This window comes from Zea mays, chromosome 6, assembly GCF_902167145.1.
Source record: "Zea mays cultivar B73 chromosome 6, Zm-B73-REFERENCE-NAM-5.0, whole genome shotgun sequence".
NCBI classification, from domain to species: Eukaryota; Viridiplantae; Streptophyta; class Magnoliopsida; order Poales; family Poaceae; genus Zea; species Zea mays.
Genome location: NC_050101.1, coordinates 93,547,015 through 93,619,103, shown reverse-complemented (window position 1 = coordinate 93,619,103; position 72,089 = coordinate 93,547,015). Strand labels below are relative to the sequence as shown.

Genomic DNA, 72,089 nt, shown 5'->3' with positions numbered 1-72,089 from the left:
TAAGAGCGGGGGTAAGACGCTGTGATATCCTGGCCCTTGGGATGGTGATGTCCTGGCCCAAGGCTTAATAGAATTAATAGAGTATCCATACCAACAAGGTGCGTCTTCTTTTTTGGGAGCTTATCTCGAAAGAACCTCCAAGTTAAGCGTGCTTGGATTGAAGCAATTTGGGATGGGTGACCGACCGAGAAGTTTTCTCGGGTGCGCATGAGTGAGGACAAAATGCGCACAAAAGACTCATGTTGGTCTGTGGGGACGATATATGATTCTAGTGAGCTGCCAGGAGTAAGTACCGCCGGTCCAAGGATTGGACGGGGTGTTACAAGTGGTATCAGAGCCGACCCTTGAGGTTTCACGGGCGTGTGTGGGCTAGGGGGTTCAGGTATATGGCGCATGGCGCATGTGGGCCCGGAGTGGTCACATGGCATGACATATGATAACACTAGACACACAGATGTGGCTAAGAGGGGAGGTTCCTGGATTGGGGCTGACCGATGAGGATGTCGGTCTTCTAAGGGGGTGGATTGTGATATCCTAGCCCTTGGGATGATGATGTCCTGGCCCAAGGCTTAATAGAATTAATAGAGTATCCATACCAACAAGGTGCATCTTCTTTTTCGGGAGCTTATCTCGAAAGAACCTCCAAGTTAAGCGTGCTTGGCTTGGAGCAATTTGGGATGGGTGACTGACCGGGAAGTTTTCTCGGGTGCGCATGAGTGAGGACAAAGTGCGCACAAACGACTCATGTTGGTATGTGGGGACGATATATGATCCTAGCGAGCTGTCAGGAGTAAGTACCACCGGTCTAGGGATTGGACGGGGTGTTACAGACGCTTCAGAACTTGTGTTCTACCACCACCCTTGATAGTATTTGTAGGATTCACACCTTGTTGAACAGATGGACACGATGGAGACTCGTCTACCACAACCTGCAATTTCTTCCAAAGGTGATTCTATTCATGCTTTTCCATCCTATGATGGTATAGACGATGAAAAATATATTGAGTGGAAAACTAAAATAGATTGTCTTTTTGCAAAATATTTTATGTGTGAACAAAAAAAAGATCAAAAAGGTAACTAGTGTGTTGACCCATTTTGCTTTTATCTTGGTGGGAGTCCTTAACTCCATCTGATAAACCACAAACTTGGGCTAATATGAAAGTGCCTATGAGAGAACGATTTGTTTCTTCCAATGATGTCATGTCTTCAAATAAACTTGAGTTACCCTTTATTACATGATGATTGTACTAGTAATTCTTGTGATAAAAAAGATGTGTGTGATGATTCTTCTATTATTTATATGCCACAACTTGAGCACAAACTTGAGATTGTTTCTTCCAATCATGTTAATCGTGCTGAAATTAGAACTTTCAATCCTATAACTAGTGTGCATGAAGAGTTGAAATTGTTATCTTCTTTAAATACTTTGGGCTATATTGAATTTGATGTTCTATGTAATCTAAATAATTTAGAGGAGAAACTTTCTTTTAGTGCTGATTTGCCATGGTTATCCAAACATGCATATTATGTTATTGGAAGACATAATTGGAAAGGAGAATATATGGTACATCAAGTATATATTTGTTCAAATATGAAATCTTCTTTTGTCATAAAACAACATGATAGATTAGAGTGTTGTGTTAAAGCTAATCATATGTCCAGTTCCACTTGTTCTTCTTTGTATGTTTTACAATAACAGGGTCAACTTCAAGAAGGGGAGCGAGGTTGGATGACATCAAGCACTACATCAACACCTTTTGCAGGCATCAATGGCTTTGAGTCAAGGACAACTCAAAACCAAGAAGGGGAGAATGATGAGTACATGGATGTCAACTATATGATAAAGGTCCAATCAATCATAGAGTTTCAAGCTCAAGGAGAGTCGAAGTCAAGTTTGTTCGCGGATCTAGTTCGGATTGCAGGAGTGGGTCTCATGAAAACGGACGCCCAAACCACATACAAACTTTGTTTTTGATGTTCTAGATACCGTTGGAAAGATAAGGAGATAAGCTTTCCAACCCAACTGGTCCCACATAAAAATATGCTTGGAGCTGATGGGAATCGTCATAACAAGATGCCCTCCATAATCTGTCAAAAATCAGCGACCCCTGTTTTAGGGCCTAAAGGCCTTTTACATCTTAGGGTTGCTCGGCCACCCCCTTGGACACTGCCTGAGTCGAGGACGACTCCAATTCAAGTGGGGGAGGATGATGAGGACATCACTCCCATACAAATAATGCATGGGTCGATAACACGAGCACGTGCACGACAGATAAATCTCTAGAAACCTTGGAGAGAACCAACAAGGACTTGAGAAAGGCCAAGATATAAAGGAGGAGAAGCTAGGACGTTCACAACAAGAGAAAGCCAAGTCCGACTCAACTTTGTCTCCACCTTGGAGTTTAGGACCAATCTACACAAAATGGACGCCTAGGATGCATACGAACTCCGATTAGGTTGGGCTTTATATGGATGGAAAGCTAAGGAGATAAGCTTTCCAACCCAATTTTAAACACCTTAAATTTCATCCGGAGTCAACAGGAATCATAAAAACAAGTCAGCATTCAGATTCTGTTTTGGTGCTGCAACACCATATGTTGGGTTGTTCGGTCGTGTATCATGTTGGAGCCCATTAGGGGTACCTCCAAGGCTTGTGCACGCCCCTAACCTCAATTTTAACAGCAGTCGCGACCACATTAGTGTTTGGGTTTTACTTAGATCATATTTGTCATCAAACAGTATCACCGTTCATCGGTTTGTGAAACCCAACCTTGTGATCAACACAATTTTGGTTGTGTTCTACCTATTCTTACTTGTGTTCTTGATTGCGCTTGCAGTGATAAGCCTTCGTGGCGAGGTCACTCGTGTGTCACGGGTGATAACCAATGAGTAGTGGTGTAGTGACTGTGAGGATCCGTTCGCTCGGAGCCTTGGATCATCAACATCGAGATCTCCACCCAATCAAGTTATCACACCTCACGGAAGATCGGGCCTCGTCCTCTATCAGATGTCTTCTCGAGGATATGGTCGTGCTCTCCCTGACGCGCGCCACAGTTGATGGAGTGGTTGTCCGCGGGATTCGCAGTGGAGCAGGTAGCCGAGGCCGAGCTCGGACGGGATGGAGACGGTGCCCGAGGGCAAGCCCAGCGTCGAGCAAGGCAGAGATGGTGCCCGAGGGCAAGCCCGGCATCGGGCGAGGCGGAGTTTTGTGCCTGTGGCCCGGTCTATTCTTCTATCGTATTAGGTGTCCCATCCAAGAATGGCAGGCGACATGCACGCACAGTTTCGCATGCGTAATCATGTTGTTGCACCCGGACGTGACCATTGTCCTATTGCCACTGTGCCCCTATGTCACTGTGAAGGGTAGGTATGCGCATTAAATACAGGTGTCCCCTATTGGCCTTCGGGCACGCTTTGTCCTCTTCGCTTGAGACGGCTCGGGCGAGATGGACATGGCGGTCCTAGGGCGAGATGACTTTGGGTGAGGTGGAAATGGGGGGACCTGAGTCATGAGAGGCTCAGACAAGATGGAGATTTGCCTGAGGTGGTGATTTTGGAGGTCCCTCGGGGAGGGGTCTCGGCCATGATGGTGTTCTTATGGGGAAGACCCCTATGGTGGGCCTCGGGTGAGGAGGTGACCTGGCCTGTTGTCTTCAGGGATTACGTCTAAGCAATTAACCTTTCCTGAGCGTGTTTTATGGGCGTAATCCGGGTGCCCCTAATGATCACACCCGACAGTAGCCCCCGAGCCTTCCATGGAAGTACTTTGGTACTTGCTCGGAGGCTCTACTACTTTCCGCGTGGGTGTGATATTTTTTGAGGAGTGGAAGGTCCAGTTTCTGATGGGTGCGCGTGTTGGGGCGAAGGCGAAGACGCCACCCTTCGCTCGATGCCTTCGCCGACCTTGCTGCACCAACTGAGACAAGACGACGGGCAGACTTACCCTTCGTCCCACACGTCGCCGGACAAAGACCTGTGATGAGGTCGTCTCATCTTGCGACCTCGTCCAACATGGAGGCCAACGTGTGATCCGGCCAATTGTAACAGGCCCTGCGTGGCCGCTGCGCATTACGGGCCTAATTTGTAAAGGTCTCCCTATAATTACGGTCTGTAACCCTGCTTTATAGGAATATTCCGGGGATAACCTAGGCGCCTGGGGGCACATGCGTCCTTAACACTGGACGCTGGGCACTCAGATACCTATAAATACCCCTGCACAGTGCCCTTGAGAGGCGAGATTAACAGAGCTATTGCCATCTCGAGCAAAAACCCTGTTTACGTTGCTACACTCCCCCGTTGGATCAACTTGCACCGGAGAGCAAGTTCCAACAGCGCGCGAGCGCACCCGTCGGGTGTAGCCCCCGAGGCCCCGAAGGAGTGGTAGACTCCTTCGGGGCCTTAATTTTTACCCTTTTTTGCATGGTGGGCTCCGTTTGTCACCTGGTCATGGCTTGGGTGTGGATAGAATCCTCGGGCGCTCTATGTCGGTTTGTTGGAGCTTCCCACAATTTTGACATAGTGTGAGTTTGCAAGGGTAGCCCCCGAGCCTTCGCGCGGGGCGAAAGGTCAATCAAGGGGTACCTTGACTTTTTTGTGTATACGCCTCTTCGTCGCCTCCTTGTGAGGAGGAAGATGGGGAACGCGTCACACCACCCTCGATGGGCAACGAGCATGCCATTTTCGTTGAGCTGTTAATGGGTAATCTAAGCGGAGGCCCGAGCTTTGTTTGATAGGAGTCAGCTAGTGGTCCGGAGACGCACCCCAAAAGTTCATGCGGGTGATTCGCCTGGTCCCGGTCCCGGTCCCGTTCGATGGGGTTCGAGGGCTCGATTGCCTCCCTCCAATGGGATACCGTTATGAATCACTCTCGGGGGTCTTAGACATGTCTAAGGGTATCTCAGGATCGTAGCCCGAGCCTTTGGCCATGCATGGACATACCCATAGTCATTTCTGGCTCTACGTTCTAGGACAATCGTGATACCCTTCCGAGGGGCCAACCTTCGAACCCCTAACCAGTAAAGGGCCCGGAACCCAGTCGTCCTGAGGCGATCTCCCGAACCCTTATGAGGGCCTGACCTTCGAACCCCCGAACAGTATTATTCTTCTCACCCTTTTCCTTGAGGAAGGATGCCCGAGGCGGGAGACACTTTTTCTCGTTACATGCAAGGAGATGGAAAAGGTGGGAAGAGGGAACGACACACCTTTCGATGCGTAATACAAAGCGGCGCTTGCTGCCTGACGTCAGCTGACAGGAGGGGCGGGCATTAAATGCGACGAGACGCGTATGCCCGCAGGCCGACCGTTGTCGTACGCATGCAAGGAATTCGAAGCGTCCCGGCCCGTTCTTGGTTTGTCTCTAGGTGGCTTGGCCCAAGACTCGGTGACTCCGCCTGCCCTATAAATTCGTCCGAGATGGACACTTCGGCTCCTTACCTTCTGCTCCTGTTTTCCTGCCCTAGCCACCCTTTCTCCTAGCCTCAAAAAAGCTTTCGTGCTCTCCCCCGGTCTTCTTCCCCTGCTCTGATGGCCGAGAAAGTGAACGTGCTTCCTCCCCGCGACCTATGGTCGGTCTCCTCCATCACCCACAACGACCTGCATGCGTTGGTGGATGCCGAGCTGCTCCGCCCCCATCTCCATGGGTCGCAGCCGGAGTGGATTGCGCCGAGAGACGAGCAGGAGCCGGCCCCGCCCGCGGGATATGTGGTCAGCTTCACCTTGTTCCATGAGAGGGGGGTTAGAGTGCCGGCGAGCCGCTTCATGCGGGCGCTCCTGCACTACTACGGGTTGGAGCTTCACAACTTCAACCCCAACTCCATCGCCTAGGCAGCCATCTTCGCCACCATCTATGAGGAGTTCCTGGGGATCGAGCCCCATTGGGACCTATGGCTCCACTTGTTCTGGGTAGAGCCTTTCTCCCTCTCCACTGATGTGAAGAAGGTGTGTCACGCCGTCCGGGCCGGCAGCTGCATGCTCCTGCTACATCAGAACGGGCGCAGCTGTACATCCCTGCCACGCTTACCTCGTCGAACAAGGGGTGGCAGAGTCGATGGTTTTACCTTCACAACGATGACGGGTGGCTGCCAGCATTCACGCATCGTATTGTTTTTGGAGTAGAGGAGTGTTGGAGGTGGGGCCTGCCTCGGGAGCTCCAGACCCACCTGAAGTCGCTGCTGGATGCCCTTCCCTGAGGCCAGGATCACGACCTTACTGACCGAGATCACGAACTTAATGAGGCCGAGATCGTTGCTACGTTCCACCAGTGGAGGGTGCTGCCACTGATCGAGCGTCGGCTCTGCCTCGATGATATGATGTCTGAGGCCTCCGCGGAGAGTTCCTGGATGGCTTTGGTGGCCTTCCCTACCGACGAACTCCTTTGGTGGGTGAAGGGAACGGTGGGGAGGGCGGATTACTTCGCCATAGTGCCGATGTGCCTAGATCAGGGCTACGTGTCCCTGATGATTTCTCTATTTTTACCTTTGTTTCTGGTTCTTTCCTTCCCATCTTACTCCTCCTATTCCTCCATAGGGGTTGCGGGGCTTTCAAACCACCTGACCCCTGGTCTCTGAAGACGCAGCCGGCAGGAGGTGCGTCGGCTGGCGGCCGAGAAGAAGGACAAGGAAAAGAAGCGGGCCTGCAAGAAAATGCTAGCCCACGATGCACTGGAGAAGCGCCACAGGGCACAGGCGAGGGAGGGGCTTCCGCTTGAAGCCTCTCCCAGCATAGAAGAAGAAGAAGACGACGATGACGATGAGGGGATGTGATAGGTACCGAGTTATATTCGGTACTAGGGTGGCTCGATCTTCATGACAGTAGGTTGATAACTAGAATGGTTAGGTATAAAAGTAACGGAATAACAAGGCAAATTTGCTGAGAACATCGGGTAACTGACTTTATACCTGATCAAGGTCGGAGGTGACCAAGCGACGGGGAGAGAGACACCGAAACCGGGTAGACTTTGACTCGATCTTCGAACGACCGCAACCACAACTGGAGCTAATCCACACAATGCGGGGCAGCCGCACTACAACCTGCAAGGCACGAACTAGTGGATTCAAGAAGAATCTCTTCACAAGAAATAGGAGAACAAGGAAGAACAAGGGTAGAGTAAACACTTAACAGCTCGGCTACGGCAATCACTTGGATTATCAAATCATCAAAGGTTATCAAAAGTTGTGTTACATCATAGACATAGTGGATATTTATACTAGTAACAACCATCCTTAGATATATATAAACACAAAAAGAAAGTATTTTAACGTGCTGATGTGAAGGGGCCCCTTCGGGAGACCTCTAGAGCTGAATTCCGCGTGGTTGTTTGACTTCTGCGCAACCTTCAATATTTTGATAATAACTTCTACTAGTCTCCAAATGGCATGGGGCTAGATGCGTTGGAAAGCTGACTTGATAAGATTTCTCACCATGTATAGCATGCCTGATGAAACTTTGTAGAATGATGCAGTTGAATACAGAAACTTGGTCATCAAGCAGACTATTGACCTTCTGACCAGTCAACACTAAAGTAGGTTGGCCCCCTTGCTGAGAGATCCGATTAAGTCGGCCTTAGAAGCATTGGAAACTAGACCGCAAGAGCTTTACAAAATGTACTTATGGGCCTTCATATCTTTTGGGTATCAAAAGATATGACTGATTCTTTTGGACGGTTCTATTGCGCTAGACTGACTCGAACATAGCTCTTCTCTCTGATTCGCCCTTGATATGTTTTGTCCTTCCTCTTTGTTGAACATAAGCAATATCAACATACACGACTTAGGTAGCATAATGTTCTCATTAGTGTTTAATTGAAAATCATAAAGTAGCATGTGCACCTCTTGTTGTATCTTTTTTGCTCGCCTTCGAGTGATAGGTCCAGTAGGAATGGTCGGCAGGGTTGACGATGCTAGTATGGTCACATCATCCTCCCCCCTTGAAAAAGAGTCATCCTCAACTCTTCCAATCCAAAGAAAGGAGAGAGGTCGGCCACATTAAAACTGGAACTCACACCATAAGTATCTGGCAGAACAATTTCATAAGCATTGTCGTTGATCTTGCGAAGCACTTTGAATGGTCCATTAGCTCATGGTTGTAATTTGCTCTTGCATTGTTCAGGAAATCTTTCTTTGCGTAGATGTACCTAAACCATGTCTCCTGGTTCGAACAACATCTTTTTTCGACCCTTGTTGGCACGCTTTTCATATTTCTTGGTCATCTTCTCAATGTTTGCTTGAGCTTTTTCATGAAGGTTCCTGATTAACTAGGCTCTCTTGCTAGCGTCAAAGTTTACCCGTTCCTGCACAGGCAATGACAAAAGATCTATGGAAGCAGTGGGTTTGAAGCCATATACAATTTCAAATGGACAAAATTTAGTACTCGAGTGTACAGCTCTGTTGTATGCAAACTCGACATGTAGTAGATTTTCTTCCCAAAGTTTTAAATTTTTCTTGAGGATAGCTCGCAGCAGCACTGATAATCTTCAGTTTACAACTTCAGTCTGTCCATCTGTTTGTGGATGACATGTTGTAGAGAACAGTAATCGTGTTCCAAGTTTTCCCCACAAAGTTTTCCAAAAGTAACTCAAAAAATTAGTGTCACGATCAGAAACAATGGTTCATGGAATCCCATGTAAAATAACAACTTCTTTGAAAAAAATCGACAATATGTGAAGCATCATCACTCTCGTGGCATGGAATAAAATGTGCCATTTTGCTAAATCGATCAACTACAACAAAAATGGAATCCCTTCCCCGCTTGGTTCGTGGTAAACCAAGAACAAAATCCATGGATATGTCTTCCCAAGGTACACTAGGAATAGGTAGTGGAGTGTATAAGCCATGAGGGTTTAAACGATACTTAGCTTTATGACATGATTGGCATCGAAGGACATGTCGCTCTGCATCCCTTCTCATTTTAGGCCAAAAGAAATGATCGATAAGCACTTGCTCCGTCTTCTTGGTGCCAAAATGACCCATAAGTCCTCCTGCATCAGCTTCCTGCAAAAGTAAAATTCAAACAGAACATTCTGGAATGCAAAGTTTGTTAGCTCGGAACAAAAGGCCATCATTAACATGAAATTTTACCCATCCTCTGCCATCACAACACTTAGAATATGGCTCAGCAAAATATGAGTCAGTCGGATATAATTCCTTTATACTTTCTAATCCAAGAATTTTAACATCGAGTTGGGTCAGCAAAGTATGTCGTCGAGACAAAGCATCTGCTACAACATTATCTTTTCCTTTCTTGTATTTGACAATATAAGGAAATGATTCAATAAATTCTCACCAATTTGCATGCCTTCTATTTAGTATTAGTTGTCCTTTAAGATGTTTTAATGATTCATGGTCTGAATGTATCACAAATTCCTTAGGAAAAAGATAGTGTTGCCAAGTTTTCAAACTCCAAACAAGAGCATATAATTCTTTCTCATAAACTAAATAATTTAGAGTTGGACCACTTAGCTTTTCACTTAAGTAGGCAACTGGTCTTCATTCTTGCATAAGCACGCCTTTGATCCCAATTCCACTGGCATCACATTTAATTTCAAATGTCTTACTGAAGTCTGGGAGTGCAAGAACTGGGGTTGTTGTTAATTTCGTCTTCAATTCTTCAAATGCCTTCTGTTGTGCTTCTCCCCATTTGAAAGGTACTTCTTTTTTGGTCAATTCATTAATGGGAGCAGCAACAGTACTGAAGTCTTTTACAAACCGCCGATAGAACCCAGTGATCCCAAGGAAGCTTCTCACTTGGCTCACATTCCGTGGAGGCATGTCATCCCTGACTCTATGTTCTGGGCAGTTGTGATACCCTTCAGAGGGGCCAACCTTTGAACCTCTCATCAGTAACGGGCCTGGAGCCCATGTGTTCTAGGGCGGTCTCCCGAGCCTCACCGAGGGCTCGACTTTCAAACCACTGAGCAGTAGGTGATGTCTCTTCTCTTCCTTCTTGAGGGAGGAAGTCTGAGGTGGAGGCGCTTTCTTCTGCTACATGTGAAGTAGTGGAAAAAGGAGGCAGAGGGAGAGAGGGAGAGGGGAAACACCTTTTGATGCGTCATGTGAAGCGGCGTTGGCTGGCTGACATCAGGAAGAGTGGACATTTAATGTGCCACGACGCTTTGGCCCGCATGCCAACCATTGCAGCGCAAGTGCGCATGGAATTCGAAGTGACATGGCCCATTCCTGGTTTGGACTCAGGACGGCTCGGCCCATGTCTCGGCGACTCCGCCCGTCCCTATAAATTCATTCGAGAGGGGCGCTTCGGTTCTTTACTTCCCACTCTTGCCTTCCTACCCTAGCCGCCTTCTACCTTAGCCGCAAAAACTCTTGCACACTTCTCCCGTCTTCTTCCTTAGCTCCGATGGCTGAGAAGTTGAGCATTCTTCCTCTCGCAACCCGTGGCCCATTTCCTTGATTACCAATGTGAATCTGAAGGCGTTGGTGAGCGCTAGGCTGCTTTGCCCTTGCACCCACGACCCGTAGCCTGAGTGGTTTGCGTCGGGCAATAAGCAAGAGCCATCCCCACCGACAGGCTATGTGGTGAGCTTCACCGCCTTCCACGTGTGAGGGTTGGGGTGCCGGCGAGTAGCTTCATGCGGGTGCTCTCGCACTACTACGGGCAACTTCAACCCTAACTCCACCACTCAGGCGGCCATCTTCGTCGTTGTCTGTGAAGGGTATTTGGGGATTGAGCCCCATTGGGACTTATGGCTCCACCTCTTCCACGTGGAGGCATTCTCCCTCTCCTCCGACGTGAAGAAGGTGCGCCACACGGTTCGGGCTAGTAGAAGCGACGCTCCTGGTGCACTCGGATCATGCGCAGCTGTACATCCCTGCCACCCTCACTTTGTCGAACAAGGGGTGGCAGAGTCGATGGTTCTACCTCCAAAACGATGATGGGCGGCTGCCAACGTATATGCACCATGTCGTCTTTGCAGCGACGCAACATTAGCGATGGGTGTGGCGGAACCGCCCGAATTATTCCAGCTTAAGTTCCTAAGTTCCGCCTTAGAGGCAGCAACACACTTAAATCGGAATAACCCGTCAGTCCCTCAGATCTAGTCTGATAAAGCCACTTACCAAGGATCGAATACCACTAGCTCACTCGAAGGTGAGTCACAGAGAGAATGCAATAAACATGAAACCATAAATTAAGGTACTGGAGTTATTACAACAATCGGTGTTTTAACAACAGAAAAGCAAGTTCATAATTAAAGTGCAGCAGATAATCGATAACGTCGAATGCTAAGGAATAGGGCAAGGCCTAGCCCACTACTCCTCCTGATCCTCTCCTGCCGGAGTAGCATCCCACTCAATCGTCCAACCCGGTGGCAGGGTGGAAGGCCAAGTCACACCATCAACCATGTCCTGTAGCGTACCTGCAAAAATTGTGCCACAACAACGCTGAGTATACTAATACTCAGCTAGACTTACCTGGTATGAGGAGTCTACTCCTCTACCTCTAGACCATGCAGTTGTTTGGCTGAGGGGTTTGGTTTTCCAAAAGCACAGCTAAGTCTAAAATCAATTTTAGCTTTTCCAGTTCTAGCATAATTAATTTAGTTAGGTTCGCTCTTTTCTAAGCATACATGGTAACAATCATTTAGTACACTCAACATGTTATCTCAAGTAAAACCTCATTTCACTTTTTACTCGATGCAGTACAAGGGGTCAAGCAGTCTCATTAGTTGCGAGAAGCAGACGATTCGAATCGAGTTTTTAACCTTGCAAGGTAAACCTAAACACACGACATGTAGGGGCACTCTGTCCCCACACACGTCAACCGTCCCCATCGATCCCCCGTTCGCGGCCAGGACTCACCGCCTTGGCATACAATGCTTCGTTGACCCCGGCTGCCGCCGTGCAGTGACCGCACTTGTACCCACCATAGCTAGCATGGGAGACCCAGTCTCAGGACAAGTGAGGAGTAAAGTCCGCGCCCGGCTTCACTCAGGTACTAGGCTTACCGGTTATCATATTTCCTGACATGTGCTTAGTACATTCAAACGCTTGACTCAGGTATCCACACATTAATCCTTAATTCCATTTTTGTCTCATAGACAGCATCCACCCTGGATCCAAGTCCATAGACCATCATAGGTCCCATTATCAAGATGAATACAATCAATGCCTAACCTCGCGTGAGTGCTAGAAAAATCACTCGACTTCTACCGAGATCCTGATTAGCAAAGCAGCTACTCGACCTAGTATACTAGTATCCATCTCAAAAATGAATCCTGAGTTCATGCAACTAAGGGTTTCAAACAACTCATATACTTAAGTGCACATTACAAGCCTACAAACATTAAGTGTAGTAAAGTAGCATATATAAACAGTTATGCATAAAACCGGGGCTTGCCTTCAAAAGCTAGGGCTGCAGGGAGATCCTCGGTGGCAGGCTCGGGAGCTGACTCCTGGACTTCCTCTTGGACAGCTCCTTGCTCGGGAATGAGCACGTACTCTCCATCAGCGAGATTGAAATCTAATGAATGCAATGAGTGAGATATATGTATGCCATGATATGCAATGTAGTAGTAATAAAAATGATTAAATTGATAAGGTAAAGTTTAATCTTGCTACTGGAAGTTCTAGTGGTATACTTAGCCATTTAGGTTCAAGTATGGTCAAGCTTAAAGGGTCAGATTAATTGGGTGTCCCACTGGTTTTCTTTTAGTGTCTTAGTGAAAAGTCTATCATGATCCTTGTTGAAATCATTATGGGTGAGATTTATCACTCTTACCAATTCTCTCTTTTCCCTTTTTTTTATTATGCTTTTTAGAGTGGGTTTGAACTACAACATAGCTTTAACAATTTCCAAAAATCTTGTAAATATTACAGTAGTTTCTCACTGGTGTAATTCTCATTCTCAAAAGTTGGGGTTTAAAATGTTAAGGGTTCACTCTGTACAAAAATATTAAGTTTTAGGGTAGAGGGGGTGCTTTGAACTACAACTCTCATTTAACAGTGGATTATTTCTTAAGGCTTATTTTTGCTAGCATTTAGGTGCAATAATATGACTTTGTACCATGTTTTAGCCTATGATACCCACTGGCCATGTTATTGTGATTTTCTAAAGTTTTAGGGCCTAATGGTGCTTTCTAATGTAACTATATTTGAAAAATGTCAAACAACAGATTCCCTAATTTTTCTATCTTCTTCTTTGCGCAAGAGCAATCATTCCAGAGTTTGGCTATTTTTTCTCAAAAGGATTGGGAGGGTAGCATTTCTTGGAATATATGGTTTTTTTCATGGAATAAGAAGTGAGGTGTATTACACCATGTTCTTACCTTAGTTTCATATTTTTCCCTGGTGGTTTACATCATAAGTAATTGGTTAAAAATGGTTTGCCCACTTTTGCACATTTTTAGGCTTTCTTTTGATTTATTTGAAGCATGGGCCAATTTCAAATTTTAATTGTTCAACTCACTCACTATGATGGTTTGGGGTGTTTACCATTTTTGTAGTGGTATACTAAGGGTGAGAGGCTTCCTAAATTTTTCTTGCTATTAATATATTTGTCCTTATATTTTTAATCATGGCTATTCTTGATTTCTTAATGCCAATTAAAATTATAACCTTGGATTAGCACTAAACTATGGTTCCATATATTTTTCCTAGGTTTTGTGTAACTTAGGCATACTAGAAAAAATATGGTCATTTTCTGGTTTTCATTTTCTATTGCCTTTTTCATTTTTCTAAAGTTTGGGCAGAAATAACTTTAAATGGGCATTCCTGGTTTATTTTTGTATACTGGGGTGCTCAATATTTTTAAACAGTGTACATGCCAGATAAGTATCTCTACAAATTTTCTCTAGCCTAGTATAGAAGTATTCCTATTTTTCTCTGTATTAATAAGGTTTGGGTAGTTTCCTAATTTAAATCCAAACTCTAAAATTTAGTACAGAAAACATGGGGTTCAATATTTTTGTCTGACAGTTCATAATGTTTGGAATCTAGCAAAATTGGTTTGACTAATTTTGGATGAGTATTTCTCAAGTTATACATTTAACTGATTTACTGCTGATTTAAATAATTGAAATTCGAAATGAAAAGGAAAATTTACTTTGCTCTGGGGTCCCTGGTATTTTCTTCCTGGGTTCCTTACAAATAGGTCCTCGGTCTCCTATTGCACTAAGTCTCTGACAACGCAGAAAACCCCCTGGGGGAACCCTAAATCTAACCAGCGGTCCTTCCCCTATTGGAACAGTACCCGCGGCGGAGAAAAGGGCGGCGGGGCTTACCAGCGGCGAGATAGCTCCGACAAGGTGGTCGATGGCGTAGGGGAGGTCGCGGCGATCACGTCGATGTGCGGATCGTCGTCGGAGGTGACCAGAGTTGGCCGGTCCACGTGCGCAGGCGGGGAAGTTCGTTGGCGACGAGTCTTCCGGCCTGCTCACGGCGAGACAGTTCAATTGGTTGGCTCGGGAGGCTTGACCAAGTGACGCAGAGGCGGTACACGTGAGGAATTGGAAAATGGCGCAGGGACTTACCCAGTCCACGTTTGCCGGTGAGCGGAAGAAGTCCGGCGAGGGTGATTTGGGGTCTCCGGCGAGGTTCTGCTGGGTTTGAGGGCTTGGGGAGCTTCATGGGTCTCTGGTGAAGCTAACTGAGCCGATATCGTGGACTAGGGATGGCTGGGGTGGGCTAGCCACGGTGGCCAAAGCTCGGGTGGCTTGGCGGACGGTGGCGCTTGCTTTCTGCGGCGATCTCCAGTGATCTCCGGCTTGGGTGAGAGTGAGAGCGGGCAAGGTGATACGACTGAGGCCGTGGGGGCACTTATAGGCAGGGTGAGGCACAGGCGTGCAGGGAGGGGCGACCACGCGCGGGGGCGCGCGTTGCCGCGGCTAGTCAGCGCTCGGCCGGCCTGACACTGCGTCGAGCACATGGCTCTTTGCTTCTGCCCGAGTTTAAACGTTCATAGGTTGCAAATCTTCGCGTATTTGGGCATGGTCACTATACAAGATATGCTCCCCCGACGTAGCTTTGTCGTTTATGTGTGTAAGTCGAGCGGTTTGGGGTTGTGTACAGTGAGTTGTCGCGTCGCCAAGATGTCAGTGTCACAAGGTCGCGTCGCGAGGTAAATCCATACCAAGATTGTGTCAAATGGCTGAGGAAAGTTCTCAAACTTTGCCAGGGTGTGTTTAGAGAAATTTGGCGCCATTTTGTTATTTGGACCAAGTGGATTCAAATTTTGGAATTAGGAGAACACAATTGATCTTTGCGAAGAGGTTAAATTTCAGAACTTGGATTTTTCTGAATTTTCTATAAAGGTTTTGCTTAAGGGGCTGTTTTGGGTATTTTACAAAATCCCAATGATCAATCTTCCTTACTATACTTTGTAGTTTATTTAATGAACTATAACTTTGTCAATTGGTCCATATTAAGATTTTGTATTTTCCAAAGTATTTTCTCTAATTTCCTTTTTGTGCTCAAATGGCCAATTTGAATAGTGTTAGGGTTTTGGATGCTTTCCTCACTTGAGGTGCATGATGAATTTAGAGTATGTTTCTTGAGCTGAAAAAGACTTAACTTAGGCTTTTAATCCCTTAAGTTTTGGTGTCTCTTGCCTTATTAGATCCTCATGTGATAATGGTCACAAGTTGGGGTACTAGGAAAAACCCTAAGTAACACTGGGGTGTTACAATGGGGCTCCCCTTGGGAGCTTCAGGCCCAGCTGAAGCCGCTGCTGGACGCCCTTCGGAGGCTTCAGGAGCACGGTCTTACCGCGGTTGGGGTTAACGCCGCCTTCCACCATATGAGGGTACTGCCGCTGACCGAGCATCGACTTCATCTGGATGAGATGACGCCAGATGCTTCCATGGAAAGCTCTCGGATGGCTTCGACCGCCCTCTCCACCGATGAGCTCCTCCCGTGGTGAAAGGGATGGTGGAGACGACTGACTACAACACTCCTATTCTGATGTGCCTCGACCAGGGCTACATGTCCCTAGTGAGTTTTTTGTTTCTCTTTCTGCTTTCGGCCATCCCCTTCCATCCCTGTCACAGGGGTTGCGGGGCTATTGAACCACCTGACCCCCAGTTCCAGAGGACGCGGCTGGCTGAGAGGCACGTCGGTAGGCTATCGAGGAGAAGAAGAAGAAGAAAGATGCGGACAAGAAGCGAGCCCGCAAGAAAATGCTGGCCGCGACGCATTGGAGAAGCGTTGTAGGGCGCAGGCAAGGGAGGGGTTGCCGCTGGAGGCCTCTCCCAACACGTAGGATGAAGATGATGACAACGATGATCAGGGGATGGAGGTCTGGCTGGGCTTCAACCCTGAGGCTGGACTTTGGTACAAACCGGCCTCAGCGGGGCCATCCAGCGGAGCAAACGTGCCCACGCAAGGGCCGATAGCGTCCCTATTCGAGCCGCAGGTGTCAGCTGAGTCGGGCCCAGTCCTCACAGGTACTAAGGAGGCAGTGGTCATGGAGGAGATCACCGCTGACCTGCCCTAGGTGCCCAACACTAGGCTCATGGAGGAAAGGGTCGCTACCCTGCCTTGGGCGCCTACCACAGGGCCCACGGAGGAGAGCGGAGGGGCCCAAGGAGCCGAAAGCCGAGGGTGGACGTGGAAGTCATACCCCGGTCCGGGTAAGCTGCTGAACTATGAGCATAGTTTCTTTGTACTTGAAGTCTCTTTGTGACCTTTGCTTTGTTGTGTTTCAGCACTAAGCACCGAGCCCGTGAACCAACCTTTACTGCCACCAAGGCGGTGAAGCGCGGTGTTGGGACGTCGGCCAAGGTCGTGTCCTTCTCCCACGCGTGGCTCAACGCGCGCAGGAGGCCATCCAACAAGGCACCAAAGTGGCCCAGCTTGCCCTTGGTGGGTAGGCTGGGCAGGATGCTAATGTCGCCGAGGTGGCTGAGGCACCCCTGGCGCCATTGGTCGAGGCCATTCCCGTCCCTTCCGAGGAGGAGGCGGGGGTGGCAAACGCAACGTCGACCATGGCGTCACCCACCGTCTCAGACCTCCTACACGCCATCCCCGACACCTTGGATGCCACCTAGAGCCTTGAGGCGGCGAATGTCGAGGAGGCTGGTCCCTCGAGGCGACCCGAGGAACAGGTCGAGGAGCATATCATCCCACCCCCAATGTCGGGGCAAGTGGTGACCTTGTCTGTGCCGGCCCGGACTTCTCGACGTGGGGAGGGTCGACCCTGACGTGGATGGCCACTGAGGGCAACCCCTACTTTGTCCTCGATGACACTGAGGAGAAGCAAATGTGGTCAAAGTTTCAAACAATGGTTTGGGTAAGGGAATCGTTCCTTAGCGCTAGAGATCCCTTCCTTCAAGTGATGTGATGATGTGGCTCTTTTTCCTCACATGGGCTTATGGCGAAGTCCATGAGCAAGTCGATTTTCCTTAGTCGTGAGCATGACGTCTAGGCCATGCTACAGCGTCATCAGGCCATGTTATGTTGTTCAAACGAGCAGCTGGCTCTGAAGAGTGCTAAGGCGATAGACCTAATGTCGATGCGCACGGAGTTAAAGGACAAGGTCGTGGCTACGCGCGGGAGGGTGGCGTCGCTGGAGGAGGCGGAGTCGCTGAGGGAGAAAGTGGCCCCGCTGGAGGAGGAAGTGCGATAGCTGAAGGAGAACCTTCGGGCGGTGGCCGGTGAGCAAGATGAGTATCGGCGTCAAGCCACCGAAGCCTCTCTGAAAGTTGCCTAGAGGGGGGTGAATAGGCAAGCGGATTTTTTTTTCAACAAAAACAAGAAACGAACTCGGTAAAACCAGTTCAATTGGTGTCTAAAATGGTTCAACTGGTTTACACGAGCTCAACTAAAGAATGAGATATAAAACTGAATTGATCTCGAATTCACCCTATTAACTTTGCAAATGGGATGTCCAAGATGATCCATAGGGTTCAAAGTAGTAGATCTGAGACGGGCACTTCTCAAAATCCACACACCAAAAAGATACAAATAATTCTTCCACGAAATAGTGAGACAACGAAGAACACGAACAAACACAATGAGCAAGAACACAAGAGATGCAAGATTTATCCCGAGGTTCGGTCACACCATCAAGGTGCCCTACTTCCTCGTTGAGGTGCCCACAAAGAGCCGGGTCTCTTTCAACCCTAACCCTCTCTTTGCCGACCACAAAGGTCAAGCCCACACACTAATCTTTGCTCACACGAGCGAGTAATACAAATTTTATTATGGTCTTACACAAGATTTGGAGACTCACAAGCAACACCTAGTCGTCTAGGAGCTTGAAGCTCCAAGAGTAATGAATCCACAAAGAACTCGATGTAGTACCAAAGCTTGAATTAAGAAGAGCAAGAAGGATTTGGAGATGAAGCACAAAAACCGCAGCTCTCAATCTCACTCAAAGATTTGAAATGGGAGACGCAAGAGATGTGAGAGAGAGAGAGTGGGAGGTGTTTCTCAAGTTAGAAAGGGAATTTGGTGCGTGCTCTTGTGTGGGGAGAGAGGTAGGAGTGAGTATATATAGATGGGGCTCCAAAACTAGTCGTTTGGCTAAACTTTTCTGCCCAGGGCCGGTTGAATCGCCCCTAGGGCCGGTTGAACTGCCCTTAGGACCGGTTTAACCACTTAGGGTAGGGTGACCGTCAATCTACCAGTCGGACTAGCGACTGGCAGACTGCAGGTTAGACTGGTCAACAGGTCCTGACACCGGTTGAACCACCCCTAGGGCCAGTTCAACCACCTGGTGGCAGGCTGACATACAATTTGCCATTTAGACTGGCAGACTATAGGTCAGACTGGTCAGGTGATCCTGACACTGGTTTAACTGCCTTAAGGCCGGTTCAACCGTTTGACTAGAGGTCCGAAAAAAACCCGGTTGAACTTGCCCTAGACCCCGGTTGAACCTCCCTAGACCCCGGTTGAACTTGCCCTGGACCCCGGTTGAGCCTCCCTGGACCCCAGTTGAACTTGCCCTGGACCTGGGTTGAACCTCCCTGCACCTCGGTTGAACTTTCTTTGGACTTCGGTTGAACCTCCCTAGACCCCGGTTGAACTTGCCCTAGACCCCGGTTGAACCTGCCTAGACCCCGGTTGAACCTGCCTAGACCCTGGTTGAAGTTAAGTTCAACTCAGCTGAAGAAGCTCAACTCAGCCGAAGAAGCTCATTTCAGCCGAAGAAGCTCAACTCAGCTGAAAATGCTCAACTCGGCTGAAAATGCTCAACTCAGCTAAGGAAGCTCAACTCAGTTGAGAAAGTTCAACTTAGCTGAAGAAGTTCAACTCAACTGAAAAAGCTCAATGCAGCTGAAGAAGTTCAACTCAGCTAAAAAAGCTCAACTCAGCTGAAGAAGTTCAAATGAGCTGAAAAAGCTCAACTCAGCTGAAGAAGCTCAACTGCATTTCAACAGGAAGGATCTTCGTCTCCCAAACCTCACTCCAGTTGAACTCACAGAGTGTCCAAAGAATTTTGGTTTTCAAAATAGATTTTGAATTTAGAGGCTTGAGCTTTGGCAAACACCATCCTTATTTTTGGATCCCCCTTGATAACGACGATTCCTATACTCAAGTTAAATAAAATATAATTAAGCAAACTCCTTAAGTAATTGATGTCTCATGTGTGATTTTTCTCCATGGTGTTGCTTCATAAGGATCACAAACATCTTTGTCTCACCTTTTGAAGCAAACACAAATCAAGCCCTGTGACTTGAATCATTTCACCATATATGAGTTCAAATCAAGGCTTCAAGTCACCTTACTGATGCATCAACACAATATAACTCTTCATAGCTAATTAGTTCATTGAATTAGTATTGGAGGTCTTCTTCTCTACCGAAGGTCCTCAAGATAAAGACACCATCGACAAAGTAATTCTGAAGACTTTCTTTTTCTGCCGAAGGTCCTCAAGACGAAGATCTCGTCTAGAAGCAACAATGGCAAGTGACGAAGCTACCACCAGCTTTGGCTTAGACCAAACGGAGGAGGAAAAGACTAACTAGTCCCTAGTGGTTTATGTTATGATTATGAACAATGCTAAAGGTTGTAAATGTACTTTTACCCAGGCTGCGTCCCGTGCCTATAAATAGGTGAACAGTATCCTCGTACTGTTCACGCTGGATTGTAATCACTCTCGCGTCCGCACCTTCGAGCAAGCCAAAGGTATCAATGTAATATAAACTTTGTTAATATTCATGTGTACATTATGAAATATAAATATGAATGAACCAATGAATTACATTCTTCATCTCTATGTATTCTTATTTATCCATGAAATGATGAAGGCATGCTCTTCATGACCTTCGTCCGATGATCATTATACCTGAGAGGAGATAATGCTTCGAAGGGTGAAGGTCCTTAATGGTTAACAATTGTGTTGCCTTGTTCTTGATTCACAGCATTTGAGAACAAGTGACCAACATTGGCGCCCACCTTCGGTGAACTCACTTCCACGACTGTGACAATGACTTCGCAAGGCAACCAAGCTGCAACACCTTCGGCTACGAAGCTGGTGCTCCCAATCACAGGCGGTTCAAGTTCTGAACCAGCTAATAAGAAGCAGAAGAAGGAGGCACAAAAAAGGGTACAACATGTTGGAGTGCAGGGACCCTTCGTCAAGTCCAAGTGGTCTCATATACCAATCACCTTCTCCCAAGAAGACATTCAGCTCAAGGACTACCCTCATAATGATGCAATGGTCATATCTTGTGTCATCAAGGGGTTCCTGGTGCACAACATCCTTGTAGACACAGGCAGTGCATCAGATATCATCTTTGCAAAAGCTTTTAGGCAGATGCAGGAGCAGGATGATAAGATACATGATGCAACACACCCCCTGTGTGGCGTCGGAGGAAGGTAGATAGTGGCACTCGAGAAGATAACAATGCCAATCACCTTCGGTTATGTTCACAACACAAGGATAGAGCAAGTTGTTTTTGACATTATTAATATGGAATATCCCTACAATGCAATCATTGGTCGAAGAACATTAAATGCCTTCGAAGCAATACTTCATCCAGCATATCTATGCATGAAGATACCATCTGACCAGGGTCCCATAGTTGTGCATGGAAGGCAAGAAGCTGCTAGAAGGGCCGAAGGGAACTGGACAGATTCAAAGGCCATCCATAACATAGATGAAGTCGAAGCTCATCAATAGTATAAGCATAAAAGAGATAAGGCTGCCTCAGCAGACCAACCGAAGCCCATGCTTCTATGTGAAGACATAGCCGAACAGAAGGTGTTGTCGAGGTCTCAATTGTCTAGTGAGCAAGAAAAAACTTTGTTGAGGTTTCTGTTCAACAACAAGGATGTCTTTGCTTGGTCATCCAATGATCTTTGTGGTGTCAACAGAGATGTCGTTGAGCACTCACTTAATGTAGATCCCGCTATTAGGCCAATGAAGCAAAAGCTTCGGAAGATGTCCGATGACAAAGCCGAAGATGCAACAAACAAAGTCAAAAGGCTCCTGATTGCCAGAGTAATTAGAGAGGTGACATATCCAGAGTGGCTAGCCAATACTGTGATGGTGAAGAAGGCCAATGGAAAGTGGAGGATGTGCATTGATTTTACGGATCTCAATAAGGCATGTCTGAAGGATGAGTTTCCTTTTCCAAGAATAGACTCCCTTGTGGATGCAGCAACTACTTCGGAGCTCATGAGTCTATTGGATTGCTATTCAGGCTATCATCAAATCTGGATGAAGAAGGAAGATGATCCGAATACAAGCTTCATAACCCCTTGTGGGACCTACTGCTACCTTCGGATGCCCAAGGGGCTCAAGAATATCGGAGGAAGCTTCAGCATAATGACTGCTAAAGTCCTTAGCTCTCAAATTGACAGGAATTTTCTAACACATGTAAATGATATCATAGTGAAAAGTATCTAAGCAAGAAAATCAGATTGTCGATTTACAAGAAACATTTGCTAATTTTAGAGAGGCCGGCCTCAAGCTCAACCTAGAGAAATGTGTCTTCGGAGTGAAGAAGGGGAATTTCTTGGGTGTCTTGTGTCAACAAAAGGAATTGAAGCTACCCCAAACAAGATAGAAGCTATACTTTGGATGGAGCCACCGAAGTCAAGAAAAGGTGCCCAAAGATTGACAGGAAGGTTGGCGTCATTGAATAGATTTATTTTAACATCAGCAGAGAGGAACTTGCCATTCTTCGAAGTGCTGAAATCAATTGAAGTCTTTCATTGGGGACCAACTCAGCAAAAGGCTTTCGAAGAGCTGAATCAGTATCTAATAGAACTGATAACATTGACTTCACCTTCATCAGGAGCCCCGTTGTTGCTATATGTAGGTGCTTCTCATGCTGCAGTTAGTACAACATTGGTGCAAGAGAAACAAGATGGTCAAGCGAAGAAGCAAGTGCCAGTGTACTTTGTCTCTGAAATACTAAGTCCGTCAAAAATAAATTACACAGAGCTGGAGAAGGTACTATATGCTGTATTGATGGCCTCCAGAAAGCTTTGGCATTATTTCCAGTCATACCATATTATAGTACCTTCTTCTCAGCCTCTCAGGGACATAATAAGGAACAGAGAAGCCACAGAAAGAGTTGGAAAGTGGGTTGCAGAGCTGAATGAATTCACTATTGATTATGTTCACAGGTCTTCAATCCAATCTCAAGCGTTGGCAGACTTCATTGCTGATTGGACGCCAGGGGCTCAGGACGAAGAAAGAACAAAAGACAACGAAGCTTGGATAATGTTCTATGATGGGTCATGGGGAACCTTCGACGCAGGTGCAGCTGCTATCCTAATTTCACCATCTAAGATCAGATCCTGTTACACAGCCAGGCTGGAGTTCAACTGCACAAATAACATTGCAGAATACGAAGCCCTTCTCTTGGGACTTCGAAAACTCATGGCAATGGGAATAAGAAGGGCAATCCTCAAATTTGATTCACATGTTATCATAGGCCATATCGATAAAAGCAGCAAAGCAAGAGATCCGAAGCTTGAGAAATATCTGGATACAGCCCGTAGAATGGAAGCCTCTTTCGAAGGCTTCTTAGTAAAGAATATCCCAATAGGAGAAAATGAGCATGCAGATCTATTAGCTAAGTCAGCGGCACAGGGGCTCCCACTACCTTCGGAAGTATTCTTTGAAACAATAAAAGCACCTTCAGTCGAGCTCATGGAGCGAGCCGTGCTTACAATCTCACCGGTGCACAGTGAAGATTGGAGGACTAAGATTATATCTTTCTTGCAAGGCAATTATCCTTCGGACGACGAAGTTTATATAAAAATAATGCAAGCCAGGACAAGGCCTTACATGATTATAGAAGGAGAATTATATAAACAAAGAGTTTGCTCTCCATTGCTAAAGTGTTTGTCTAGAGCCGAAGGCCAGGAGCTAATGAAAGAAACACATGCAGGGGTATGCAGAGCTCATATTGGGTCCAAGCCTTTTCTTGGAAAAGTTTTTAGACAAGGATTTTATTGGCTAAAGGACGCTTCGGATTTAGCGGATTTAGTTCAAAAATGTGAAAACTGCCAGAAGTGTGCCAGAGACAAAAAACAACCTTCGTCTTTAACTCAGCTAATCCAACCCACCTGGCCATTGCAAAGGTGGGGCCTAGATTTATTAGGCCCACTTCCACCAGCATAAGGAAATTTAAAATATGTTGTTGGTAGCGATGGAGTATTTTTAAAAGTGGATTGAAGCTAAACCCCTAGCTACAATCACTTTGGCCATGGTCCAGAAGTTATTCTAGCATAATATTGTTTGTCGGTTCAGCGTGACGAAGGCCATTACAGTTGATAACGGAACTCAGTTCGATGCTGAAACATTCAAAAAAATTTGTGGCCAAATTGGTACAAAAATACATTTCGCATCTGTGAGACATCCAGAATCAAATGGACTGGTAGAACGAGCTAACAAAATCATAATAACAGGGATAATGAAGTCAATCTTCAATCTGCCAAAAGGAAAGTGGCCAGATGAATTAGTAAAAGTGGTATGGAACCACAACACTGTTGTCTCAAGGTCAACAGGATTTACCCCATTTAAGCTTTTATTCGATGATGAAGCAATAACATCGGAAGAAGCAAGAATAGGTTCAATAAGGACCTCAGCTTCGGCAGAAGACGAAGACGATTGTAAAATAACAAAAGACACCATAGAAGGGACTAGACTTCAGGTAATAGATCACATCAATAAGTACCAAGCCGAAACAATCAAATGGCAGGATTGGAAGGTAAGATTAAAGAATGCCAAGCCAGGACACTTGGTGCTTCGAAGAGTGGTCAAGCCGGATACAGTGGGGAAGCTTCAGCTTAAATGGGAAGGTCCTTTCTTGGTGGTATCTTCGTCAAGACCTAGATCATACAGGTTGAAAGACATGGACGACAATGACATTCCAAGATCTTGGAATGCAGATGAGCTTCGGAGATATTATGTGTAAACTTTGTAATTTTCTTACTTTTCCCTATGGCACCATTTTCCTTTCAAGAGGGGAGAAAGGTTTTTAATGGGGCCATATGTTGTAATTTTTATTTTTCTTGTGCAGCCCTGTGCAATACAAGGGCTAGATTCCCCCACATGTAAAATGTAAAGATCTGAGATTACACCATCGAGTGTAAAAAAAGTATGAAGAAGCTCCAAACTCGTTCCTAAGGGAAAGCAGAGCTAAAATGCCACCTAAGTGAAAGGTGAAGAAGCTCCAAAGTCGTTCCTAAGGGGATGCAGAGCTTAAATGCCACCTAAGTAAAAGGTGAAGAAGCTCCAAAGTCATTCCTAAGGGAATGCAGACCTGAAGTACCACCTAAGTAAAAGGTGAAGAGACTCCAAAGTTGTTCCTAAGGGGATGGAGAGTCTGAATATGTGTTCGTGTGAGTTTTTTACCTTCGACAAACGTTTGCACACTTCATTACATCATCTTTTGCATTCATACAAACATGCATTAGGTATCCGTATATTCATCATCATGACATAAAGCATAAAGCATTAACAGGAAAAGCGAAGGTTTCTATATACGAATATGCTTCGTCTCATTGTATATGAGGGAGTCGATGTTTGATTCTGCTAAAAAGGTGCTTCGATCTGAACGAAAAGAAGGGAAGGTGTTTTCGCCTTCGGCTAAAAAAGCTACGAGCATTTGTTTCGTCCACAGCAAAGCAGATAACACATGAATGAAAGGTAAAATAGCATTACAAAGCATTTACAACTATTTGTTCATAGTCAATTACAATTTTTCGTCAAATAATACATCTCTTTCCACAAAGAGCTTCTAAAAGTGTTTTTATAGATACTAGCAAATGAAGTCTCCAAAGTCTCCTCTATGCTTCAGATATAGCTTCGGCCCACTAGCTTTTGGCATCGTCATCCTGAAGAATGACAAAGGCAGGTAGTGAGAAACATGGTAAGATAAAATATAAAATAAAAGCACAAAGGTAAAGAGATTTTTTTATACCTTGTTGAGCAAGTTTCGAGCTTCGTCTCCAGCCAGTTCTCGGCCGCCCTTTGCCCAGATCTAGGTAATAAATCCATTGCCTATGCTTCGGGCTTCGGCCATAATGTCGATAAGGTCAGATGGAGACAGGCTGAAGTTTGGCCTATTGACGGCCCTTGCATGATTGTATCCTGCTTTTATGAAAGCGCAGTCGTACCATGAGAAGCTACTAGCGCACAGAAATCACCATGGCCAGTTATGACGTCGACTTTTTTCTCAATGCATTCAAGTGCTCCAGGGATATTTTTGGCAGAAAGATTGGCTTCTTCGAACGTGACTCCGACTAAATTGAAGATACTTTTTAGCCGAGCAGTGCATTGGGCCGCAAGGCTAAAGCATTTATTCTTAAGATCTTTAAGCGTTTTAGTCAGATTCAGGTTCTTCTCAGCTTCAACCTTGATTGTCATATTTAAAGCTTCAGTTTCACGACTGAACCGGCTTGAGTTCTCTTCCAAAAGTGTTTGAGTTTCCTTCAGCTCTTTGCTTAATTTCTCATTCTGAGCCCGAGCTTCGGCAAGTGATCCTTCGGTTGAACGCAACAGGCTATCTTTTTCTTTCAAAGAACCTTCAAGTTTTTTGATCTTATCTTCAAAGCCTTTGACGACAATATTATTCTTCCTATCTTTGTCATCTTGTTGCATCTTCAAGGCTTTGCTTAGCAATAAACTCTGAAAAACAAACTAAAGTTAGAATACCTAAATCAACACGAAGATACCATCGATAACCTGTAAAGGAGTCTTACTTTGAAGTTTGAGTAAAACAAGCTGCCAATGATGTGTTGTCGTCTATAGCAGCTAATATCCTTTTCAAGCTTCGGGAATCCAATGCTCTTACATAAAGTGCATATAATCTTAGCCCCGGCATAGTCGGATGCATCCCACAATTTCTTCATCAACTCCACGGAAGAGCATCGATCCAGGTTGGTAGCCGCAGGATATGGCAAATTCCTTTAATTCCGATATGTCCTCTTCGGGAAGTTGTTGGTCGCCTAGGTGCCGAAGGTCGAAATTCATATTTTCCGAAGAGGTCTCTTCAATTCTCTTCCCCCTATCAAAAGGCACTGCGGCTACATCTTTCTCAGTAACCACATCCGAAATAAGTCTGTCGATTTATGACAGTGTGGTTACAAGATTATCGGCTTCGGCTGCGGCGGTATCTTCAGCATCGACGGGTATAGTAGCTTTGTACGTCGAAGCTAGGGGCAGGGTCTGCTCAATAGCTTCCATTATATTCATCATACACCGCTTCTTTTGCCCCCTGTTTTTTCCCTCAGCGACCGAAGTGATTTCCTTTGACTGCAAGAGGCTAGTCAGATCCAGCCTCAGAGGACTTAGCAGTGCAAATGGGAAAGGTTCAGTCATTGCCTTCAAAATTTCTGAAACCCTCAGCAACAGAAGACAAAGAAGGGCTCATAATCTGCTTCGACACATCTTGTACCTTCGTTTCCTCAGAAGATATCTTGACGAGTTTCCATTTCTTGGGAGTCGATTCCTTCGACTCCGATAGAGTTTTCTGCTTTTTCAATGCCTTCTGGTCCTCCTTAACTGACCGGATGGCTTGTCTATTCAGAATGCTGACAATTCTTTTCCTTTTGGCTCCTCCGGCCCCTTCATCAAGTCTCTTGTAATCAGGATACTCAAAGTTCAGAGCATCCATCACACGGTTCAACCTTTGTTTTGGGCGGGTGCCGAAGGCAACAGTCATCAACTGATCATGTTTCTTTATATAATTTCTAAGAATTTCATTACACATAGTTTCTATTAATTCTAGCCATTCATTGCATGGTTCCTTGAATCTTTTCTGGAACTTAAATCGGTAAGGTAGCTTGACAAGCTCATACTTTTTCCCTTCTTCTTTCTTCTTCGGCATTCCCCAACCGCTAGAAGTCGGAAATGTCTGGTTTGGCAAATATTCTTGTACTAAGTCTCTAGTGCTGATATGCTCAGCCACGACCCTGAAGTCACTTCGGCCAACTGGCAAGGAGACACCGGCTGCATATTGCACAAGGGCCGAGTCATGCCGAAGTTCTATCTTAACGGACTCATCACCATGCTCATGAGTTTCTCCCTTTTTTCTCGCCAGCTTTCACGTAAAATCACTCGTTCGTCCACCCGGTCGGGCATTTGGTACAGTAACCTATCACGGGGGCCTTTGTGTCCTTCCTATATGTGAAGTTGTAGCATCCGAAGTTCTTGTGCAGACCGTCAGCTCTTGCCTTCGTCTGTTAATGAAGCTCGTGTACCCGGTAGAACCCTTTGGCATTGGCACTCTTTCCTTGGCTTCGAAGAGCCCACATATACACGCTAAGCCTGACAATAGCGTTTGGGGTCATCTGATATAAGTAGATTTCAAATTTTTTTCAAAACTTCACCTATCATCTCATAAAGGGGGAACCGAAGTCCCGCCCTGAAGAAGCTCTTGAAGACTACAACTTCATCTTCTTTCAGCTCTAGAATTGTCACCTCTCCAGCAAAGCGAACTAGATCATCATCATTTTCTCCAAAATATCCTAGCTTCTTCTTTAGAACTAGATCTTCAGCTTTAACTGTGGATCTCCCAAATTCAACATGGCCGGTCTTAGTTGGACATAGAATGCTATCGTCATCCTCACTTTCATTATCACTTTCATCTTCAGCATTAGAAGTACCTTCGGCAGTAGTTTCTTCCTGCACAACCAGCCCAGAGCGCCTCATCATTTCTGAGATGGGGGCTCTCTCAATCGTTTTAGTCTCATCTCTCTCGCGGGTTACCCTTGTAGTTGATCTTACTCTGGCCATTTCGTTGTTCAGACTCTCAGACGAAGTTGTGCTTGAGCGGTGAAATGCTTGTTCAAAGTATAATTCAGAAAGCTTTGGCTTCGGTGAAAAATTTCAACAGCACAACGGTACAATAGCAATGAATGTTGTGGTAACTTCTCACCAACTTGTCTGTTTATATAGCCCTGCAGGAGAAGAAGGTGAACCGCCAAGATGCATGTACTGACTGATCGGTGGACTAGCAAGCGTTGTGAATATTTTATTTGTTTTTTAATAATAAGCTCACGGAAGGTGTTTTTCGGACCTTCAGCATTCTGAAGCCTTCCTATTGTTTGCGGATCGAGCTCGTTATGAAAAAATGATCTAGCACCGTGAAGGGGCTACTGTTGGGGGTATTCTTCTCTGCCTGAGGTCCTCAAGATAAAGACACCATCAACAAAGTAATTTTGGATACTTTCTTTTTCTGCCGAAGGTCCTCAAGACGAAGGTCTCGTCTGGAAGCAACAGTGGCAAGTGTCGAAGCTGCCACCAGCTTCAGCTTAGACCAAACGGAGGAGGAAAAGACTAACTAGTCCCTAGTGGTTTATGTTATGATTATGAACAACGTTAAAGGTTGTAAATGTACTTTTACCCAGGCTATGTTCCGTGCCTATAAATAGGTGAACAGTGTCCCCGTACTGTTCACGCTGCATTGTAATCACTCTCACGTCCGCACCTTTGAGCAAGTCGAATGTATCAATGTAATATAAACTTTATTAATATTCATGTGTACATTATGAAATATAAATGTGAATGAACCAATGAATTACATTCTTCATCACTATGTATTCTTATTTATCCATGAAATGATGAAGGCATGCCCTTCATGACCTTCGTCCGATGATCATTAAACCCGAGAGGAGATAATGCTTCGGAGGACGAAGGTCCTTAATGCTTAACAATTGTGTTGCCTTGTTCTTGATTCATAGCATTTGAGAACAAGTGACCAAAAATTAGTGCTAGTACTCTCTTCTTCACCTTAGTCATGGTACTCGGACCACAAGCCGTCGCTTGGTCTTCACCTTCGCTTAGTCCCTCGAAGCCCTTTCTTTGCTATCTTCACCCTATCAAGCCATTCTTGAGTCATATCATATTGAGCATCCATTGAGAGAATCATTTCTTTAATAGTGTGAACCTTGCTTAAATGTCATCTAGATATAAATGCTAAGAACAATCAAGCTCTAGTTGATTCTCATAGAAGCATGTATGGAATAATAGTAATATGGTCAAGCCTATTCACGATTCCTCATATCTTATTCACTTTGGCTTGACCAATCCTCTTAATCACTTCAACCTCTATTACGATCATATTTATGCATAGTGATTTCTCAGGTCTTGTCCATATATTCAAACCAATATAGAGACCATATTATATCCATTTGCATTGTCTCATTGGTTATCTAACCTTGTGTTGAACCTTTGTTCTCTGATCATTATACACTATTCAAGTATGTTCATCATATTGAATTTCCTGTTCAACAGGATGAATGCACTTTCTCTCTCTCCACGCCGACTCCCTTGCGAGGGATTTGGAGGCCAAGCGGTCTGAGGGTCCAAATGGAAGGTAAGCGTTGTTGCCTCATTTTATCTTTTTGGGTTCCTTTCGGCCATGTCTCAGTGTCTCTTTCCTCTCCTAGAGCTATAGAAGGATTTAGACACCTCCATCCAGACCTCTCTAACGCCCTCTCTGGTCGTGGACCAAAAGATGGCCGAGCTGAAGGAGCTGTCTGATGCGGTGGCGGAGTTCAGTCGAGACCTTGGTGCCGTGGATGTCCCCTCGGGTGAGTCCTTGTGGAGCTATATGCAAGCCCTGAGTGGCTACATGCGGAGCAAACTCCGTGAGGCCGTTCATCTCGGGGTGAAGCAGGTGTTGGTCGTAGTCGCCTCCCACTACGAGATCAATATCGAGCGGGTGTGCGAGGGCTACGTCCTGCCTGACGAGCGCGACCTTGCCGAGCCCGAGATGTAGAGGCTCACCGATGCTGTCGAGGAGCTAGGCTCGATGTTGGCGTGTCACTTCGAGGATGAGGTGGTTCCTGAGAGCACCTAGAGGGGGGGTGAATAGGTGATCCTGTAAAAACTTGAAACTTAATGCCACAAAACTTGATTAGGAGTTAGCACAATAAAGCCAAGTGGCTAGAGAGGAGTTCTTGCAAAACACAATAACCACAAGAAGATCAACACAGATAGGCACAGTGGTTTATCTCGTGGTTAGGCCAAGTCCAACACTTGCCTACTCCACGTTGTGGCGTCCCAACGGATGAGGGTTGCACTCAACCCCTCTCAAGCGGTCCAAAGACCCACTTGAATACCACGATGTTTTGCTTTGTTTCACTATATCCCGCTTGTGAGGAATCTCCACAACTTGGAGCCTCTCGCCCTTACAATTTGATGTTCACAAAGAAGCACGGAAGTAAGGATGGGATGAGCAACGCACACAAGACAAAATCAGATCACAGATACGCACACAAGTCACAACTCGAGCTCACAACACAACCCGGAGAGTTCTCTATTCAAATGGAGCTCTAGTTGTTATCACAAAGAATCAATTGCACAGAATTGGAGCCTTGGTGCTTAGGAATGCTTAGAGAATGCTTGGTGTACTCCTCCATGCGCCTAGGGGTCCCTTTTATAGCCCCAAGGCAGCTAGGAGCCGTTGAGAGCATTCCAGGAAGGCAATTCTTGCCTTCTGTCGCCTGGCGCACCGGACAGTCCGATGCACCACCGGACACTGTCCGATGCGGATTCCTTTCCTATTCTAGCACAGCCGACCGTTGAAGATCCAGAGTCATTGGCACACCGGACAATGTTCGGTGCACACCGGACAGTCTGGTGCCCCCTTCTGACCGTTGGCTCTGCCACGTGTCATGCGTGGATTACGCGGCCGACCGTTGGCCCGGCTGACCATTGGCACACCGGACAGTCCATAGAATTTTAGCCGTATGCCGCCGACGATTTCCCGAGGAAGGCCTTTTCACCAGAGCCAGCCTGGCGCACCGGACACTGTCCGGTGCACCACCGGACAGTCCGGTGCACCCAGACCGAGCAGCCTTTTTGGCTGTACACAGCCAACTTCTCCATAATTGTTTCTCCTGTTTCTACCACTTAGACACAATACATTAGTCTTCAAAACAATGTACTAAGTCTAGAAACATACCTTTAATCTTGATTTGCACTTCTTGAGTCCTTGGCATAATTTATCACTTAAGCACTTGTGTTGGCCACTTAGTCACCAAAATACTTAGAAATGGCCCAAGGGCACATTTCCCTTTCAATCTCCCCCTTTTTGGTGATTTATGCCAACATAACACAAAGCAACTAGAACAAGTGCAACATCAATGCAAAAAGAACACAAATTTGTTTTGATTCAAATTTGGCCATATTTGGATCATTCTTTGCCACCACTTGGTTTGTTTTTGCAATTCAAACTCAATTTCCTATCTCTAAGTCAAACATACTTGTTGGGACATAAAGAGAGGTATTTCAAGAGAAATTGATCAAAGATTCAAAAACTCCCCCTTTTTCCCATAATCAAACATTCTCCCCACAAGAGACCAACTTTTGACAAGAGAGACAATAATAGAGTTTTGACAAACCAAAAGCTCTATTCTACTATTTTCAAAATTCTCAAGTGGTAGTCAAAAACTCCCCCTTTTTCCCATAATCAAACATTCTCCCCACAAGAGACCAACTTTTGACAAGAGAGACAATAAGAGAGTTTTGACAAACCAAAAGCTCTATTCTACTATTTTCAAAATTCTCAAGTGGTAGCTGATCCATTTATTGCTTTGGCCTTAATTTCTCCCCCTTTGGCATCAAGCACCAAAACGGGATCATTTTTGGCCTATAAACCTCATTGCCTCACCACAATTGTCAATTAAGAGCAAGAGGCAATAAGAGACACGGAGATGAACTTGGAGTAAGTTACCCTCTCATCGGAGTGCAGTGGAAGTCTTTCATGGTCCAAGTCCATCTTTCCCTTTCAATCCACCTTTGAGACTAATTTAAGAACACTCAAGCATATGGTTAGTCCCAAAGAGTCAAGTTGTAGCACATCTCCCCCTAAATATGTGCAACACTTGCAAATGGACTTGTGAGGTCCGGAGAGTGTTTGTACAACTTGAACACCACAAATACATAACAAAATGCATAAAGGAACATGATCAAAGCATAAGACACATGTATGCCACAAATCAATCCAAGTTCCGTGAATCTAAGACATTTAGCTCACTACGCAGCCTGCAAAAGGTCTTCTTATCTAGAGGCTTGGTAAAGATATCGGCTAGCTGGTTCTCGGTGCTAACATAAAACACTTCGATATCTCCCTTTTGCTGGTGGTCTCTCAAAAAGTGATGCCGGATGTCTATGTGCTTTGTGCGGCTGTGTTCAATAGGATTATCCGCCATGCGGATAGCACTCTCATTATCACATAGGAGTGGGACATTGCTCAGATTGTAGCCAAAGTCCCTGAGGGTTTGCCTCATCCAAAGTAGTTGCGCGCAACACTGTCCTACGGCAACGTACTCGGCCTCAGCGGTGGATAGGGCAACGGAGGTTTGTTTCTTAGAACTCCACGACACCAGGGACCTTCCTAGAAATTGACACGTCCCTGATGTACTCTTCCTATCGACCTTACATCCAGCATAATCGGAGTCTGAATATCCAATTAAGTCAAAGGTAGACCCCTTTGGATACCAGATCCCGAAGCAAGGTGTAGCGACTAAATATCTAAGAATTCGCTTCACAGCCACTAAGTGACACTCCCTTGGATCGGATTGAAATCTAGCACACATGCATACACTAAGCATAATATCCGGTCTACTAGTAGTAGCACATAAATAAAGCAAGGAACCTATCATGGACCGGTATGCTTTTTGATCAATGGACTTACCTCCTTTGTTGAGGTCGACGTGTCCGTCAGTTCCCATTGGAGTCTTTGCGGGCTTGGCGTCCTTCATCCCAAACCACTTGAGCAAGTCTTGCGTATACTTCGTTTGGGAGATGAAAGTGTCGTCCTTGAGTTGCTTCACTTGGAACCCAAGGAAGTAGTTCAACTCGCCCATCATCGACATCTCGAATTTCTGCGTCATCACCTTGCTAAACTCTTCACAAGACTTCTGGTTAGTAGAACCAAATATTATGTCATCAACATAAATTTGGCACACAAATAAGTCACCATCACAAGTCTTAGTGAATAAAGTTGGATCGGCTTTCCCAACCTTGAAAGCATTAGCAATTAAGAAGTCTCTAAGGCATTCATACCATGCTCTTGGGGCTTGCTTAAGTCCATAGAGCGCCTTAGAGAGCTTACACACGTGGTTGGGGTACCGTTCATCCTCAAAGCCAGGGGGTTGCTCCACGTACACCTCCTCCTTAATTGGCCCATTGAGGAAAGCGCTCTTAACATCCATTTGGTACAACCTGAAAGAATGGTGAGTGAAAGTTCCCTTTGACCCGGGAACAGGATCTGGATGTCGCCTAGAGGGGGGGGTGAATAGGCGAATAAAACTTATTACTTTAAAACTTAAATTCTTACTCTACTCGAAGACTTAGTACGCAGTGGAATGAGAAGACTCTTCGAGTAGGTCGCAGCGGAATGGAAGATCCTGTCTCAATATGTCCTGCACTTCAAATCAAGCTTATAACACAGATAAGTATTGAAGTGCAGATATAAAAACGAGTAAGGCAGAGAGTCAGGATAGAACAGAGCACACAGACGCAAGGGTTTATCCCGAGGTTCGGCCAAGCCTGAAATGCTTGCCTAGTCCTCGTTGGAGTTAGCCACACCTGGGCTTGGAGTCTATTTCAACTCCTTCCTCTGTTTGCTCAGATCTGTCAATATGACAGATAGAGCCTTTCACTATTGAGTGGGGTTACAACAGAACCGCGGCTGCTTACAAACTTCTTGGCAGCACTCCGGCAGAGTAACGATACGCTCAAGACCTTGCTCTAGCTCTAAGCAGCACTTCTCCTCTCTCTAAAGGCTTATAGCTGTGCCTTCTACACAAACTATAGAGTTACACACACGAGGGAGAGTGAGAATTGATTCGAGTGATGTCTACACTTGTTGGCTGCACTTGTTGGCTGCACTTATATCATGCTTGAGGCGCCTAGGGGTCCCTTTTATAGGCACAAGGGACCTAGGAGCCGTTGGAAGCAATCCAGGAAGGCAAATCTTGCCTTCTGTCGGGTGGCGCACCGGACAGTCCGGTGCACACCGGACACTGTCCGGTGCCCGATTTCTTTCCTTCTATGGCGAAGCCGACCGTTGGCAGTCTTGGAGCCGTTGGCGCACCGGACATGTCCGGTGCACACCGGACAGTCCGGTGCCCCCATTTGACCGTTGGCTCGTCCACGTGTCACGCGCGGATTGCGCGGCCGACCGTTGCCCAAGCCGACCGTTGGCCCACCGGACAGTCCGGTGTACACCGGACAGTCCGGTGAATTATAGCCGATCGTCGCCAGACTTCTCCCGAGAGCGGCCTGTTCACTGGAGTTCAGCCTGGCGCACCGGACACTGTCCGGTGCACCACCGGACAGTCCGGTGTGCCAGACTGAGCTGCCTTGGTTGTACATAGCCAAGCCCTTTGCACCTCTCTTCTTTTCTTCTTCTTTCTGTTTCTAACACTTAGACAAGTATATTAGTCCACAAAACCAATGTACTAAGTATAGAAACATACCTTCTCTTAACCATTAAATCTATAGCATTCCACATGCTTGAGCTTTGATGTTGGACTCATAAATCATCAAGTTGGCTTGACTTGATCTAGATTGACATTTCTTAGCTCCAACATCCTGCAAAGGTCACATAGAACATTTCCAAACATAGGAACAACCCAAACTAAAGATCGACAAGAACTTAGCTCTTTTGGGCTGCTTCCAGTTCTGGTTTTGACACTTGTTCTCCTTCTAGTGACCTTGATCTCCTTCTTAGAGCTTGATCTTGAGCCTTATGACTTACACCACATGACTGTAGCTTTTACCTCATTGGTTGTAAGTCACGTCCTTATGTAGTGGTCCTTGATGTGTCGTAGCTGTTCTCAACTTGATCACCCTTGACTTTGCAAGCCTTCTTCTTCACCCTTGGCTTTGGGTTCCTCAGTCTCCTTGACCTTCTCCCGTGCACTTGGTACCTCGAAGCTCTTCTTGCCTCAGTCCTTGGCTTGATCAGTTGTCTCCGAGCTACTCACCCGAGTATCACTTTTGCAATGTCCATCTTACTTGTGATGTCCATCATGTATCCATAATCCAGTTCTTGGACCATCACATTTGTTCACTTGTGTTGAACCCTGTCAGCTTTACACTAAGCACCTGTTCAACACTTAACACACTTGTTAGTCCTTTAATTGAGTTGTCATCCAAACACCAAAACCACAAGAGAGCTTTCAATCTCCCCCTTTTTGGTGATTGATGGCAACGCAATTAAAGCTTACATTAGAATATGATTTAAAGCACAAACTTTGAAATAGAATTGCTCCCCCTAAATATGTGCTTACTTCAAAAACATAATTTTGGCCTAATATGTCAATTTGCACATACTTAGGCAATTTGAAGCATTTCTACACCTTAGCACTTTTTGAAATGCATTGTGTCAAAGATCAAACCATGATGCTATAACACACAATGCACGTAATCAGAGTTAAACACCATTCAATTTAGTGGATATCTCACAGGAATATCAACCTACCACTATTCACCATTAAGATACCAATTTAAACTCAGATACTAATTTAAAGCAATCTTAAGCACCATAAACCACATGCATCATTATCAACATGACTGTCTATTTCAGAATGAACACAATAGATGCCAATTAATTCATAGCAACGGAAGCACTAGTCCATATGATGCAACACATATAATACTGCAAGAAGCATATGAATAACACACTAGCAAAGCTCAAACTAACACATCACCCCTTAGGATAAGCTTTCCTCTCAGGTTGAGATAAGCTTTAATGCACATATTCTCCCCCTTTGACATCAAACACCAAAACCATATTCAAGCAAGAACATAGGATGATGTCAAGGGACAGCAGGGTGTTAAGGAGGAGAGACACATTATCAAAACTCCCCCTTACTTATTGAGCATATGCACTACCAACATTTAAGTAAGATACAACTACGCAAAAAGATTACTACTTCCTTTTGTACCTTTACCATGTTGTAGTGTACTTCCCATCTTGAGAGTATTTAATCTCTCGAGAGCTTCTCCACACTTGTGCCTGATTCTTTATCCTAACCTTTTTCTTGTTGCTAAGACACCAAACTTAGAACAAGTTATAGCATTGGGCACAAGAAGAAACTTCTATTCTAGTGATTACCAAAAAGAAAAAATACCAATTGAAGCACACTACCAAGGCTACAAATTGAAAAAGTCATCACTTGCATAGCTACATGATATTTCAAGATAAGCATCTAGGATCACCAACTATTATAGAGCATGAGCAACCTTTAAATACGTAATTACTTACAACTTTAGATACCAATTACTAGACTTGTGGAGGTACCCAAGTCCTGATCGCTCCATTTCTTGCTCATCTTCCCTTTTCCACCTTGAGACTATATAGGATCACTCAAAAAACAGTTAGTCTCAAAAGACACAAGTTATGTGTGCTCCCCCTAAAGTTGTGCATCAAGTATTTGAATGACTTGCACCTTGCACGTTCTAGCATCCGCAGAAGTAAAGGGGAAACATACCTTGGTCTAGGCATAATATATCAATTACATCACAAAAAGATACCAATTGAATAGATGAGATAATACAACTTATGACTAGTGAAAACAATGCATGCCTCATGATATATAACATTTAAAAACACCAAGGCACGCTTCACACATGATGATCATTGCAACACATATACTAATTGAAAAAACAACAAGATCATACATATAAAGCACAATGTCTAAGCACACCATGATTAAGAAGTTTTTTTCTTAGGTACACCAAAGGAAATAACATTTTAAAGCATAAAGCACCTAAGCCAAGATACTACCAATTGAAAGGCAAGAACATAGCTATGATCACAATCAACGGAACTTCAAGATATTCAATGAAATCGCATAGTTCCATTCTCCATACCTTTGCCTTTTACCTGAATGCCATGAGATTCATTCTTTTAGGTATTGTGTAGTGAGAGCACATGTTGTCACCAAATTAGGGCTCCTTTTGCTCATGCACCTCATAGCTCGAAAGGGTGCATTAGAGACACAACATGGATTTCTTGTTTTGGTATACACAGAGTACCAAGACAGAGTAATCATGTGAACATGGACTAAACAAAACTATCATGCTTGCACATAGGTTAATCATTGAAAAAAAACACATTGCATGACTTACAAAAAGATACATGTTTATCCACATACACTAAGAGAGTTAATCATGGTGGATATATCAAATGAAAAACTACCCATTGAAAGATTCAAGATATATTCCCTATAAAGCACCAGTCATGATTAAACAAACATCATTATGATTCATTTAACACAGGCCATCATAAAGCATCACTACTCCAAAGATAGGTAGCACAACAAGCCAACTTAAGAGCAATACTAAATTGCAGTTATGTACTTCAAATTCACGGGTACCGTCCTTTGGAGAGCAAGTTGCAGATTCTCATCAAGGTCCTTTGTTTGATTCACCAATAATGATTAAGGACCTATTCACCTTATTTCACTTGAGATGAACATGGGATTAGTGTTGCACAATAATTCAACCTTGGATCAATAAATAGACATTAAAATTGATAGCTTAAGCATAGAGTTCGAATTGACCATCTTAAGCTCTCCCAGGGTCTCCAGTTCATCTCAAGGTACCTGCATGGTCTAGTTAGCACAGTTTGGTACCCACCTTGGTATGGGTCCATAATCATCTAAATGTGCCTTTGGTACCCAAATAGCCTTTATGCTAGTTCTCGGTGATCTTGTTATAGATCTAGCACAGGTGTATGATTTGGGTCTCCTAAGCGAATGAGATTGAGACAAATTTACTTGCTTAGAGACCTCACCGTTATTACATACCTTCGATAGATGACCCTGCTCACCACACAGTAGAGGACAAGCAGTGATCGTGTGGTTCTTGTCATTGCATCCAAAGCACCTCCTTATCCCTTCACCCTCGTTGGTGTATGGACACGATGCGATGAGGTGTCCTGACTTGTTGCACTTAAAACACCTCCTTTTCCCTTTTCTCTTTTTGTTCTTAGATGACATAGAGAAAAGGTCAGTGCAAACAACATGATTAATTGAATTTTTACCTTTTTCCAAGCTCATGTTGATTTCTTCATTTTTAGGAACATTCTTCTTATTGAGCTTGACACTTGCTGCAGTTTTTCCTTTCTCAAGCTTCTTCACCATGCGCCCGTGGATATCTTGAGAGAGTTGAGCAATGCGTCTTCTCCTTAGTTGTCTTTGCTTCTTGTTCCCACACAATTTCTTTTGTGACCCTGCAGCTTGATGCTTATTCAAACATTGGCTTTCTTTTGACAAGCAGGGGTTAGCACATGGTGATGAAATATCTGAATGTGTACTTGTGCAAGAATGAAGTTCACATGAATTTAAGTTCGTAATTACGACCTCATGAGCAACTTCAAGCATGATATGCCTATCCAAGAGATTATCATGATAACAAGACAATAAGTCATATTTTTGAGTCAGAGCGAGGTTATCATGACTCAACAATTCTACTTTATTCCTAAGCATAGAATTTTCAATTTTAAGTTGAGCAACATCAGATAATACATCATGATTATTTCTTTGCTCAAATAAAATAGATTCATACCGTTGGACCAAATTATCATGAGAGCACTTTAGCTCCTCATGTTCTTTGGTCATCTTCTCCAGGCTGTCGTTGGTTTTGATGAGAGTCTCCTCTAGCCTGAGAAGCGTCTCGCCTTGTTCCTTGTTCCTACTCAACAACTTAACCAAGAGCACTTTGTCTTCTTTGTTGAGATTGGTGTAGAACCGACGAATCTCCTCTTCTTCCACATCACCGGTCTCATTTTCCCTGTCATTATTATTAGTGGAAGCAATACAGGAAAATGTACCTTGTGGTGATGAAGACTCATCCTCGCTATCATCCTCATATTCCTCCTCATCATCGCTTTCGTCTCCACTATCATTATTAGCAATAAGACATTTATAACTAGTGAAAGACGAACCTGTCGGTGAGGTGGATTCATCGTTGCGTTGCCATCGTTTTTCTTCTCCCTTTGAAAGGTTAGTACCACAAGCAACATAGGGAGTAGAAGTAGTACAATTGGCCACAAAATATTTTTCTTTAATTCTATTCCATAAATCATGAGCATCAACAATTAAATTATTACCATTACTCATGATGGCAAAATAAGCACCTCTAGAAAGAGAATCAACTAAGATGCTGCAAGCACGGTGATTGAGAGAAAAACATCTTAGTTCATCATTAGAGGGATTTTTACTAATATCAGATGGAAAAATACTTCTCCTAAAGATCTGTCTCAAATCAGGATCAACACTCATGAAAGCATTATAAATAGAGACAGACCAAGATTTGTAATTAGAGCCATCGCCTAAAAGAAGTTCTACAGTTACCTCTTGTGACGACATCGTTATCTCCGGACGGCTAAGCCCACACTGGAGAGGCCTACCTCTGATACCAATTGAAAGTTCCCTTTGACCCGGGAACAGGATCTGGATGTCGCCTAGAGGGGGGGGTGAATAGGCGAATAAAACTTATTACTTTAAAACTTAAATTCTTACTCTACTCGAAGACTTAGTACGCAGTGGAATGAGAAGACTCTTCGAGTAGGTCGCAGCGGAATGGAAGATCCTGTCTCAATATGTCCTGCACTTCAAATCAAGCTTATAACACAGATAAGTATTGAAGTGCAGATATAAAAACGAGTAAGGCAGAGAGTCAGGATAGAACAGAGCACACAGACGCAAGGGTTTATCCCGAGGTTCGGCCAAGCCTGAAATGCTTGCCTAGTCCTCGTTGGAGTTAGCCACACCTGGGCTTGGAGTCTATTTCAACTCCTTCCTCCGTTTGCTCAGATCTGTCAATATGACAGATAGAGCCTTTCACTATTGAGTGGGGTTACAACAGAACTGCGGCTGCTTACAAACTTCTTGGCAGCACTCCGGCAGAGTAACGATACGCTCAAGACCTTGCTCTAGCTCTAAGCAGCACTTCTCCTCTCTCTAAAGGCTTATAGCTGTGCCTTCTACACAAACTATAGAGTTACACACACGAGGGAGAGTGAGAATTGATTCGAGTGATGTCTACACTTGTTGGCTGCACTTGTTGGCTGCACTTATATCATGCTTGAGGCGCCTAGGGGTCCCTTTTATAGGCACAAGGGACCTAGGAGCCGTTGGAAGCAATCCAGGAAGGCAAATCTTGCCTTCTGTCGGGTGGCGCACCAGACAGTCCGGTGCACACCGGACACTGTCCGGTGCCCGATTTCTTTCCTTCTATGGCGAAGCCGACCGTTGGCAGTCTTGGAGCCGTTGGCGCACCGGACATGTCCGGTGCACACCGGACAGTCCGGTGCCCCCATTTGACCGTTGGCTCGTCCACGTGTCACGCGCGGATTGCGCGGCCGACCGTTGCCCAAGCCGACCGTTGGCCCACCGGACAGTCCGGTGTACACCGGACAGTCCGGTGAATTATAGCCGATCGTCGCCAGACTTCTCCCGAGAGCGGCCTGTTCACTGGAGTTCAGCCTGGCGCACCGGACACTGTCCGGTGCACCACCGGACACTGTCCGGTGCACCACCGGACAGTCCGGTGTGCCAGACTGAGCTGCCTTGGCTGTACATAGCCAAGCCCTTTGCACCTCTCTTCTTTTCTTCTTCTTTCTATTTCTAACACTTAGACAAGTATATTAGTCCACAAAACCAATGTACTAAGTATAGAAACATACCTTCTCTTAACCATTAAATCTATAGCATTCCACATGCTTGAGCTTTGATGTTGGACTCATAAATCATCAAGTTGGCTTGACTTGATCTAGATTGACATTTCTTAGCTCCAACATCCTGCAAAGGTCACATAGAACATTTCCAAACATAGGAACAACCCAAACTAAAGATCGACATGAACTTAGCTCTTTTGGGCTGCTTCCAGTTCTGGTTTTGACACTTGTTCTCCTTCTAGTGACCTTGATCTCCTTCTTAGAGCTTGATCTTGAGCCTTATGACTTACACCACATGACTGTAGCTTTTACCTCATTGGTTGTAAGTCACGTCCTTATGTAGTGGTCCTTGATGTGTCGTAGCTGTTCTCAACTTGATCACCCTTGACTTTGCAAGCCTTCTTCTTCACCCTTGGCTTTGGGTTCCTCAGTCTCCTTGACCTTCTCCCGTGCACTTGGTACCTCGAAGCTCTTCTTGCCTCAGTCCTTGGCTTGATCAGTTGTCTCCGAGCTACTCACCCGAGTATCACTTTTGCAATGTCCATCTTACTTGTGATGTCCATCATGTATCCATAATCCAGTTCTTGGACCATCACATTTGTTCACTTGTGTTGAACCCTGTCAGCTTTACACTAAGCACCTGTTCAACACTTAACACACTTGTTAGTCCTTTAATTGAGTTGTCATCCAAACACCAAAACCACAAGAGAGCTTTCAGTGAGCGGCATAGGTTAACAAAATACAAATCGACTCTAGCCTAGCCACAGGAGCAAAAGTCTCCTCAAAGTCCAAACCTGCGACTTGGGCATAACCTTTTGCCACAAGTCGAGCCTTGTTCCTCGTCACCACTCCGTGCTCGTCCTGTTTGTTGCGGAACACCCACTTGGTTCCCACAACATTTTGCGTGGGACGCGGCACCAGTGTCCAAACTTCATTACGCTTGAAGTTGTTGAGCTCTTCCTGCATGGCCAACACCCAGTCCGGATCTAGCAAAGCCTCTTCTACCCTGAAAGGTTCAATAGAAGAGACAAAATAGTAATGCTCACAAAAATTAACTAATCTAGAGCGAGTAGTTACTCCCTTGGTTATGTCACCCAATATCTGATCGACGGGATGATTCCTTTGAATCGTCGCTCGAACTTGAGTCGAAGGGGCTTGAGGTGCTTCTTCCTCTTCAACTTGGACATCTTGTGCTCCCCCTTGATCACACGCCTCCTCTTGAGGTACCTGTTCATCATCTTGGGTTGGGGGGTGCACCGTTGTTGAGGAAGAGGGTTGATCTTGCTCCTTTTGTTCCTGTGGCCTTACATCTCCAATCTCCATGGTGCGTATTGCGGCCGTTGGAACGTCTTCTTCATATACATCATCAAGATCAACAACTTGCTCTCTTGGAGAGCCATTAGTCTCATCAAATACAACGTCGCTAGAGACTTCAACCAAACCCGATGATTTGTTGAAGACCCTATACGCCTTTGTATTTGAGTCATAGCCTAACAAAAACCCTTCTACAGCTTTGGGAGCAAACTTAGAATTTCTACCTTTCTTCACTAGAATGTAGCATTTACTCCCAAATACACGAAAGTACGAAACGTTGGGTTTGTTACCGGTTAGAAGCTCATATGACGTCTTCTTGAGGAGGCGATGAAGGTAGACCCGGTTTATGGCGTGGCAAGCCGTGTTCACGGCTTCCGACCAAAATCGCTCGGGGGTCTTGAACTCTCCAAGCATCGTCCTTGCCATGTCGATGAGCGTCCTGTTCTTCCTCTCTACCACACCATTTTGCTGTGGTGTGTAGGGAGCGGAGAACTCATGCTTGATTCCTTCCTCCTCGAGATACTCTTCCACTTGAAGGTTCTAGAACTCCGACCCATTGTCGCTCCTTATCTTCTTCACCTTGAGCTCAAACTCATTTTGAGCTCTCCTTAGGAAGCGCTTGAGGGTCCCTTGGGTTTTAGATTTATCCTACAAAAAGAATACCCAAGTGAAGCGGGAAAAATCATCAACTATAACAAGACCATACTTACTTCCTCCTATGCTTAGATAGGCGATGGGTCCGAAGAGGTCCATATGAAGCAACTCCAAAGGTCTTGATGTGGTCATCACATTTTTGGTATGATGATAGCTTCCCACTTGTTTACCTGCTTGACAAGCTGCACAAGGTCTATCTTTTTCGAAGGTTACATTTGTTAGACCTATCACATGTTCTCCCTTTAGAAGTTTGTGAAGGTTCTTCATCCCCACATGTGCTAAACGGCGATGCCACAGCCAGCCCATGCTAGTCTTAGCAATTAAGCATGCATCTAGACCGGCCTCCTCTTTTGCAAAATCAACTAAGTATAGTTTGTCGTCTAATACACCCTTAAAAGCTAATGAACCATCACTCCTTCTAAAGACAGACACATCTACATTTGTGAATAAGCAATTATATCCCATATTGCATAATTGACTAACGGACAACAAATTATACCCAAGCGACTCAACTAAAAACACATTAGAAATGGAGTGCTCGGATGAAATAGCAATCTTTCCTAACCCTTTAACCTTGCCTTGATTCCCGTCACAGTATATGATTGAGTCTTGGGAATCTTTGTTCTTGACGTAGGAGGTGAACATCTTCTTCTCCCCCATCATGTGGTTTGTGCATCCGCTGTCGATAATCTAGCTTGATCCCCCGGATGCATAAACCTGCAAGGCAAATTAGGCTTGGGTCTTAGGTACCCAACTCTTGTTGGGTCCTACAAGGTTAGTGACAATAGTCTTAGGAACCCAAATACACGTTTTATCTCCCTTGCATTTTGCCCCTAATTTCCTAGCAATCACTTTCTTATCCTTTCTACAAATAGCAAAGGAAGCATTGCAAGCATGGTAAATTGTAGAATATTCATTACTTACTTTCCTAGGTACATGAACACCATTTCTTCTAGGCATATGATGAACAACATTTTTCCTAGCAGAATTTCTATCATGCATAATGGAAGAACTTGAAGCAATCATGGCATGTGAAACAACATCATTGTAACTTCTATCATAATGAACATTCCTAGAATATCTCCTATCATGGTACATGAAAGCATGGTTCTTTTGAGCACTATTAGCCATAGGGGCCTTCCCTTTCTCCTTTACGGAGATGGGAGCCTTATGACTAGCCACTTCATCCTTAATTGAGGGGTGTCTACCAATAGTGTAGGCATCCCTTGCAAATTTTAGTTTATCAAATTTATTTTTGCTAGTCTTAAGTTGGGCATTAAGACTAGCCACTTCATCATTTAACTTTGCAATAGAAACTAGGTGTTCACTACAAGCATTAACATTAAAATCTTTACACCTATTGCAAATCACTACATGTTCTACACAAGAGTTAGATCTATTTGCTATTTCTAGTTTAGCATTTAAATCATCATTAACACTTTTTAAACTAGAAATGGTCTCATGGCAAGTAGATAGTTCACAAGAAAGCATTTCATTCCTTTTAACTTCTAAAGCAAGAGATTTTTGTGCCTCTACAAATTTATCATGTTCTTCATACAAAAGATCCTCTTGCTTTTCTAACAATCTATTCTTATCATTCAAAGCATCAATTAATTCATTAATCTTATCAATCTTAGTTCTATCTAAGCCCTTGAACAAACTAGCGTAGTCTATTTCATCATCGCTAGATTCATCATTACTAGAAGAAGCATAAGTAGACTTTCGAGTGTTTACCTTCTTCTCCTTTGCCATGAGGCAGGTGTGATGCTCGTTGGGGAAGAGAGACGATTTGTTGAAGGCGGTGGCGGCGAGTCCTTCGTCGTCGGAGTCGGACGAAGAGCAATCTGAATCCCACTCCTTTCCAAGGTGTGCCTCGCCTTTAGCCTTCTTGCAAACCTTCTTGTTCTCTCTTTTCCCATTCTTTCCTTGTTCCTGGTCACTATCATTATTGGGACAGTTAGCAATAAAGTGACCAATCTTACCACACTTGAAGCAGGAGCGCTTTCCCATCGTCTTGCTCCTTTTGGGATGCTCCTTGCGACCCTTTAGCGCCGTCTTGAAGCGCTTGATGATGAGTGCCATTTCTTCCTCATTGAGCCCCGCCGCCTCAACTTGTGCCACCTTGCTAGGTAGCGTCTCCTTGCTACTTGTTGCCTTGAGAGCGATGGCTTGAGGCTCATGAATTGGACCATTCAACGCCTCATCGACGTATCTTGCCTCCTTGATCATCATCCGCCCGCTTACAAACTTCCCAAGTATTTCCTCGGGCGTCATCTTGGTGTACCTAGGATTCTCACGAATATTGTTTACAAGATGTGGATCAAGGACAGTGAAAGACCTTAGCATTAGGCGGACAACGTCGTGGTCCGTCCATCGTGTGCTTCCATAGCTCCTTATTTTGTTGACGAGGGTCTTGAGCCGGTTGTACGTTTGGGTTGGCTCCTCTCCCCTGATCATTGCGAATCTCCCAAGTTCACCTTCCACCAACTCCATCTTGGTGAGCATGGTGACGTCGTTCCCCTCATGCGAGATCTTGAGGGTGTCCCAGATCTGCTTGGCGTTATCCAAGCCGCTCACCTTATGGTATTCATCCCTGCACAATGATGCTAGAAGAACAGTAGTAGCTTGTGCATTTTTGTGAATTTGCTCATTGATAAATAGGGGACTATCAGTACTATCAAATTGCATTCCACTCTCTACTATCTCCCATATGCTTGGATGGAGAGAGAACAAGTGACTACGCATTTTGTGACTCCAAAATCCGTAGTCCTCTCCATCAAAGTGAGGAGGTTTACCAAGTAGAATGGAGAGTAAATGTGCATTTGAACTATGCGGCATACGAGAGTAATCAAAAGAAAAGTTCGAGTTAACCGTCTTCTTTTTCTCGTAGTCGTTGTCATCGTTGTCCTTTTGGGAGGAAGAGGACTCGTCGCTGTCATCGTAGTAGACGATCTTCTTGATGCGCCTCTTCTTCTTCCCTTCCTTCTTCTTATGACTTGAGCCCGAGTCAATAGGCTTGTCGTCTTTCGGCTCATTGATGAAGGACTCCTTCTCCTTGTCGTTGATCACTATCCCCTTTCCCTTAGGATCCATCCCTTCGGGCGATTAGTCCCTTTCTTGAAGAGAACGACTCTGATACCAATTGAGAGCACCTAGAGGGGGGTGAATAGGTGATCCTGTAAAAACTTGAAACTTAATGCCACAAAACTTGATTAGGAGTTAGCACAATAAAGCCAAGTGGCTAGAGAGGAGTTCTTGCAAAACACAATAACCACAAGAAGATCAACACAGATAGGCACAGTGGTTTATCCCGTGGTTCGACCAAGTCCAACACTTGCCTACTCCACGTTGTGGCGTCCCAACGGACGAGGGTTGCACTCAACCCCTCTCAAGCGGTCCAAAGACCCACTTGAATACCACGGTGTTTTGCTTTGTTTCACTATATCCCGCTTGCGAGGAATCTCCACAACTTGGAGCCTCTCGCCCTTACAATTTGATGTTCACAAAGAAGCACGGAAGTAAGGATGGGATGAGCAACGCACACAAGAAAAAATCAGATCACAGATACGCACACAAGTCACAACTCGAGCTCACAACACAACCCGGAGAGTTCTCTATTCAAATGGAGCTCTAGTTGCTATCACAAAGAATCAATTGCGCAGAATTGGAGCCTTGGTGCTTAGGAATGCTTAGAGAATGCTTGTTGTACTCCTCCATGCGCCTAGGGGTCCCTTTTATAGCCCCAAGGCAGCTAGGAGCCGTTGAGAGCATTCCAGGAAGGCAATTCTTGCCTTCTGTCGCCTGGCGCACCGGACAGTCCGGTGCACCACCGGACACTGTCTGGTGCGGATTCCTTTCCTATTATGGCGCAGCCGACCGTTGAAGATCCAGAGCCGTTGGTGCACCGGACACTGTCCGGTGCCCCCTTCTGACCGTTGGCTCTGCCACATGTCGCGCGCGGATTACGCGGCCGACCGTTGGCCCGGCTGACCATTGGCTCACCGGACAATCCGGTGAATTTTAGCCGTACGCCGCCGATGATTTCCCGAGGACGGCCTTTTCACCAGAACCAGCCTGGCGCACCGGACACTGTCCGGTGCACCACCGGACAGTCCGGTGCACCCAGACCAAGCAGCCTTTTTGGCTGTACACAGCCAACTTCTCCATAATTGTTTCTCCTGTTTCTACCACTTAGACACAATACATTAGTCTTCAAAACAATGTACTAAGTCTAGAAACATACCTTTAATCTTGATTTGCACTTCTTGAGTCCTTGGCATAATTTATCACTTAAGCACTTGTGTTGGCCACTTAATCACCAAAATACTTAGAAATGGCCCAAGGGCACATTTCCCTTTCAGTTCCGCCGATGCCGTCCCCACCTACCAGGTTTATTCTGTCGTAGCGCCCCCTGATGATGACTCCGAGGGTGACTCTCTGCCTCCCCTAGCCTCTTAGACCCCTGATGACGTTGGGGTTTGTATTTAAGTTGTCTGTATAGATTGTGTTTTAGACTCTTTTGCTTTTGAATCCTGTTTATTTATCGTATTATTTTTCCGCTTGTTTTATGCTCATCGTCCTTCCTTTCTGTGGAGTCCTCATTAGAACATGAGTTACCTCTTAGGAGGAGGATAGTGAGTGAGGAAACCATGTCCCTAAGGCATAGGTGCTCCCACGGCTCGTCTATTCTTTCTAATCGGGGTGTCTTGTTCCCTAGGGTTTCGTTTTATGACTAGGGCGAGGGCACAGAACTTGTTTTTAAAGAAAAAGTGTGATAAAATGACAAAGAGGGGGCTCCCCTTCTAGCCCCCAAGGGAGGCTCGGTCTTGAAGACAGGGTCGAGCCTCACTTGAAGGCCATGTTTTATTATTCATGAAAGTTTTGAATACAAATAGGACTGGAACTCTAGGGGTAGAAGCGACAAAGCTATTCTGTAGAGTGTAAAACCGGTATACTAGCTGTGCTCGCGGTCATGAGCAGCTTAGGACTCTCGCATGATTAACTTATGGAATTAAACTCAATTTGTCATTTGCATCGCATTGTGGTTTTATTATTAATTTTGATCTATTATTACTCTGGTTTGGTATTTACTTATACTTAGTAACTGCTAATAAAATTTGACCAACTTATTAAAAGCAATGCTCAGCTTTAACCATTACCTATTGATCAGCCTTATACTTCACATATGCTCCCACCTTTGGTGAGTTTATGCACATTATTTCCCACAACTTGTTGAACTATGATCTTTTGTGAGCTCACCCTTGCGATATATAAACCCCCCCACAGGTGAAGAGCAGGTAGCCCACGAGGAGGTCTACTATGCGGAGTACGAGCTTGTCTAGGTGGCATCTCCCAGTCAACTTTATGCCTCCAAGGAATAATTATTAGTTCGCTTTATTGTTATCATTTATTTTTGTAAGACACTTCTGCAAGGTAATAATGTTTGTGACATTTATCTCTATACACTTGGTCATTATATAGGTTGTTCTTCTTTGGCGCACATATGAGACGCACCCAGCTTTACCCCTTAAATTCAGGTGTGACACCCAGACTCGGGGAAAATGGAATACCCCTCTACAAGATCTTAAGGAAAAGCAACCATTTCTCTTGGACGACCGAAGCCTAGGAGGCCCTCGATCAGATAAAAGTGTTCCTCACCTCGCCGTCGGTTTTGGTCGCACCCGATCCTAGCGAAACCCTCCTCCTTTACATTGCAGCCACCACCTAGGTGGCCAGTGCTCCACTAGTAGGGGGAATGAGAAAGCGAGGGACATGTACTCAAGGTACAATGACATGTGTACTTCGTCAGTGAGGTGTTGATAGAGTCCAAGACATGATACCCTCAGATCTAGAAGTTGCTCTATGTGGTCCTCATCTCCAAGCGGAAGCTGATCCACTACTTCGACTGGCACCCCTTGTCGATGGTGTCCACTGCACCCCTTGGCAAGATCGTCTAGAATCGGGATGCGTCCGGGCGCATCTCGAAGTGGTTCCTTGAGCTCAACGGACTTGACATCAACTATGTCCCTAGGACCGCGATCAAGTCATAGGCCCTCGCCGATTTTGTCATGGAATGGACGGAAGCGCAGGAACCACCACCAGTGGAAGACCCGGAGTACTGGAGAAAGTATTTTGATGGCTCCTACCTCAAGATCGGAAGCAACGCGGGTATCGTCCTCACATCGCCTCCACTTTGACGCTACCAACAACGTCATTGAATACGAAGCCTTCATCAACAGGCTCCAGATCGTGGGCGAAGTGGGAGCATGACAACTCCTGGTTAGGGGCGACTCCAAATTGGTTGTCAATCAGGTCATGAAGGAAATCAAGCCATGTGATCCAAAAATGTGCGGGTACTACGATGAGGTACGTAAGCTCAAAGAAAAGTTCAGGGGCTTTAAGCTACAACATAGTTATAGACATTTCAACATCGAAGTCGATGATCTCTCAACCATAGATCAGGGCGAAAACCCGTCCCAGGTGGAGTCTTCGCATTCAACCTCTACAAACCCTTATTAAAAATCAAACAGACAGAAGGGGGAATTATTGAGGGGACAAACGGCCAGGTCACCTCGCTAGCTCGCGATGGCAAGTTGGTCGCAACGACCGAAAAGCAAGATTGGCGCCAACCCTAATCAACCGATTGACTTACGGAGCGCTACTAGGCATTTATCTCGTAAAGCAAAGTCCATCGTGATCATTGATGGAACGCTCTATAAGAAAAGTGCCTCGAGTATCAAGCAAAGTGCATAACGCTCGAGGAAGGACGACATATGCTCTACACGGAGGAGCATGCGGACACCCCACGACCCCCACACTCGCTCATCGACAAAGCCATGGCCGACTCGAGTAGGTTGTACATACCTGTGAGGTTTGCCAATACTACGCATGACAAACACATATGCTAGCACAAGCCCTCCAGAGCATTCCCATCACCTGGTCGTTTGCGGTTTGGGGTATGGACATGGTCGGACCATTCAAGAAGCGCCCGGGGCTCCATCCATCTGCTTATGGTGGTAAATAAGTTCATCAATTGGATCGAGGTCAAACCAATTGCCATACTCAAATCATACGAAGTTGTCGCATTATTCCAGGACATCGTCTACCGTTTTGGGGTGCCCAACTCCACCATCACCCATCACCGACAAAGGAACCTAGTTTATGGGAGAACCATTCCTATAGTTTTGCGATGACTTCAACATCCGTGTCGACTGGACGGTGGTGGCACACCTGAAGTTCAGGGTAGGTTGAGCGCACGAACAACCTAATCCAACTAGGCCTCAAACCGCGAATTTTTGACAAACTGAAAAAGTTTGTCGGGCGATGGGCGGTCGAGCTACACACAGTACTCTGAAGCTTGCTGACCACGTCATCCAAGGTGATAGGCTGCATGCCTTTCTTCCTGGCGTTTGGGGCAGAAGCCATGTTGCCCTTGGAACTAGAATACGGCTCCCCGAGGACTAAGGCTTATGATGACATATGAGCAGCTGCGGACGCACTACTCGTCGTCGACCTGCATAACAAAGAGCACAACACAGTTGTGATTCGCTCTGCCAAGTATCAACAAGACTTGCGACGCTACCATGACCGACGAGTGCGTGGCAGATCATTTAACGTCGGAGACCTGTTGTTATGAAGGGTACCGACCACCAAGGACAAAAATAAGCTCTCTTCACCGTGGAAGGGACCTTACATCATCGTCCAGACCGTGCGCCCGAGAGCCTACCGACTTAAGGACAACAACAACAACTTACTACCTAACACATGGAACATTGAGAACCTAAGAAGATTTTACCCGTGAGTAAGCAAACTCAGTCCCCCTCATCTTCGCAACCGAGAAAGCAGAACATGCCGACTTAATTTCCACGTCCTGCTCGGGGGCTGGGAGAGAAGCACCCTAGGATGCATCGTCGAGACTCAAAGGATCGACCGTGTAAAAGCACGACATTCGCAAAGGTCGTCGAGAAGAAGCAATTTTGCAAAAGAAATCTCCATGATCAAGTGTTCGCCCATCTAGATAAAGGGTTCAATACAAAACATATGATAAGAAAAAAACATAATTCCTAAGCATTGGGAGGCGGCTCTAGGCTCGAGGGACCCCCTCAGTAGCATCCTCACGTCGACCTGGCTGGCAAGCGAGCGAGCGTGAGGGCGCACTTGTTCCTCAATATTATCCAAGTCCTTGTCGCTTCGACCTGTGATGAACCCCTCTGCGATCACGCCTGCGTCGATCTTGTCAAAGTGGGATACCATCTGACCCAAGGTCAGGCTACCCCTGTGGAACGCCCCTTTGAAGATCGTGCGCTCCACATGACCGGGTAGCGTTCACATTCGATCAGTTAGAGGTACCTGGGCCAACAATGGAGGAGCAAGGTTGTCTCACACCTCACTCGTGGCTAGGTGAAGCTCTTGCAGCTTGGCTCTATGCTCCTTCAGAGAATCTTGCACTTGAACCTGTGTGGTAATGGCGTCATCACAAGCGATCGAGAGCTTGCGCGCTTCATGAAAGTCACCTAGAGGGGGGTGAATAGGCGAAACCAGAAAATTATAAACTTTGAACATGCACTTCACCTGGGGTTAGGGTTAGAAATAAATAATAGTGAGTTCGGAGTGCGGAAGATAGTTCTTCTTGCTATGAGTTGCTCAATCAATGCGGATAACTTTGGGAGCCAACTCAAGAGATTGTAGCAAGAGAACTTTTAGAGAGAGAGGAGAGGGAAGAAACAAATTGAATGGTGAAGATCAACACAAGTGGACAAGGCGATTTGTTTCCCGGGGTTTGGTTCCAATGAACCTACTCCCCATTGAGGAGGCCACAAAGGCCGGGTCTATTTCAACCCTTTCCCTCTCTCAATCGATCACTTAGACTGGTTGAGTGCTTCTTCTTAATCTCACAGGTCACTTAGACCCCGCAAGCATCACCACACAATTAGGTGTCTCTTGCTTGCTTTACAAATCACTTGGAAAGTTTAGAAGGAAAAGAAGAAAGCAACCAAGCAACAAGAGCAACAAATGGAACACAAATCACCCTCTCTCAAATCGCTAAAAACTTTTGATCACTTGACTTGATTATAGCACTTGGAGAGGATTGAAGTCTTTGAATGTGTCTTTGGAGTGTATTCTTTGCTCTTGTATTAAATGGAGAGAGTGGGATGCTTGGATGACTTGAATGGTGGTGGTTGGGGGTATTTATAGCCCCAACCACTATTCTAGTCGTTGGTTGAGTTCTCTGTCGACGGGCACATCGGACAGTCCGGTGCGCACCGGACACTGCACTGTTCATTGTTCGGTGTGTGCCATGTCAGTTGACCATCGGGGTTTAGAGCAGTCGACCGTTGACTTCGCCTATCCTTATGGTGCACCGGACAGTCCGGTGCGACCTGACGTCGCAGACTGTCTCTGACCTTCTGACATTCTGAACCTGTAGCAGTCGCGTGACAGTCGACCATTGGCAAAGATGACCGTTGCTCGTAGGCTCACCAGACAGTCTGCTGATTTTAGCCGCTAAACATTGCGAATTCCTGAGAGCGGTCAGTTCGCTGGGCACGCTAGCCTGGGCACCAGACACTATCTCGTGCGCCATAGGCTGGTGCAAGTCTGTTTTGCTCCATACTTCTAAAATTCCTACAAGGGCCATTTTCCTTATATGTGTACTAGGTATATACCCGTGCGTTGCTACGGAGTCAACGTGTTAGATTAAAATACATTAAGATACACAATGACTATACTCTTGTTAACCCCTTTTAAATGTTAAAGAGGTTTACATACCATAAATATACATATGTGCTTGTACTTTGCCATGAAAATTTAAAAGAAAATCACCAAATTCATGCACCAGTTTGTTGTAAGATATAAATATTTAAAAAAATCAGAAAAGATATAGTAATCTAGTACATTGTTCTAAAGAATGCAAGAAAGCACAACACAAGACATGTGTTTTCCAATTTGCACACATGTATCAACAAAAACAACAAATCAGGATGCTTGTAGCATAAAATTTAAGTTGAATTGTGAAATGCAAGCAGAACATATGGGTAAACCATGCTATAATTAATATGAAAACTGGACATAGAAGCAACAATATTTGAAGATAATGCGGCATACATAGTGGTGAAATTTGCTCAGAGATATTACAACAACTACATGGCTCAATGCTATATTCTTGTAGAATTTACAATAATACCATATGTTGTTCGAGTAGTGCAATAAAGTATAACCTAAACAATTATTGCAATGAGATATAATTAATGTGACCACCCAAAATTCCTCATGTCCATAGTAATAAAAATAGTATCGGGTCCTCAGTTTTCCAAATTCAACGATTTATGTAGGAGAATAAAAACAAGCAAATGCACTTTGAAGATGCAAGACTGTTATTGTGCTTGTGTGTACCTACCAACCAGACACCTTGAATCTCTCCATAGCAAATGAAGACAATGGCAAAACATTTGAGGAACAATGCTCCTTTTAGTGAATGTACTAATTAAATTAAAGAATCAACTAATCATGCTCAGGATTGAAGTAGGATACTCACACTGCAGGACCTTGTTCATATTGTGAGGCAAACACAAGTAGCACAAGAAATCCACCTGTTTGGTTGGACCATACCATGCGAATGCATATTCTCAAACTTTGCTACATTATCAGGTTGCCCTATGGATAAGAACATACGATGAAATACAAATTTTAAATGTTGACTTATTGCAGAAACCTGTTGGAGGATAGGAAGATGTGCACAACTCATATCTTGGTATATATTCATACACCTCGATAAATGTGGTGGAACCTCCACTCAGTTCTATGCAAATCCCTAGCGATAAGTTCTTGTGACGGTCATTACGGGTGCTAGGTGGAACCGCTCCTGTGAGCCACGGCTGGATCTGGGGGAGGAGGGCGTGAATCCGACCATGGCGTCCACAATGACAAGGAGATCCAAGGGGGAGCGGGCTCCCCACGCGGTGGTTAAAGAGATAGTTGATCTATCTATACTTGAGAGAGGAGAAAACCATGTCAGCTATTTATGAACCCGAAAGACCTAGAAAATCAAGTAATAGATTGGTCTTATTTCCCTTTGCTTGTCTACCCATAACCTTTCTCTTGGGAACCAAGCTGAAAGGGGTCAGGGCCACGTCCGTGCACCACACACATCTATTGTTCGCTCTGTTACATCCAACAATATTCAAACTGGATTTCTATTCTTGCGCAAAAAATGAATTGGTTTTGTTCTAATTTCCAACACCAAAATAAAGTATTAGTTGTTATGGCTTCATAGAAAAAGGCAAGTATAATACTTACATGTACAACAACATTTTCCTAAAAAAATACTCCACATGTAGTTCATCAACAACTGTTCTCCTTCTGTGAAAGACGATGTGATAAATAATGCAGCAACTATCACTCTTTTTGACAATGACTCATTGGTAAAAACTTATGTTTTGATAATACCCCTATACTTTGTGAAGGCAAGTGTGGTGCATGATTTCTAGAGCCAAACAAGTGACTTATTAGTGTCTAATGTGTTCTATATAAAAGAAGAGACTTCATGCTCAAACTTCATTGTGTGTGAAGTTTTTTTTCTATGGCCTTTCAATACCAATATCAAGTAGATGAGATTGTATAGCATTGAGTGCAACATCTCTTGTTCGTGTCTTGCCTACAAAGATAACATGATTGGTAGGTGTTGTTTAGTTGTCGATGTGTTGGTGGGGACATGTTCCATATGCATAGAAATTCAGACAATAGTATTAGTACTCATTTAGACGTTCACACTGCATATTGATTTTCTCAATAGCATAATATGCTCAGGACTCCATAGAGAACTTGATATGAAAGAACTTATCTGTGTATGTATTCAATTCTAAATAAACATGGTTTTCTGAATTCTAAAATTTAACATGTTGATGTTCTAATGCCCACCAATGAGAAGATTAACTAAATAGATCTACACTATCGACCTGAAGCCAGAGATAAAAATGAATGCTATTAACGAATTTGGGAGATTAGAGTGCCAACTTTACCTCTTCTAGAGTCCAGCCGCCCTTGGATGAGCGGCGTGCTGGACAAGTTGTCCTCCTGAAGCCAGAGATAAACAAACATGTATAAGAATTAAGAAGGAATATGCATAATGTAAAACATGATGAGTGGTACCAATAAGCGGATAGAAAGAAGCAAGATTAATCCAATTGCATATAGACACATATTAAAAAAATATTGTCCATCTCCATATTCTATGTCTCTATCTAATAAAACTCAAACAAAACAAAAAAGTGTGAACCACATACTGCACAATATCCCTTTTTTCAATTGTCATGCATACACATATGTTGAATTTGTCTAATGCGCTACCCAACAACACAATTTTTCCCCACAAAAAAGGTAAGTTGTGTAACTTAAATGCAATACACGATGCAGTAACAATCCTTATACTTTCAGTGAAAGGGGCACTGACTTAATGATAGTCATATGTACCACTGTACCATTAGGTATCTAAACCTGGGTTCAGATTTGTATCTTGGTGTTACTCATAAACAAAAAGGCATGTATTATAAGAAAGCCTAATGAGTGGTTCTAAGAAACCGGAGATTGCAGAAAATATGAATTTAGGGCTGACTCCCATAAGTTATGATCAACAGAACTCTATATGACATGAACAACTTTGTAACATATTATGTGAAAAAATATCTCCAAGGAACAACACAGATATAAATTATCAAGTAAATCTTACATAGAAGCAATTGGTGAGATTAGTGGCACCAAAGAGAAGCATGATGTCACAAGCAAAAGAAAAAAGGAATGTTCAGACATCTACATGGTACCGAGAAATTTGACTGAGGTTTTATATGATGTTAAGTTGGGTAAAGTATGAAATCTCACTTCAAGCCTATACATAAGTCAAGATTCCAATCACATCAGAGCTCAACACACACAAAACACACTTGGGATAACAAGCGGGCTACACCCAAAGACATCTGCACCAGGTTTCTTCTTAGTTTGCCTATATCAGAATTCAGAAAAAAGAGGCTATTGGTTTAGCGCTCGAGAAGTGAGAATTTAAGATTAGTGGATAACCTTGGTCCTTTGGTCCTTCCTTCACAAGAAAGGACACTTCGCATGATTTATGTCTCAACAAATCTGCCTCCTTGCTGATGTAGTGGCAATAGAGACTCTTAGTGCAAGACACCTGAATTATTGTAATAAAATATGTACGACTCATGTGTACATTTCTAATCCCTATGTGTTTAAATGCCTTTTTATAGCTGCTCAAATATCTAACTTCATTTTCCCCTTGTTTCCCCCATATTTGATGACATATCGCATCTGGTGGCAATGGCGCAACAATAGTTTCGACCAATATGTTCTTTGCTCACAAGGTGCCGAAAATATCGTTCATAAAATCATTATACATGTCTTGTTTATCTTGGCTTTATCTGATAGCATTTCCATGTTAGTACTAAGCACTCTAAATAAATTAAGATCAAGTTCTTTCCAAATTCAGGTTGGTATACCAATTTTTGTTATAGGGGGCATTATATTGGAGGTGTGCATAGACATGGTGAACAATTTGTTGGGTATTTATTTTGCTACATATTGGCACTGGTAGGAAGTCATTGTATCTTAGCTGCTATATATCTCAATTCATAGCACATGGGCAATCAATTGACAAATTCTAAATCTCAAATAGTCAAACTAATCAAATATAAATATATTAATATTTAACAAATATATTAACATTTAATAGAGGCAAAAGTATACTGGTACAACGTTGAGAAAATAATGATTTAAGATTAGTGGATAACCCTGTATCCTTTGGTCCTTCAGTTCCTTGGCGTCAGCTTGTGGACAGGAGAACTAATGGTCATGAAGTTTAGCATTGAAAGACTAAAAATCATCCACGCTATTGCTTGCAGGTAGTACGAAGTAGTAGACCACCTCGTCACCAGGAGCCCTACCAAATTCAGATTGATTAGATTATTCATTCTGTCATCCATTCATCCATATTAGTATATTACCATGCTAACAGATCGAGGGAAACACTATTAGCATAGGCTATGGCTCGGCTCGTGAACTTAACATAAGGTCACACCAACTTATGTAAAAACTATTTTTCTTTTCCAATTTTTGCTCAGATTTTAGCTCATGCTTCTTAGAAGACTCGGTCCTGTAGGCATTTACAACAAGAGAGATTTTCAAAAATCTAGTGGCCAAGCCCAGAGAACAAAACATTTAGATCAAACAGAATGTTCTCATCAGAATTTCAACCTATATTAAGACATTGATAAAGATAAACAGAAGATTAAACGCAAAGGCATACCAGTTAAGCAACAATGCAGGCTTCTGCCAGCAGCAAACTCTCCAGCGTGTAATGTAACAACCAATTAAACATTGGGTTAAATTGGAGATTTTTTTGGTAAATATCCCCAAAGCAAGTGAAAATTGTGAATTGGGAACACAACGTTGAGGTCCTCCGCAAGGCCGGCACCGAGCAGAAGCTTCAGGTCCCTCCTCACCTATGCGCATAGAAACTCCACTCGCTCGGCAGGATGGGAGTTTCATCAGGAGGAGGTTTAGACAAGCGACCGGGCCTCACCTTGATGATGTATTGGAAGCAAGCGGCATCGCGATGCTGGTTCCAGTGCTTGTACACCAGGTGTTCCGGCACCCCCGCCTGCATTGCATATGACGCAGAGCAGCCCGTAGCCACTGCTCCTCGTCAGTCGTCTCCCTCCCCAGCATTCATATTGAAAGTTACTAGAACAGGCGGCGCCCTTTCGGGCGCCTAATAGGCCTATAGGAATGATGTAAAATTTGTAAAATGACGTTTATTTAAGAAACAAAACAGTACAATGTCACATAAATAATAACTGCTATAAGACATTTTAAAGAATAAGAATGATTCCCGTTCAAGTTTGGAAATCACTTCATAAAATAAAATCTTTTCAGACACATATTAAGCAGTACTTGTACACAAAATAGCACTTAAACAAAATTACAGTTTGTACTATTTACAATACCAACATATCCCTGTGACCATAAAAAACATGACACAAACAAACAAGTATGTATGAATATGGTAACAAAAAAGAGAGCAGATGGCAATTAAAAGAAAGAAAGAATACACACATCATTTTGACCCAACTCTAAAAGCTTCCAGAAAGGTCAAATATTCCTACATGCTCATCCTGAAAGTAGTAGTAAAAAGAAAGTGTGTGCCACATAATGTGCAAACATGTTCAGGCCGCATCTGGGTCCAGAAAGCTCCACTGCTTGCAACAGCAGTGACGAATCGCCCATCAGGTCAGAGTGGCAGCGACTGAAGGAAAAATTGGGCACCTTGAATTTGTGTGACTCTTTTGTGTGTTGTGATGCCTCCCACTGCTTTGCAAGCCCATCGCCCTCCAGCATCCTGACCACTTCTGACATCTTGGTCCTGTGACCAGGGAAGGACTGAGTACATAGAAGCGCCACTTGCACCATCTCCTCTAGCTCAATGCGGTCATATTTGCTCTCCAGGCCCTTGTCGACAAGTGTGTCCAGCTGCTTTTCTTGGTGCATCTTCTTCAGCTGAACAACATCAATGTCCATTAGCTCAGGTACGATCACATGCTACAAGTTATGTAGACCATATTAAATCGGTATCACGCTAACCGACCCAATTTAAGACGGTTCCCTTCTAAACTAAGTCCAAGCAAACTGAATTTACTGTTTTTAGTGAAGCGAGTAAACTCCTCAAGCTCAAATAGCATGTTAACGCTCCAAAGTTTAAAATATTCTTTCCCACCCCTATGTGATTTAGTTTTTACCCATGTATAATGTTTCATGTGAAGTAAAAGGACATGAGAGCTCAAGCATTGTTTAATACATTCCGGAGTGCTTCAGAGATGCACCCATGGAGTAAGATCAGTTTCTGACCATCACAAGCCAGTACAATAATCTGTGATGGTAGCCTGGTAGACTAAGTGGTGACACCTATATTATTGTCATTCGTTCATCGTAGGGACTTCTGTAGAAAACACAGTAATCCCACCGTTTGAGCCTTAAGCAACAATTAAGGGGCAAACATGTTGTAGGCATGAAACAATTAAGGGGTTCATGCAAGAACACAAGTTCTAAATGGATAAGGGGTTCGTGCATTCATCTCTTGTAGCCCTATGGTTCATCATGCTAGATTTTCATTACAGAACCTGCAGAACTAATGAAAATCATGTAAGAACACAAGGACAAGTGTATTTCCCCAAACACAAAACCTGATATGGTAGTGCATTTCCTCTCAACCTCTCCCTGCCAAGCCAGTAGTTCGACACCACTGCAAGGCTCTTGCCATCTCACCACTGTAGTTGATCAGACTTGCAGCCCAAGGCCTCTACCTAAGGCTGGCAAACATTTGGAAATCATATCTTCACACGACACACCCAGGTTTTGGAGATTCAGGTTGCTGAAGTACAGGACGCGTGGTCAGCAACTCGTCATGATTGTTGACTGCCAAAATCATAATTGAGGAAATGGAAACAATAGGTACGGTATAAAAAACCACTCCCAGGTTATTGAAGGCTTGTGACAATTTTGCAGTCTGGCTATTAATTGTCAAATTATGGCTCAAGTCAGCTCTAGTTGATTTTATTATTGCTGAATTAAGGTTGATTAAAACTTTCATGATTTCATCTTTACAATGTAATATATGCAAATCCTTCAGATTCTATGTCAAAAGCAACAAAAAATCCGAATTGGTTAAAACTTTGCCACCAGATTTTGTTCATATTTAAAGTGAAGTACATGCATGAACAAATATGTATTCATTTTTCCATGTGCCAAATCGACTAAGCAACATCTGGGATGCACAAAGATCACAAAATATTCCCAAGGCATGTTTCATGTCTTCTCTACCAAAGAAATGCAGTGCATATGAAAATTGCACAAGCAAAACTCTTTGTTTTATGTTTCACATACTGACTACAAAAACATGAAAAATGTTTTATTTACTGTGGGTAATCACACCTACAACTGTATACCTACTGATTTGTCCCAGTTAAGCAAATAAGAAACAACAAATCTATCCACTGGTGACAAGCCAAGAGGGGATGCTAAAATAAATGTTAGCCATAATTGGCAGCAGAAATTAGAAACTTCACCTTGCTTCCAAAACGGTCAGAACAACCAATGCGATGGATGTAAAGTTCACGACATGTTCACAAGCCTTCGATAACCTGGGCAAATAATATATAAACACAAAGAAACATGACATGTTCACTTAGGCCATTCTCAAACAGTATAAAATATGGTTCAAATAAAAAAATGTCCAAATTCTTGCCTGCTGAACGTCCAATCCTCGAGCCCAAACATCCGTAGTTATCAGCACATGAGTTGCGCCAGACTTAAAACTCACCCATAATTACATCCCTTTCTTGTTGGGGCATGTCACTATGCATAGCTAATATCGTGAAGTTATTGGTGCACATTTTTTTAGCAAACCAATCCACCTGGTCCAAAAGAAAAATCTCAGATCAGCATCCAAACCATCAATGATGACAAGTGAGCAAAAGTTTTGGGGATAAAAGTAGGGTACGAATAGAAAAAAATAAAAAACAAGGTGCCTTTCTCTTAGTATTGCAGAAAATAACAGCTTGAGTGATGGCGAGTGTACCCTAAAGATCACAAAGCGTATCAAACTTTCACTCCTCTTTCTTAACAGCAACAAAGAATTGTTTGATACCCTACAAATGTGACACTATAAAACTTAGTAGCAAAAAAGACACCAAAATAGTTCAAAGCATAACTCTCAATGGCATTTGACCTCTAGGGTGAGCCCATCACACTTCACAAGGGTCCTAATTGGTTCAGTTGAGAGCTAGCTATCAAAGGTCTACCAGTCCTGGATAGTATTGCTTATACAAGTTTGGTACTATGCTTCTAAGTGAAGTGAACATGCGGGTTCACTGCTTAGATCAAATTGAATATCTAATTTTGGAGGAGCATCGTCACTACAACTACATAGATCTGTTGATTAGTCTGTAACTCCCAATGCAAAAGTAGGTGTGTTGATCTTAAGAACTCTGAAACCACAAAAGTGTTGTTGTCTTATAGTAGAAGTGGAATGTGAAATATTAAAAAAAATGGGTCGATCTTAAGAACTCTAAAAAGAGACAACATGATAAGCAGGTAGCTCAAGACAAAGAATATATTATTCTAGTATATTTAAGACAAAGAATAGCTGGAGTCTTAAATAACAAGGTAAGCTAAAAACAATAATAAATCAAAGGACAATGCCAATGGAGTCTTAATTCTAACAAAGGGCCAAGCTATTAGCACATCCGTACATGTTGTATAAGGTTCTGGAAGAAACTGCTTACTCACCAACCTATTCCCTTATTGTAGAACTTGTTCATATAATCTCATGTATATATAATCTATCAATAAAAACCACAACATTGACGATGGCCCAGTATCTAAATGGCCCTTCCTGAAAGAGCAAAGGTTGGCATACTTCTAAAAGACTATTATCCTAAAGAACTGCACTGCTCCCTATTCCCAGGTGTATGGACATGCCGTTTCCTAAAATACTACAATGGCTTCTACACGTATCGATAGAATGGACTCCATCAGGTTATATCCTTTGAGCTGCTAATAACGTAACTGCAGAAGCCAGATACACTTACCTTCTGAAGAACTCCTATTGCTGCTTGCAGTGGTGTTAGGTATTCATAAGAGATCCGAAGATTAAAAAACTTTGAAAAGCAATACTCTTATGAATATTTGTATACTATATTATATATACAAACTTAAAAAGAGAACAGAAACTGTGCTTGATCATGTACAAGAAATGAAGAATGCAACTGCAGTTACCTTGTCGGTTAGCAGTTCCCATAGAAAATCCCACTTCGTGCGACCTATCTAACACAAGGGGAAATCAGTAGTAAATTGTTAAGTAACCCTAGTTAGGGTTATGTGGGTAAATTGTTGATGTAATCTCCCATGAAAGCAACAAAACAATGGTCAGACTAATAACATAAAGAGACCGAACATAATTTACATTAAAGTTACAGTTGTTTTCTGTTTTAGCACAAGTTATCATACATAGAGGTGTAACATAGCGTAATGATCAAACTTGATACATCAGAAAACTAATCAAAAATAAGATGTAGGAAACTAATCCAAAATAAGATGAAGATATAGGAAACTAATCCAAAATAAGATGACAGGATCCAAGCCTATGTTAGGTGATGTGCTTAGGGACAGACACCACAGCGGGAGGTATATACATGATATTATATTGGGGCTAATGCAATCCACATAATTATATACATAAACCTTAGAAAACTACAAGCGCAACTTCACTTCATCTATAAAAGTCAAGCGAACAGCCTAGTCCATTCACAAAAGGCAAGCACGATCAATTGTCATGTGTTCAAACTTCAGTTTTCTTGAGGCTGCAAACAACAAATACAAGAATGTGACTCCATAAATATTCCATATGTCATGTTCCATCTACCAAAAAGGAATTGGCATCTGAGTTCATTGTATTTCACAACCATTTAACTCTAAAGTGATTGATTGTCATCAAGGCCAAATTGTATACGGGAATGTATACGACACATGCAAAGTTAACCAAAATAAATCTTTCACTCGCAACCATTGTTGAGCGGTGTTTTTTCTTAACATACAAATATTTGATATGGTACAGATTAAACTGTGGTCAGAGGACATTCGTAGCTTTCCGCATAGTTTTACTTTTACTTATGCTGCATCGGTAGGTACTTAAGCAATGATGAGAAAAATAATTCTGAAGGTAGGTTTTTACTATGTAGGCCATCTCATTTACATAACATAGTTCAAGTGAATCTATCATCATTTCCTAGCCCTGTTTAGATATCTACATATTCTTTGCAGTTGAAACAAGCACATATGGATATGGAGGCATTATGCGAAAATAAAGCCAAGCCAGTGGAACCCAACATAGTCGGCAAATGAGATATTTCCTATGTCATTTTAGAGAAAAAGAAAAAAGAGACAACAACACCTTAACTTAGGGGCAGATCCACACTGCACTCAGTGGTGTCCTTTCAGGCTGTGACATCAGTGATTTGAGGAATTACCTCTGTAACCCTACTGCTATGCAAATAATAATCCTATAGGCTAATGTTTTAGCAAGATAATTTACTGGTGGCACAAGTGAATTAATTTCTTAGACCAGCCTCTGCCTTAACTCATTATACTATGGAATAGAGTCATCGTCCTGTATTTCAATGGTAGTGTTGGGCTATGCTCCATCCATTTCCATGTAGGTTACAATATAATAGTGTAGACGATTATAACTGTGAGATCATACACAATCTCACAATCCGATCGAATTAACGAGCTTCACAAAATTAAACTGGTGGCATCAAGGCAAAGAAAATAGTGGCATGAAGGCAAAGAAACATTGGACGATATATTATCCTATCTAAGTGAAAACATGGGCTAACTATTAGGAGCCAAAGGACTACACATAGAAGTTGTAGGGTGTTGCCTGTTGAAAGAATAAAAACATATTAAATTACATTACGATTTGTTTAGAAAATAATTCTGTCCCATGGGAGGATTCTACCAGTCCCAATGTGATGCTGCTACTGATCCACTTTCTATTGTCCATAAGGATAGCCTTGGTATGCTTGCAAGCACAGAAGTTGAAGAGAAGAAGCAGATAAAGTGCTAGTATTCATGCAAAGCTAAGAAAAGATGGCCCATGAATAAGCTTGTTGTTGTTGTTGTGTGTAGCAGATTCGTTCTCGAACAAATAATAAGGTATAAAGAAATAGGGCAGCATCACATGAACACAAACTACATTGCATGATGTTAATAGAGAATCAAGCATCACATGAACACAAATTACATTGCATGATGTTAATAGAGAATCAAGCATACCGGGTGTAGTAAGCAACAACTCTGCAAGTAAGGTATTGTTAGATAATTGGTTAACTCGTGTGCCTAGTTGGTTCCAGGTGACCTCGCGATCGTATATAGCCTTAACAACAATCCCCTTGCCTTGTCCGTAATAGCGAGCAATAACATCATTCTCCATCACAAGAGGCAACTGAAAGATACAAGCACCAGTTTTGGTTAAGTGGCACGAAATTACTTTGCTCCAAGCTGGGCTAGCTCTATCGAACGAAATAAAGGGAAATACCAACAAGCTAATAATAAGTGGGAACCGCACCTAAGGTATGATAAGAATAAACAAACCACCAAGGGCGCATAACTCAAGCTCCCAGACACTAGCAGAGCTATATGTCGAAAAACCTAGACCATGCCCCCGTGACTCGAATTGTTGTAATCTGCCAGGCACTTCTTTCACAGTATTGCAACTACAAGAACAAAAAGATCACATTTAATGACCTGTCCAAAAATAATAAAGGTTTCAGTTTAAACAAATGTATAGGTCATGCTTAAAATAACAAAAAACCTAGCTGCAATGAAACTATTTGGAAATTGTTTGTCAAACTAAAAGGGGGCAGTAAGGTAATGTTAGCTTTGTGGTGTCGGTCTGTCCGTTGGATATTGTCTTTTTGGTGTCTATTATTTTATCTCCAATGTTTCTTGTGCCCTTTCACTGTATTACACTAAAAATTGCTAGAGTCCAGCCGAGGCACGCAAATGTGTGCCTTACTTTGAATATGACCAAAAGACTACCAGATTACCTGCTTGTAAAATATTCAATATGGTCATTCACTCATTACACCAGGCCAACGGAGGTTCAATTCGTTGATGTATATAGGACAGTTAAAACTAAAAAATGTAAAGTTTTACAACAAGGTCTAGGTGTCTACTGTCTACGTAACAGTTTATTAAAAAACCAGGTCAATTACACAAATCCTAATAAGAAAAAGTTTCAGGCACAAATTCACCAGAAAATGCAGGATGAGTAAGAACGTGTCTTACTCTGGAAAGTTGGATGCTTTCCGATAGAAGACAGTTGAAAAACGAACCTAAACATTGGGGCAAAATAATCGGATACCTAAACTCTGAAGCATGACAGGACAAAGACAGGTGATACTGACCCATTCTTGCTAGCCGATTCACCCACCCAAGGATTGATCTCCTGACCAAGTTCTTACAGACATCATCTGCAAAATGGTTGCAATTCTTATCTCAGTTTTGTTCATCTCAATGGAAGTAGCACTGATCGAACTGAACCTCTAGATGCCAATTGACCAAGACACACTATCTCCTTACCATGAACAAGATCATCACGTGGATGACATGCACAAGATGCTGTAGGAGTATGCCACATACAACGGTGCAGAGGCTGACGAATTTCTCCTCCTCCTCGTCCAGTGTGTGGAGCCTGTACTGCTCAAGCGGGTGAAGGATCAACTGGTAGCCGTCGGTGTACACCCAGTAGAGCACGATGGGCAAGAAGGTAACTGTGTATACCCAGTAGAGAATGATCGCCATCACGACATGAATTTAGCACAAACATCTTTCCCAATCCCATCAAAAGATTTGCAAAACAAGATCCAGGACCAAGCTACGGACCTCTATGTAGCATTCGATGAGCTGCCGCTCGAACAAGAGCCCTGACTTCGTCGACACCACCGGCTCATTCGGTACCTCGCCCGAGAACAGGGATAAGCGACACGGGACGAGTTAGCTAACGAAGCGACAGATCAGCTGATCTAGGGTTAGGAGATAGACATGCGAGGGAGGGAGAGGGGCATTACCTCTGTTGAGTCGAATCCGACGGGAATGCCCATCATATTCATCATCTCCAGTTCCTCCGCATTCACTTAGCCGTCACCCACCGCCGAAGGCCTCGACGCGACTGAGAGTGGCGGCGGTGGTAGCGGTCCCGATCCGCCGACGGAGACCGGGATCGGGAGCGTTTCCGCTCGCGCTCGCGGCGGACCTCTCCCATGAACCGGAATCTTGGGCGCTCGGTCTGGCTCGTCCTCGGAGCCGGTAGCGGCGTCATAGGTGGCGTGGCTGGGAGGTCCAAACTGTTGCGGGACTCCGGCAGCCTCACGGACGCGATGCTCATTCTGTTGAATTGAAGAAAAAAAATCGTGTCCGACACACGCGTTGGCACGCCATGGGCGGAACCTGCGCCGAACGCGGAGGAGCGCTCAAAAGGCGTCGGGTTTGAATAACTTAGATTGGAGTATGGCTATATTATCAAAGATCGAAGAAACGACCAACATGGTGGTGGGGTTGAAGAAATGGCCATTTCGGGCTTGTGGCTGGCGTCGCGGTACGTGGCCGGGCGCAACGCATGCAGCGTCGCTGTACATGGACCTTGAGCACCACCTCGGCGAGCTCCCAGTTCTGGTGCGCCTAGATCGATAGCACCCTTGCCACCGATAGCACCTGCACACACGCATGACTGGGCTCTCTTGCGGAGGTGGATGCCGGCGAGCTCCCTATTCGGATGCGACTGGATTGACAACACCTTCACCACTAATAGCCCCTACATGCACGCGTGAGTGCGTGACTTGGATCGCTGGCGACGGTAGAGGCCGAGCTGCTGGCTCCATCGACGTCGGGGGAGGAGATGGGGATGTTGAAGAAGCCTTTCGACGGGGTGGGGCGGGATGGCGCGGGCCGCAGACCTTGAGCACCACCTCCTTGCCGAACCCCATAGAATGGAGCACCGTCGGCCTTGGTCGGTCAGGGTTGGAGAAAGTCAGATCGGAGCATGGCACAGGAGAAAGCGACACATGGGCTATCGCGGTGGGGGAGGCGACATTCGCGTGGTCGGAGTAGGGGTTGAGGGTGCGCAACGTGAACGCAAGGCGAGGGCACGGGGCAGGGCATGGAACAAACACAGTCCAGGGGGCGAGGACGCGGGGCGGGCATCACACATGAGTTTCCCAGCAGGGATGACAAACAGGGGCGGAAGGGAGGAAGGTGGACGCGGGGCGGCAGTGGTGGCGAGGGAGGAGGGGGATGTGATGCGTCGTGGGGCGGGGGCAGGCGTAGGCGGGGTGTGGTGTCGCCTGCAATGCACGGGCAAGCGAGCATGGAAGGGAGGCAGTGGTGGGGATCACGGTGGGGGTGGGGGCGCGTGAAAGACGGGAGCAGGGGCATGGTGTAGTGTGGACACCCACAATAGAGTCTTATAGAGTAGTAGAGATATGAACTTTATGCACCTGAGAAAAGATCAAATAGGAAAACTAGTTAGTTCATAAGGTTTGTGTTGGTCGTCAAACACCAAAATCGATTTTAGGAAATGGTTAAGGTCATTTCCCTTTCACTTCATCCACCGCCTCCTTCTTCGCCTCTTCGGCCGCTTTCATAGCGTCATGGGCCTCAGAGAACTTCTTCTAGAGGTCCGAGAAGGAGGGATCACAGAGTAACTATAAGCACCGGGGGCGAACAAAAGCACGATCAATAGCAAAGGAGGCCTACCTTTGGCCACCTTCCGCTCCCGCCGAAGGTCTGAGTTTGCCTCCTCCACACGAGCGTTCGTCGCCCACAAGGTCGACTCGGCTTCCTCGGCCCATGAGCTCGCCTCGTGCAAGTCCTACTGGAGTCGGGTCCTCTCCCTGTGGAGGTGTTTAGCGGCACTGCGCACCTCATCGCGCCTCGAGCGGAGGCGTGTTGCCTCACTATCGAGACGATCAGCCTTGGCCCGGAGGGTGGAGAGCTTGCGATCCCTCTCCCCCGAGCGAGTCACTTCCACCGCAGCTTCTCCACCTCCCGTTGTGCGGGCTGTAGCGCCTGTCCAGACCGACGACCGAGAGTAGAGAATATATATATATATATATATATATATATATATATATATATATATATATATATATATATATATATATATATATATATATAGCTAGTCAAATAGTCGATCGTGTATGTAGGAGGAAGAAGAAGAGTAGTGCAATCTCAAGCAAGCTAGCTAGATATGGATGTGCAGTGGGAGGCTGAGGATGGTTGTCACGGAACCTCCCAAGATATTAGGCCCACCTATAGATGTCTTTGTTCTGAGGACCTCAGACAGTCACACAGGTGCACTCAATGGCTCGGCAGGTCCGATTACCTGTATCTCCATCTCATCGCCCAAGAACGCTTATCCCATAACATAGACATTACACACCATCAGAGTAAGCGGAAAGAATTACAATAACATAATTTACATTCATAAGTATAATATAGAAAGAGTAGTTATTACATAATCGGGTTCTGAGTGCTTAAACTTATTACATCACAGGAAGGCAAAACACCTTCCAGAGGTAGTTCTTAGTTTTGTTCCTCCTGTTTGGAACAACCTTGGAGCAGAAACAACAAAACTCAGCAGTTTCATCACCTACAACAACATGGGTTTGAAAACCGTGAGTACGAAGTGTACTTTCGCAAGTCTTACCCGACTAAAGAAAAAACTCTTAAGGATATGCTGGCTTTTGGGGTTCAAGGTAAAGCTTATTAAGATTCAAAGACTCTTTTGCAGAAAAGCTTACTATGAGTGGGTGGATCCTTAAGAATTCATTTTACTTGTTAGTTTAAGTAGTTACCTGCATCTAGATTCCTTTCTATTCTAGATCAAGCACTTGGCCTATACTAGCCATCTTTTATCATCCCTTCAGTTCACTTGTCGCTACGTGTAGGGCAATGACCAAGTCTTCATATCTGAGAAGTAACGGCGATCCGAATCGATTAATACCCAGCTAGGGATCTCCAGCCACACGACATATGTAGCACTTAACCCTTGCATATGTCAACTCACACCCAGGTTTCTCAAGACCAGAATGGGTTCACGCCAACCGAGAGCACAGATACTCCACAGTCCAGCCTCTTGCCACGGAGGGTACATGCTACTCTCACCATCTATCCACTCCCATTGCATGATAGCCTTTCTGGTATTGGTCTGACCGAGACAAACTTACTCATGACGAGGCATATGGCCAGTTAAAAGGTCCTCGATCATCAAGCCTACATCGGCTCGGTCCTTAAGCGACTCAGATGGAGACACTACACCGAGACTTCTTTCTCGTGCAAGTCATCCACCCGGTCTCGTCTTTATTACTTAAAAACCCAAAGTTTGGTACCTGACAGAGGTACTCTTTTCAGATGTTGAACCCATCACGACCATGAGGAATTCACAATCATAAGTCTTTTCTTTCTAAAAATCCCCATCCAATGAGAAGCATCACCTTTTTCAAAACAAAACATTTTGTTTTTCTAAAGCAAGGCTAAGCATCAGAAAACTTGTTTGAATAAATCAGGTAACAAGAAATGGTAATCAATTTTCCAAGGAAGGGAATGCATCAATTGTTTAGCACACAACTTCTATCACTTAATGCATCAAATAAGGTGATAAAGTTTTTAAAATAACAAGGAAAGGGTAAAATGCACCGAGGCTTGCCTTGTGTTGTAGGAGATTCTGTTTCCACACCGCAGATGTCGAAGTAAAAATTGTTCTCCACCGGAGGATTCTCGGTCTGAGAGACAACTTCCTCCTCTACTACGGATTCTTCCTCTTGTTCTATACATGATAATACATGTACATGAATGCTCATGCTATGTCATGAATATCCAAACATTCTACGTATGAAGGCGAGTCGACTAGGGAGTTACTTACCGAGATTCATCGTGCACAGACACACGCTCGCTGCAGCGTGTGGCTCCACGGTGGAACACGATCTCCGGTGACCAATTACCTGGGTCCCGGCCAACCTTTGTTCGAATCAAGCGCGCGTACAACATCCACGGGGTCTGGAGATCATCCCTAGATGTTATTTCGAGGCCCAAACCGTTGAGGCACCGTGATCCCCCGACAACCGCCGTGATGGTCCGCGGTTTCCTCCTTCTCCCTCCATGGCGGTCTGCAATAGGGGTTGGGCGACAGGTGTCCGATTTGGATGGGAATAGCGGGATCGAGGTTTTATAGATGCGAGGGGATGAGCGCAGGCTCGAGACGGTCGACATGCGCGAGCGGCGGAGATCTAGCGGAGCTCGCAACAAACAGAGCAAGGAGAATGACCTGACAGGGGCGGATCCATGAGCCAGCGAGGAATTTGGTTCAGGCGCGCGCGGTGTTCGCTGACAAAGCGGTCTCGCAGGTCAGTGGTTAGGGGAGACCGATACACGAGTTCGGGATGAGCGGTTGGGGACCAGGACCCACATGCCAGCGTCTGTGGGCGCGGAGGAAGACGGTTCGACTGACAAGGGGACCCCACATGGTGGTCAGCTACATGGTACAACACGAGAGCTGTTGGGGAGCTGTGGTGCGGCCCCACTGGCCAGTGACCAAGTTGCCCCCGCGCGTGGTCAGGACGGCAGCGTGGGCTGCGGGGGTGGGGCTGTTGGGCCAGCACGTGGATTCGACCCAGGTAGCACAGGGTGAGGTCTTCTTTTCTTTTTCTTTTGATTTTCTGATTTCTATTTTAAATTCAAATCAATCTCAAGTTTAAATTCCAAACTTTGACTTTTAGATGCACAAATAAAACACCAACATGAATGCAAAACTATATATATATTTGTTTTATTTTAGTTCTTTTATACATGATTCCAATTATGGAATAGAGAATATTTCACATCTCATGAATTTTAGGAAAATTATAATTTATATTGTAGATTATATATTAAGAAATAGTTTAATCATAATTCTTATAATTCCAATCCAAGGATAATTTAGTTTATCTAGGTATCTTTTATTTTAGTCTAAAAAATTTATACTAATTTTGGGAGTAGTAACTTTGAAATTATAAATATTCTCAAGGAAATGTGTTTTGATTTAAAACCCTTGGGGAATTTTCCTCATTTTCACAAGATTGAACTTTAGGGTGTTACACTACTCGCGGATTTGAACGAAGTTAGGATCACGACGGTGACAAGATATCTTTACTAAGGCAAGTTCATCGTGGCACGCGATGGGGCAATGTCATAGGGCAATCACTGGTTACTGAAAGGGAAATGTGCCTTTGGGCCATTTCTAAGTATTTTGGTGATTGAGTGCAAACACAAGTGCTTAAATGTGAAAATATGCCCATGGATGAACAAAGTGCAAATCACAAGTTAAGGTATGTTTCTAAGCCTTAGTACATTGGTTTTGTGTACTAATATTCTTGTCTAAGTGTTAGAAACAGGAAGAAGAAGAAAAGAAGTGGAGAGTGGCTGTGTACAGCCAAAGGCTGTTTCGGGCTGGGGCACCGGACTGTCCGGTGTGCACCGGACAGTGTCCGGTGCGCCAGACCAGCGTGGAGCAAACCAGTCGCTCTCGGGTTTTTCTCCGGCGACTTCGGCTAAAATTCACCGGACTATCCGGTGTGCACCGGACTGTCCGGTGTGCACCGGACTGTCCGGTGAGCCAACGGTCGGCCGGGCCAACGGTCGGCCGCGCGATCAGCGCGCGACACGTGGCCGAGCCAACGGTCGGAAAGATACACCGGACTGTCCGGTGTGCACCGGACATGTCCGGTGCGCCAACTGTGCGCAGATCTGCATCAGAAAGCAACGGTCGGATGAGCTTTTTATGGAAACAAATCGGGCACCGGACAGTGTCCGGTGTGCACCGGACTGTCCGGTGCGCCCGACGACAGAAGGCAAGGATAGCCTTCCAGATGTGCTCTCAACGGCTCCTAGCTGCCTTGGGGCTATAAAAGGGACCCCTAGGCGCATGGAGGATACAACCAAGCATTCCTACAACCTTTCTAAGCACCAAGACATTGATCTAGCGCATTCGATTCATTGTGATAGCATATAGAGCTCTTGTGGAGTTGTGTACTCTTGGAGTTGTGTTGCGAGCTCTTATTGCTGCTTGTGTGCGTGTTGCTCTGATCTTTTGAAGTCTTGTGTGCGTTGCTCATTCCCTCCCTTGCTCCGTGATTCTCTGTGAACATCTTTTGTAAGGGCGAGAGGCTCCAAGTTGTGGAGATTCCTCGCAAACGGGATTGAGAAAAGAAAAGCAAGAACACCGTGGTATTCAAGTTGATCATTGGATCACTTGAGAGGAGTTGAGTGCAACTCTCGTCCGTTGGGACGCCACAACGTGGAAGTAGGCAAGTTTTGTACTTGGCCGAACCACGGGATAAATCTCTGTGTCTTCTCTGTGATTGTCATATTGTGCAAGATCTCCTCCTTAGCCACTTGGCAATTATTG

At 44.6% G+C, this 72,089-nt stretch overlaps 2 pseudogenes across 3 annotated transcripts; both read right to left on the bottom strand.

The window, feature by feature from the left end:
* Positions 1–56,772: 56,772 nt before the first annotated feature.
* LOC103629562 (protein kinase superfamily protein pseudogene) lies at positions 56,773–60,233 on the bottom strand (annotated as a pseudogene). The gene is made up of 4 exons (NR_163487.1): positions 60,154–60,233; positions 58,358–58,588; positions 57,339–57,812; positions 56,773–56,972 (listed from the first exon to the last, which is right to left on the bottom strand). The product of NR_163487.1 is annotated as a protein kinase superfamily protein pseudogene (transcript).
* A 104-nt stretch (positions 60,234–60,337) lies between these two features.
* Positions 60,338–66,369, bottom strand: LOC109940171 (U-box - DEAD helicase pseudogene; annotated as a pseudogene). Of its 2 annotated transcripts, XR_004850210.1 has the most exons (6): positions 65,231–66,355; positions 65,056–65,121; positions 64,215–64,362; positions 63,923–64,091; positions 60,666–61,912; positions 60,338–60,501 (listed from the first exon to the last, which is right to left on the bottom strand). The product of XR_004850210.1 is annotated as a U-box - DEAD helicase pseudogene, transcript variant X2 (transcript). The 2 variants fall into 2 exon arrangements; XR_002262713.2 differs by having other exon boundaries at positions 60,666–64,091; positions 65,231–66,369.
* Positions 66,370–72,089: the final 5,720 nt, after the last annotated feature.